The sequence below is a fragment of the Nannobrachium achirus genome, assembly GCF_963921795.1.
Source record: "Nannobrachium achirus genome assembly, chromosome: 17".
Lineage (NCBI taxonomy): Eukaryota > Metazoa > Chordata > Actinopteri > Myctophiformes > Myctophidae > Nannobrachium > Nannobrachium achirus.
The window spans coordinates 52,786,396-52,858,484 of NC_137824.1; the positions used below are offsets into that span (position 1 = coordinate 52,786,396).

The 72,089-nt window shown below is 43.1% G+C and overlaps 3 protein-coding genes across 12 annotated transcripts in view; 1 reads left to right on the top strand and 2 right to left on the bottom strand.

Annotated features, from left to right (window-relative positions):
• Window positions 1-31,461: 31,461 nt before the first annotated feature.
• commd5 (COMM domain containing 5) lies at window positions 31,462-36,054 on the bottom strand. Its single transcript, XM_080745587.1, has 7 exons — window positions 35,849-36,054; window positions 34,689-34,849; window positions 33,638-33,666; window positions 33,485-33,535; window positions 33,247-33,342; window positions 32,738-32,813; window positions 31,462-31,937 (listed from the first exon to the last, which is right to left on the bottom strand). Exons 1-7 carry the CDS (start codon window positions 35,967-35,969, stop codon window positions 31,836-31,838), a joined length of 636 nt encoding a protein of 211 aa, XP_080601713.1. The 5' UTR covers window positions 35,970-36,054; the 3' UTR covers window positions 31,462-31,835.
• A 537-nt stretch (window positions 36,055-36,591) lies between these two features.
• fam199x (family with sequence similarity 199, X-linked) lies at window positions 36,592-50,763 on the top strand. 2 transcript variants are annotated; one of them, XM_080746236.1, is made up of 8 exons: window positions 36,592-36,688; window positions 38,865-39,040; window positions 40,567-40,786; window positions 42,785-42,943; window positions 43,960-44,121; window positions 44,996-45,179; window positions 46,320-46,429; window positions 47,920-50,763. In XM_080746236.1, the coding sequence occupies exons 2-8, from the start codon at window positions 38,874-38,876 to the stop codon at window positions 48,091-48,093; spliced, it is 1,176 nt and encodes a 391-aa protein (XP_080602362.1). In that variant the 5' UTR covers window positions 36,592-36,688; window positions 38,865-38,873; the 3' UTR covers window positions 48,094-50,763. The 2 variants fall into 2 exon arrangements, with proteins under 2 accessions (XP_080602362.1, XP_080602361.1); XM_080746235.1 differs by having other exon boundaries at window positions 36,609-36,688; window positions 38,862-39,040.
• Window positions 50,764-58,471: 7,708 nt separating this feature from the next.
• The window catches only part of LOC308301728 (uncharacterized protein), a gene marked incomplete at its 5' end in the record, with an annotated part of 91,415 nt that continues 77,797 nt past the window's right edge, over window positions 58,472-72,089 (bottom strand). For 5 of the 9 annotated variants that reach the window (XM_080745806.1, XM_080745813.1, XM_080745812.1 and 2 more), the window contains 9 exons: window positions 58,472-60,785; window positions 62,651-62,741; window positions 63,965-64,083; window positions 64,479-64,635; window positions 66,053-66,144; window positions 66,761-68,273; window positions 68,834-68,931; window positions 69,308-69,549; window positions 71,266-71,508. In XM_080745806.1, the coding sequence (XP_080601932.1) occupies window positions 60,241-60,785; window positions 62,651-62,741; window positions 63,965-64,083; window positions 64,479-64,635; window positions 66,053-66,144; window positions 66,761-68,273; window positions 68,834-68,931; window positions 69,308-69,549; window positions 71,266-71,508 (3,100 nt within the window). In that variant the 3' untranslated portion in view covers window positions 58,472-60,240. Of the gene's footprint in view, window positions 60,786-62,650; window positions 62,742-63,964; window positions 64,084-64,478; window positions 64,636-66,052; window positions 66,145-66,760; window positions 68,274-68,829; window positions 68,932-69,307; window positions 69,550-71,265; window positions 71,509-72,089 lie in introns of all 9 variants that reach the window. The other 4 variants (XM_080745807.1, XM_080745809.1, XM_080745810.1 and 1 more) reach the window with 4 other exon arrangements.

Here is a 72,089-nt window from a genome sequence, read left to right on the forward strand (position 1 = left end):
TGGGGGGAGATCTGGAAGGCTCCTGGAGATGTCGCAAAATGGAAGACCATGACAGAAATCCATCATACAAGGTAAGTTCAAACGTGAAAAAAGGCTGATTAGGGGGAGATATGTTTTATTCTGGAATTTTCCTTTAACTCTGACAGTATACACATGGAACCAAATGGACCCATTAGGGTTCATTTGGTTCCATTTTTACACTGTCAGAGTTACAGACTTGTATGGGTCAATTTAGACCCCCATAAAGGAACCCTTAGAGGCCCTTGGAATCCACTTTGAGAACCACTGATTTAGAAGACATTTTGTAGAATCAGGTCTAAACGTCCAACCTTGTCCCTGGCAGGCCACGTGTTCAACATGCCCCACGACGACGCACAGCTGTGCTCCGGCGTCAACGGGGACCACTGGGGCTCTCACATGATGGCGGAGCCCTGGTCGCCCTGCTCCGCCCTCATGGTCACCACCTTCCTGGATAACGGACACAGGCGCTGCCTGCTGGACAAGCCCCAGCCCCTGCCCCAGGTTGGTAGAGGTCTATAGGTGGCAGTCACACCAGGATGCTTTACTGTGATTAAAGTGCTAGTCAGGGGCGAGATACATAAAAAGGTCTGAAAACTGTTAGGAAGTAGCAGATCGACAAGCTTACAAGCCTTGTGCGATGCCACTATTTTAACAACAGGGCTTTCCCCGAGTTATTACAGTAGTCCCAGGCTGCCAGAGCCCGAGTTTCCCGAGTTGGAAGCCATTTTGATTTTTTTTTTTTTTTCAAAAACATTTTTTACAAAAAAAATTCTAAAAATGCCTCAAATGTATTAGGCATGATCGCAATTGCGAAATTGCATGTTTAGCCCCATAACAAACACATCTTTCAAAATGTCAAAAATGGCTGTTTTGTCTGACTTTGAAGGCTTGTATCTCATGAATGCCTGAACGGATTTCCAAGCGGATTTTTTTGTTTGAAAGCTGTTAAAAAGTACTACACATACAGTATGGTGCATGATCTAGGCATGGGCGTGCACGATCCGTGCACTAAAAATTGATCCGTGCACTAGAAATTTAGGAAGGTGGCAGTGTTTGTTTTGTCTGACTTTGAAGGCTTCTATCTCATGAATGCCTGAACGGATTTCCAAGCGGACTTTTTTGTTTGAAAGCTGTTAAAAAGTACTACACATATGGTGCATATATATGGTGCATGGGCGTGCACGATCCGTGCACTAAAAATTGATCCGTGCACTAGAAATTTAGGAACGTGGCATCCTGGTACTTGGTGGCCATCTTGAAAAGGGCATTCAATGAGTTAAAATCAATGCATTTGGAGTTATAATGGAAAAAACACGTTTTCGGACGGACATCTTGAATTTTGGGGGCCGCCATCTTTGATTTTCTAGTGTCTCGGTTTCTTAAATCGAAGAGTGGCCTCCAAAGATGATGTGTACCAATTTTCACGCTTGTATCACCAAGTGAACAATTCTCCCAAAATACTGCTGTTAGCCGCTGTACTGTGATGTAATTAATTATTTTGGAGCAGATTCCAAAAGTATAAACATTATTAAAAGGCTTTCATATACTCTTGATATCTTTTTCAAATGAGGTTTAGCCTAATAGATTGAAATGTGCTCAATTTTGGCTATTTTCTGCGTGTTAATGTCCATAAATAAATTCATCAATTCATTTTCAGATATTCGGTTTCAAAATTGTCGTGTACACGTCAGTGAAATTAGTCGCTAGGAACATCGCCCTAACTTTGCTAACCGTAAGTCACCGATAAAGAGATAAATAGCAATATGGTAAAAATGGAAGTCTGCAGTGTAGCCTACCTCAAAGTTGCACTTGCACCAAAGTATGCGTACTCAAGTAATCCTACTCACTGACTCTCCACCCCCCTGGCTCCAGGTGCTGACCGTGGGCGACTCCCCGAGGCCTCGCGTCAAGTTCAGCTACTTCGCTCCCAGGCCCGCCGGCGGCACCAACGGCGCCCCCAACGGCGCCCCCAACGGCCTCCTGGGGGAGTGGTCGGCCTGCTCCAAGACGTGCGGGCGGGGCTTCCGCAAGCGGCCGCTGCGCTGAGTGGGCCACGACGGGCGCACGCTGCCGCACGACAGCTGCGAGCCCAAGGACCGGCCCCGGCCGCTGCTGGACCTGTGCAATCAGGGCGCCTGCTAAGAACGGCCGCCTTAAAGACCCAGTGAAATGAAAAAAAAAGTATCTCTACAGTCATGTGATTGACATGGATCTAAAAAGAAGGTGCAACAATAGAGGGGGCGAATAATATATATGTACATAAAGTGTCTTGCGAAAGAGACCAAAGCAGTCAATGCTATACAACAGGAGACAACAGTTTCAATGAAACTGCAAACATTGAATTTTCTTTTCAAATCTTTTTATTAATTTTTTCAAATACCAATAACCCAGAGGCGGGTAGACAATCTCAAATCAGTGGATACATCAGTAGAAATCAATGTACATTATTAAGAGAGTGAAAAGCCCCAACCCCTATCCCCCCGGCACATTGAATTTTCCAGCCGACTGTATGCCGACTGTAATTACTGTACAGTTTTGCGCATGCGCACTGTGTTGCCATATCGGCTCGTTACAAGCGACTTTGATCCTGTTTTCCTATAATGTAGCTAGTTGTGGGTTACTTTTGTTTGGGCATGTTTGGGCATAGTTGCTTATTTGGCCTTGCTTTCAACATTCTTTTCGAAAATAGCTAATGTAATAGAGCTCAATAGGTGAAACCGGACGCTTCTTTAGGCCTTGTTTTCATAGACCTGGTCGCTTGTTTAACTCACAGAATCTGGCAACAGGGGAGCAGAAGCGGAGATGCTTCCTGTCCGGAGTTTTCTTCTCCTCACACCAAAACAACACACATCACTATTAGCTAGCGTTGCCTTGGAGTTGATTAGTATAGGAAATTGAGAGTTGAGATTGTGAATACGGGAAAATGTCTCTGGCTTATTTAGGCTTGGTTTTGCTGCAGCAGTAGCAAACTAATGGTCCATTACAACTCACTACAATTCACCGACGTCCAGGGGCGACTCTACAAAACTGAGCAAGTCCAGTTTTCCGTCGATAACATTCCCGACCCGCTGCCGAAAACCTACCGATGAGCTCCCGTTCGGCAACAGACGCTTTCCGCCGCTATCCGCCGCCGATTCGGCCACGAATCTGTTTGGTTAAAAGTGGCCTTTAGTGCAAACAAGTATCTCACTGTCGTTGTTAAACAAAGCAAAAATACTCAGAAACTACCAACACTAACAACCTAATAGTGCAGTGTCAAAAATCAGTGCGAAAAAAGAAGAAACTAGGAAGCGTGTCACCGCAAGGCGCACATGAGCACTCTTCCTGGAAGGTCCTTAGAGGTCAAAGTCAATACAGCAATAGTTCCTTAGAGGTCAAAGTCAATACAGCAATGGTTCTGTAAGTCTAAGTTAGGAAGGGAGACCTTTTCAAGCATGTGCGTGTGTGTGTGTGTGTGTGTCCATCTAAGGAAGTTTCTCCTGCCTTCTGTGAAGGTGCATTTATTTGTCTTTCTATTTTGTGCAGAATATTTATTTTATTTGTTTAATGTCACCACAAGAAGGAAGTAGAGTATAGAGTATTTATACATTATTACATATATAATAATTCATGAATAAAGTTTAATGCTGTGCATGTGTTGTCTTGTGTGATGTGTCCGTAATCTCCGTATGTGCATCGTTTTAAAAATGTATGCAATCCAGGTCTGAACGCAGAGTAGGCCTAGATAGATGTATTTTCCTGTGTTTAGGTGACTTTTGTGATTTTGATAATTTTCTGGCTTGCTTACTCGCATTGGAAAATGATGGGAACCAATGTTGCAACTTGTCCTTAGGTCGAACTCCCTTTGGTCCGACCACCTAAACCTAACCTAACCCTAACCTCAGTAAAACTATGCCTAAACCTAACCTCAGTCGACCCAACGGGAGTTCGACCTAAGGGGCAGTCCCCCTACTAATTATTATCTTTGAATATTACATTTTGACTTAAATTCTTTTGTCATCCCTCAACTTTCTGTTTCTGGCAGCTGAACTGTCATGTATGACAACCTGACACAACACTTGAACCACTGACTTCTCCTTCTCAAGGGAGTAAAGGCCTATCCATACTTTGACCGAAACCGCCGTTTTCGGTCAAAAGGTCCTTTTCTACCATAAAATGATATCCCTCGGGACTTCTGAAAAGCATTGGACCGAACGGGAGTTCGGAAATTTGCACGTCGGAAAACAACTCACTGAACATTTCGGTCGAAGTATGGAGAGGCCTTTACTCTATCCTTTGAGTTGTGATCACCCTGCTCCACACAGAAGTTCTCAAACCTTTGAAAAATAGCAGATATACAAGCTCACAGCACGGCACCGAGTGCCGCACTGCAAGCTTGTAGATCTGCTTTTGACCAGATTCTATAAGTGTCTTTTGAATCCTTCTAAGGTTTTTTTTTAAAAACCTATGTTTCTATGTCAGCAATCTGGCCAGCCATCATCAAAGAAAAGGTCCTTTTCACTTAACTGGAGCTCAGTTAGTCTGTACTATGTCAGTGGTTCTCAAACGTTTTCATGTGAAGGACCCCCAAACTGATATTTATTTGGCCACGGACCCCCATCTCAAAATATTTAGTTCCAGGAACCACCCCAAGAAGCAAAATTTGAGTTACATATTCAAAGATTTGCTAAAACTTTTTCAAAAATGGCAGATCTACAAGCTCGTGCCGCGCTGCGAGCTTGTATATCTACTATTTTTCAATAGTTAAAGCATTCAATAATTCTAGGCCTAAATCAGAAGGAAGAATGACTTGAAGCAGGGACAATAGCAAGGTCAATGTTCTGAGTGTGTATGAGTGATAATAATCACTTGAAGTTTACCTCAGTTCTCTGAGATCGTCTTTGAACGCCTAAGCAGTAAGATTAAGCAAAATGTTAACTTTGCCATGTGTAAAATGTTTCTCTTTTAACCCATTTAGACTGGATGCAACAATGTTTAGACACACATAACTCAAAAATCTACATTGTTGATTTTGCAGTACTGGCATCATCTACCAGAATGACCACTAGTCCTTTAGGCCCCTTCCTCTAAATCTTTCAGACCATTACCCCTGATCTACTCCCTTATATTACCACCATCATTAACACACCTATGACCTGCTTCCGATCTGCCAGAATTATTACGCCCCTCAAGGAACTGACTGCACTGGCACTCGAGTGCTTTTTTCCCTGTCCTACCTGAATGATCGGACATGCCAAATTACAAGGAGGCCTTGCTTTTACATTCACAATGACCCTGTACCAACTTGACAGAGGTGCCGATGCTTGCGCCAAGGGGTCTCAGTCTGTACCTGTCTCTCTCCTTTTGACTGACATACTCAGGGGCGTAACTACCGCTGACGCAGCCGACGCATGCGCATTAGGGCCCATGCCGTTCAGGGGCACACGCAAGTCGGAGGAGAGAAAAAAAAAGTCTAATAACAATGTATACAGACGGAGCCGCTGTTCTATCCAGTGTGACAGTGAGTGTCTGCTGCTACTATTTCCTGTAGTAGGCTGCTATCATATCAAAATAAAACATGTGGTGAATGATCACATTACAAATATCCAATACAACGACTCTTGTTTTGAAATGCCCACTGGTATGACAGGAAGCAGCTTCCTGGAAGCTCTATAGGGCCCTTAGTGCTGCTGACGGAACACAGGCTGAAGAGACGTTCTGACACTCACTCGGGCATTATGGAATATAAAGTTTCAACAAGACTTTGGGGCAACAGTTAATATTTACCATGCTCTCTGAAACCAAGACAATGTGGAATATGGAACAGAGCGTGCCCAACTGCTCTTGTTGTTGTCATCCTCCTTACATTAACAGGTGAGTTAAGTAATTAATATAAATAATGCTGGTTTGCAGTGATGCATAGCTGTCAATTAAACTGTGTGCTGTCATTAATGTAGGCCTAGATGGATCATATTTATAATGCTGTTTTGGAAAAACGGCGTGGTGATGTTTGTAGTGTGAAGACTAATGTCAGAGTGGTTGTGTTGGAGTGTCTCACTGCTGTGGAGGAGTTCATGTGCAACCTCTTCCAGAGAGAGATTTAGTTTGCCGCTTAGTTTCGTTTATTAATTTAACATGCATGTTAAATGATGTGTGTGCGTGCAAGTGGCTAAATATGTATTTTTAGACACAATGAGCCGACATTTTTTTTTTACTATTTACAGTAACACTAGTAGCCCACCTAACCATGAATGATTGCGGTGCATGTTGGGAATGGGCTTATTCTCTCTAAAAATACATATTTTGCCACTTGTGCGCATGCCCCCAACCACTGAAATTAAAATCGCTAAAATGGCTAAAGCGATAGAAAGCAGTAAATGAAAACATTTTAACACTCATCTCTTCTTTTCTCTACTTACAATCTAAAATATGAACCCTTGTTGAAAAAAAAAGAAGAAAAAAAAGGTTGTCCTTTAACTTGTCAATCTGCTATTTTTGAACATTTCTGAAAAATCTTGAAAGTGAGAACAACTGATTTGTACTGTCTCAGGTCTAGGGTTAAAATGAGGTGGTCTGGAGCAAACCCTCAGATATTTCCTTACCATTTAGACCAGTGGTTCTCAACCTTTTCAGGCTGTGACCCCCAAAATAATCAAATTTTAACTGGAATTTTAACTCCCTGACGAGCACTAAGAGTTGAGGCATCACATTTTGTATAACACGGTTCTATTGTGAAAATAGCTGATCTACATCTTCATAATTTCAGCCTCTAATATTTGACTAATATTATACTATATCATACATATCATGTACCGTAATATACTAGTAGACCTGGAGGAACACTACTGATGATGCGTCCTAGATTAAAAACTAACCCCAGCCCCCCCCCCCCCCCCCCCCCTCCCTTGCATCCATCATTCACCACCAAGATGACACACACACACACACACACACACACACACTCTCACACGCATGTGCCTGCACAAAGGAAATTAACATCTTATCCTGTGTTTTGTAAAACTGAGTATCTGGACACTGAGTCCAGTGACTGCTGAGAAAGATCAGCTGACGACAGGGGAAAGTCCTTGTGGCGGCATGGAGAGACAGCTGACGGGAGGGAATAGACCCCACTGGGACGGGCATGGGCTAGCTTCCCATGTTTGTAGTTTCCTATGTCTTTGGCATGTTGGAATCACCCGCTATAGCTACGAAAAGACGACAAAAGAGAACACCCCTAGAGTCTGCGAGAGCGGGGGCGGAAGATGACTCATCGGCTGACATCATGGTAACAGACCCTGGAATGGAAACGACTACGAGTAACGAGAGCACAGCGCAAGAGAGTGACACAGCAGTTGTCCCAGCTACAGCCACGTCAATGGGCCACAAACAGCAAATATGTCCCTGTGGTTGGAGGAAGGTTACATCCTATCGGGGGTTGAGAATTCACCAGGGAAAGATGAAGTGTTTGACAGAAGAGAGACAGAGGCCTCGCGTTGATTACTTTCTGCGAAAGGAATCAAATCAGTCGAATGAAGTACAGCAACTGGACGCAAACCATAGCTTGCAGTACATCAATACCACTGTCGTGGAGGAAGCAAACACAGAGGTGATAACAACAGAGGCAGAACCGACCCAACCTCCTAGACCTGCAGTCGAAAGGAGACTAGCAGGGCATAGATTGCATGTGAAGTGGCCTGGTGCCGTGGATAAGAAGCTCTGGGAAACTATCAATACTGATCTGACCCTGTCTCTTGAGCAACTTCGAGGGACAGTGGAAAAGAAGCTGGAGAGAATGGGGGATATCATCTACCAATATGGGGAAGAACGCTTTGGAGTGCAAGAAAGGAAAGGCAGGAAAGATGTTCCAACCACACCAGTCTCCAGGAGGCAACAGGAGATCAAGTGCCTCGTCCTAGAAAGAAGACAACTTAGGAAACGGTGGAAAAAAGCCTCTGGAGTGGAAAGGGAAGGCATAAATGCACTTCAAGGTGACATTAAAACACGACTGGCATCCCTCCGCCGAGCAGAGAACCTCCGGAAACGTAGAAGGAAGAAAGAACAAACTAGAACACGGTTCTATAAAGATCCCTTCAAGTTCCTTAAAAGTATCTTCACAAAGGAAAAAAGTGGAGCTTTAAAAACAACAAAGATAGACCTGGAAGATCATCTGAAAGCAACACATTCTGACCCAAGGCGGCATGAACATCTGACCATTCCTTCAGATATCCCACCAATTGACCCCCCTGAACATCACATGCCTTGCAGTCCTCCAACATGGAAAGAGGTGGAAAACACAGTGCGTCGGGCAAGAACGGCATCATCCCCGGGGCCAAATGGAGTCCCATACAAGGTTTATAAGTACGCACCAGATGTCCTGAGGTTTCTCTGGAGGCTCATGAGAACAGCATGGCAGAAGAAGATAATACCTAAAGTGTGGCCTTATCCCAAAGGAGAAGGATGCAGTGAACATCAGCCAATTATGTCCAATCTCCCTACTAAACGTTGAGGGCAAAATCTTCTTTAGTGTCATTGCTCGGAGGATGTCCGAGTATCTGCGAAGAAACGAGTACATTGACACATCTGTACAGAAGGCAGGAATATCGGGATTCTCAGGGTGCTCAGAACATTCCAGCATGATCTGGCACCAGATCCAAACAGCAAAGGTGGAGAGAAGGGACCTCCATGTAGTCTTTCTGGACCTTGCCAATGCCTTTGGCTCGGTGCCCCATGAACTCCTGTGGTCTGCCTTTGATTTCTTCTACATACCGGACACCATCACAGCCCTGGTTAAATCCTACTTCCAAGACATGCAGTTCTGCTTTACCACCTCTGACTTTACCACCTCTTGGCAGTGCCTGGAAGTAGGCATCATGGCGGGATGCACTATCTCACCTCTGGCATTCACGATGGCAATGGAGATCATCATCCAAGCCTCAAAATGGGTTGTAGGCGGACAGCGGGTTGACTCTGGTCAGGGACTCCCTCCGCTCAGAGCTTACATGGACGACATTACAACGTTGACCACCACCGTCCCATGCACCAGGAGGCTGCTCGGAAAACTGGAAGAGAACATCAGTTGGGCCCGCATGAAGATCAAACCATCCAAGTCACGAAGCATCTCAATTGTGAAGGGAGTGCTCGCCGACCTGAAATTCTTCATCGGCGATGACCCAATCCCAACAGTGTCTGAGCAGCCTGTAAAAAGCCTTGGCAGGTGGTATGATTCAAGCCTGAAGGACAAAGACCAGGTGCAACAACTGTGCAAAGACATCAGCAGTGGCCTGCAGTCCATCGACAACACACAACTACCTGGAAAGTTAAAGGCCTGGTGCCTTCAGTTTGGCCTCCTACCCCGGATGTTGTGGCCCCTTGCAGTTTATGAGGTCCCAATTTCAACGGTGGAGAAGTTGGAAAGAGGAGTCACAGGCTACATCAAGAAATGGCTCGGAGTTCCACGATGCCTGACCACCATAGGCCTCAAGCTCCCCCTCACCAGTCTCACAGAGGAGTTCAAGTGTGCAAAAACAAGACTCCAGATGACACTGAATGAATCCAGAGATTTAGTGGTGAGCAACAACGCACCGACGTTGGCAACCGGGCGCAAATGGACACCAGCCAAAGCAGTGGAGGAAGCAACAGCAGCCCTCAAACATGCTGACATTGTGGGCTATGTTCAGCAGGGACGAGGAGGTTTTGGGTTAACAGCTACTCGCCCTGCTTGGAGTAAGGCAGCAGCACCAGAACGGAGAAAGATGGTGGTGGAGGAAGTACGCCACCAGGAGGAGGCTGGAAGATGGGCCAAGGCAGTCTCTCTTGCAAAACAGGGCCAGTGGACACGATGGGACAGTGTGGAGAGGAGGAAGATCAGCTGGAAGGATATGTGGGCCATGGAAGCGAGGCAGTTGAGCTTTATCATAAGAGCTACTGTGGTGGTTCGTTCGGACACCGCCCGCCAGGTAGGCCCTGCATGTCAGAGAAGCGCACCCTGGATGGGAGAGCGAGCCCTAGCAGACCAACACACTGTGTGGGCCAAGTGATTGACGGGCGTTACCTGCCGGCCCACACGCTTCATCAGGCACAAGCGTATGCACCTGTGGGCCCCACCCAACACAGGGGTGCATAAGTACTGAGCTCGCTCTCCCCTTCAGTCTGTGCTGGGAGTCTCTGACAAGCTGATCATGGGCAGACAGGCGGTAAGAGCCACCATATTTCCCTCTCCACCGCATGTTACTGTGTAAAGTGCATTATAGTAATGTTCCTTCTACTCATTACTTCTAGGCATGGACTGGGAGCGGACTGACACTGAGGAGTGTGTACCTGGATCAATGAGGAGCGCAAACCTGACTCACTGTGGAGTGTGTACCTATCACTGGAGAGTGTGTACTCGGCGAGCTGAGGAGAAGGACCTGGAAAAGGAGACCACAGCCTTACCTTCCGGACCCCCAGCGAGCCACCCCTATTCCTATTTTGTTGAGTATATCTCACTTCCCTTAAAACCTTACTAGTATCCGGAAATTCTCTGGCCCCAGGCCCATTATACCCCGTGTTCATTTTATTTAGAAGATAGAGAATTAGACGGATTTGTGTAAGAGCGGGCACCTACTCACCTATTACCTGTCACCTGTGGAAAAGAACTATACTCACCTATTACCTATGGGAAAGAAATACTTTACCTGTCACCTGTAGAGAGGAACTATACTCACCTAGCGCCGGTGGGGAAGAGAGACTATACAATGGAATTATACTCGCCTGTTTCCTGTGGAGGGAAACCCCTTTAAAGTAATTCTTACCTACCCCCCCCTGGCCGCCCCACGAAGAGGAGAAACGACAGCCCCGTCCCGGGAAAACCTTGTGTTGATTTATTAAAAGACAATTTCAGTTATTCACATTTATGTTGTTCATTCATGCTACGTTGCATTACAATGCTGTTGTAAAATAAGAACTGTTCAATAAATGCCCGAGTTGGCAACACTGTCTTTGCTCTCTTGTGCCTTGGTTTGGGTTCAGTCTCCACACATGGTGTGCAGAATACGGGTACTGAACCTCACCTAGACGCAATATGACAACCACACCGGCCCTAGACGCTCTGTTACAGAGCCAGGCCGAATTACAGCAAGCGGTGACTAAATTAATAGAGAAAATCCAAATTGACCAAAACGTTAATCCCACACGTTCGCCTGGAGAAGTGTTAACGAAACTGTCCCCCGATGATGATATTGAAGCCTTCCTGGAGGTGTTCGAGCGCACCGCTGCCCGGGAACGATGGCCCGTCCCCGACTGGGGCAGCATCATCGCTCCTTTCCTCTCAGGAGAAGCCCAACGTGTGTGCCGTGACCTACCCCTGGCAGAGGCCCGTGAATATAGGCGCCTGAAAGCAGCTATCTTGGCTAGTCAAGGTTATAGTATGCCGGCCCGAGCCCAGCGCTTCCATGGGTGGAACATGCAAGCGGCGCTGCCGCCTCGGCCCCAAATAGCCGCTCTCCTCCGCCTAACTCATGGGTGGCTGACTACGGCCGGTGACCCGCCACTGATTGAGAGAATTGTCATAGACAAATGTATACGTTCCCTGCCGCCTGATGCCCGCCGCTATGCCTCACAGGTGAGCCCAAATTCCGTGGAGGCCCTGGTTGCGCTCCTGGAAAATCACCAAGTGAGTACAGAGATGATGAGAAGCACAAAGTCAGAGATTCCCAGAGGGACGGGGGAGGCACGTTACAACCGGGACCGCTCGCGGCCTCCGGCTACTCCCCTGTCGCCTACTACTACGAGACGAGCCGCCACAGAGCGGACTGCCCGAAGCCAACCGCAGACATCACGCCGGTGCTACGTCTGCGGGAAAGCGGATCATATCGCATGGTCCTGCCCGGACCGAGACCGGGACGTATCCATGCCATCCGCCACCGCCGCCTCCGACGGCCGACGCCCCTGCCTTCACTCCGGGAGCCAGCGGCGGCGCCACTCCAACCTGCCGGTGAGAATTGACGGAGTGGACACCCAGGCTCTTCTCGACTCGGGGAGCGTCGTCACGCTGGTACACGCTGAGCATGCCGGGCGTCCCACCTCCAGCCGTATGCCGGTCAGCTGTGTGCATGGGGATGTGCGCTCCTACCCAACGACGCTGATACGCGTCCAATCCACCAAAGGAGATGTCGAAGTGGAAGCTGGAATTGTACCTAACCTACCGGTCCCACTGCTCATCGGCACGGACTGTGTGCTGTTTGAGAGACATTGGAACCCGGGGGGCAGAGGACCGCCGCGGCCGCGGCGAAGAAGAAAGATCCGGCCGGGCCCCCGTTGGAGGAACTCATTGCCCGCGTGCCCGGTCTTCCGCGCCGACTCAGAGGGACCAGAGAGCGAACCCTCTCCAGACGAGGAGCTGCAGGGAGATGCACCCGAGGCGGAGGAAGCGCCGCGGGGCACCTCGTCAGAAGAGCCAGAGCCGGTGGCGTGGCCTGACTTCCCCGAAGAGGAGGATGAGAGCTCTCCGCTCAGAGGGGACTTCGCCACACAACAGTGGAACGATCCGAACCTGGAAAATGCTCGGAGGAACGTCAGCGCGATTGATGGGAAACTATGTGAAGGGGTGAGTGAATTAATTTCCCCCTATTTCTTTGTGCGGAGGGATTTACTGTATAGAGGGTGGCGGAACAACACTGGGGACGTGATAGAACAGCTGCTCGTGCCAAAAGAATATGTCACCAGAGTATTGTATTTGGCCCACACGCACCAGCTGGGGGCGCACCTGGGCGTGAAGAAAACCACCGATCGCATCAATGCACGGTTTTATTGGCCAGGCATAAAACGAGCAGTAGAGGACTTCTGCAAAGGCTGCGGGGTATGCCAGCTCACCGCACCCCGTCCTTTCCAACGTAACCCTCTCATACCTATGCCTATCATTTCCACCCCATTCAGCCGCATTGGTATGGATATAGTCGGCCCCCTCCCCAAATCGGCTCGGGGACACAAATATATATTGGTAATACTAGACTATGCAACTCGGTACCCCGAGGCAATACCCCTGAGAGCCGCTACAGCCAGAGCAGTGGCGCACGAGCTCTTCATGCTATTCAGCCGGGTCGGAATAGCCGATGCCATTTTATCGGATCAAGGCACATGTTTCATGTCTCGCGTCATCACCGAACTCTATAAATGGCTTAAAATAGATAAAATAAAGACCTCTATCTTTCACCCGCAATCGGACGGATTAGTGGAACGCTTTAATAAAAGTTTAAAGCAGATGTTAAAAAAGTTGATAGATATAGATGGCAAAGATTGGGATCGCTTGATTCCGCTGGTGTTGTTCGCCATACGGGAGGTGCCTCAAGCGTCTACGGGGTACTCCCCGTTTGAATTGCTATATGGACGGCAGCCACGGGGGCTGTTGGATATAGCAAAGGAAACATGGGAAAGCCAACCTTCCCCACATCGTTCTGTCATTGACCATGTGGAACAATTACAGGAGAGAGCCAAGAAGATCTGGCCGCTCGTTCGTGAACACATGGAACAAGCGCAGCGCGCCCAGTGCAGGGTGTACAACCGAGGCGCCACGCTGCGGAGCTTTGAGGTGGGCGAAAAAGTGCTGGTGCTCATTCCCACGAGCGAATGTAAATTTCTCGCAAAATGGCAAGGGCCATACGAAATTATGGAGAAACTGGGCCCGGTCAACTACCGCGTGCGCCAAATAGGGCGGCGGAAAACTATGCAAATTTACCATATTAATCTGCTGAAAAAGTGGCACGTTGTGCCTCCTGTCGCTCTCCCGGCCCTACTAACCACTCTCTCCTCTCAGAACCCGCCTCCAGTCCCTATTGGAGAGGAACTGTCCCCAGCTCAGGCGCAAGATATACGTGAGCTTCTGAGCAGGAATGCGGACCGGTTCTCAGAACTGCCGGGCCGTACCCACGCTATTGCGCACGACATCCAAACAACCCCGGGGAAAATAGTGAGACAACGTCCGTACCGTATCCCAGAGGCCCGGCGAGGAGCTGTAAAAGAGGAGGTAACAAATATGCTACAACTGGGAATTATAGAGGAGTCACACAGTGCCTGGTCGAGTCCCATTGTGCTGGTCCCCAAGCCGGACGGCACAATCCGGTTCTGCAATGATTTCCGTAAATTAAATGAGATTTCAAATTTTGATGCTTACCCCATGCCCCGGGTAGATGAATTAATCGAGCGGCTGGGCCCCGCTCGATTTGTAAGCACCCTCGATTTGACAAAAGGCTATTGGCAAGTGCCCCTTACAAAAGAAACCAAAGAGAAAACAGCCTTCTCTACCCCTGAAGGGCTGTTCCAATATACTGTCTTACCGTTCGGGGTACACGGTGCCCCCGCAACATTTCAGAGACTCATGGACCGAGTATTAAGGCCCCATCATCTCTATGCCGCCGCATATTTAGATGACATTGTGATCCACAGCAGCACCTGGGAGAATCACCTCCATCACATCGAAGCAGTCCTGGGAGCTCTCCGACGAGCGGGTCTGACCGCCAACGCCAAGAAGTGCCGAATAGGTCTGTATGAGGCCGAATATTTGGGTTTCACTATTGGGCGCGGGTGCGTAAAACCCCAATTACGCAAAGTGGAGCGTATACGCGAATGGCCCAAACCCGTCAGCAAGAAGCAGTTAAAGTCATTCTTGGGAATCATGTCCTACTATAACAAGTTCATAAATAACTATGCTACCCTTGCAGCTCCCTTGTACGAGATGACCCGACAAAGTCGGCCCAATATGCTGCACTGGACAGAGGAGACCGAGGCCGTGTTCCGAGGCCTCAAACTGAAGCTCTGCGATGAGCCGGTCCTAAAAACCCCGGACTTCGGTAAGAATTTTCTACTCCACACCGACGCCTCGAACACAGGCCTCGGGGCCGTGCTCTCGCAAGTCATTGATGACGAAGAGCACCCAATAGTCTTCATTAGCAGAAAGCTCTTAAAGCATGAACTTAATTATGCAACGATAGAGAAAGAGGCTCTTGCTATTAAGTGGGCCATACACCACCTACGCTATTATTTGTGGGGAAGGCGTTTCACTCTCATAACGGACCACGCACCATTGAAATGGATGGCTAAAAGTAAGGACACTAATAAGAGAATAACACGTTGGTTTCTGGAGTTGCAGGATTACAACTTTGAGGTGGAGCATAAACCAGGGAAGGATATTCCCCATGCCGATGCCCTGTCCAGGCTCTATGAGGAAGAGCGGCAAGTTTGCGAACCAGTAGCAAACTTAAGGGGGGAGATGTGTGGTGGTTCGTTCGGACACCGCCCGCCAGGTAGGCCCTGCATGTCAGAGAAGCGCACCCTGGATGGGAGAGCGAGCCCTAGCAGACCAACACACTGTGTGGGCCAAGTGATTGACGGGCGTTACCTGCCGGCCCACACGCTTCATCAGGCACAAGCGTATGCACCTGTGGGCCCCACCCAACACAGGGGTGCATAAGTACTGAGCTCGCTCTCCCCTTCAGTCTGTGCTGGGAGTCTCTGACAAGCTGATCATGGGCAGACAGGCGGTAAGAGCCACCATATTTCCCTCTCCACCGCATGTTACTGTGTAAAGTGCATTATAGTAATGTTCCTTCTACTCATTACTTCTAGGCATGGACTGGGAGCGGACTGACACTGAGGAGTGTGTACCTGGATCAATGAGGAGCGCAAACCTGACTCACTGTGGAGTGTGTACCTATCACTGGAGAGTGTGTACTCGGCGAGCTGAGGAGAAGGACCTGGAAAAGGAGACCACAGCCTTACCTTCCGGACCCCCAGCGAGCCACCCCTATTCCTATTTTGTTGAGTATATCTCACTTCCCTTAAAACCTTACTAGTATCCGGAAATTCTCTGGCCCCAGGCCCATTATACCCCGTGTTCATTTTATTTAGAAGATAGAGAATTAGACGGATTTGTGTAAGAGCGGGCACCTACTCACCTATTACCTGTCACCTGTGGAAAAGAACTATACTCACCTATTACCTATGGGAAAGAAATACTTTACCTGTCACCTGTAGAGAGGAACTATACTCACCTAGCGCCGGTGGGGAAGAGAGACTATACAATGGAATTATACTCGCCTGTTTCCTGTGGAGGGAAACCCCTTTAAAGTAACTCTTACCTACCCCCCCCTGGCCGCCCCACGAAGAGGAGAAACGACAGCCCCGTCCCGGGAAAACCTTGTGTTGATTTATTAAAAGACAATTTCAGTTATTCACATTTATGTTGTTCATTCATGCTACGTTGCATTACAATGCTGTTGTAAAATAAGAACTGTTCAATAAATGCCCGAGTTGGCAACACTGTCTTTGCTCTCTTGTGCCTTGGTTTGGGTTCAGTCTCCACACTACATACGACGTTCTTCCAACACCAGTCAACCTTCACCAGTGGTTTGGTGAAGACCCGGGGTGTGCCCTTTGTTCAACTCCAGCCACCCTAAGGCACATTCTATCAGGGTGCAAAACCAGTCTCGCCCAGGGACGTTACACATGGCGCCACAACCAAGTCCTAAAGATCCTTGCCTCCACCTTGGAGGACAAACGAGCTGCCACCAACTCCCTACCGTCTAACTCCCTGCCTTGCACAGTCCCATGAGAAGTCTGCCATCCATAAGATGAACGATACTCTCATGATTAATTGGAAATGACGCAAGTTCGGGACTCATGACCCTGAGCTGGCCGCCTCCGGAGAGGGTGTATAGTGTATAATGGCCGAAACACCCTAAGACCTGGAGGAACACTACTGATGATGCGTCCTAGATTAAAAACTAACCCCAGCCCCCCCCCCCCCCCCCCCCCCCCTTGCATCCATCATTCACCACCAAGATGACACACACACACACACTCTCACACGCATGTGCCTGCACAAAGGAAATTAACATCTTATCCTGTGTTTTGTAAAACTGTCATTTTAGATGTATTAAAAAGCCCTTAAATATTGTCATTTTAGAAATGTGCAGATACCCTCTATACACTTAAACTTTATGTTGGTTTGTTTACTGTTGAGTGAGAAAACAATGTGTAACATTAAGTTAATCATCTGGGGACCCCCACAATAATTTGGAGGCCACCCTGGGGGTCCCTACCCACAGGTTGAGAACCACTGATTTACACAGAGCAACACTCAGCTCATTAATAAAATCTGGAGCGGTCAAATACAGGTTAGAGAACCCTGCTGTACAAGACAAGGTGTAAAGTGAGTGAGATTCATACAGTACCTGTGCTGTGGGATGTTCAGTGGGTCATTGTTGCCGTCCAATCTGCTGCATGTTCAGCAATCTCAGGATCCTAATGAATTCCACAAGTATCAAGTTCAATTTGTAAATCGCTGCTCTAGGCAGAAATTCTACATTTAAGAGACAAAGTGTCTGCCAGACAGTGACAATCATTTTCTGTTACAATCTAAATACTCCCATCTTGGAAGTGAACTGCATTTGAACTGTGACGTGTTGGACGGACCTTCTAAAGATGATGTTGTAGAACTGAAGGCTCGCTGGTGAGGTGGGAGGCAGCTCATTGGTCAGTGTATCCGTTATTCTGACCACCTTTCCATTCCGGGTTTCACTGTGCAACACAGTCTCCTAAACACAAGTGAAGACATCAGTGATGGACAGTAACTAGAGTACATTTACTTGAGTACTGAAACTGAGGCACATATTGAGTATCTGTACTTTTTGGATATTAAAGCAATAAGCCACAAGAGGCGAGTGGTTAACGGGGGAGTATACACCGGCTGAGAGGCGTTGGGAAACACGAGGCGCAGCTGGTTTACGAGGCTAGCTCCTTTAGGCTTTGTTTTCATAGACCTGGTCGCTTGTTTAACTCACGGAATCTGGCAACCGAGGAGCAGAAGCGGAGATGCTTCCTGTCCGGTGATTTCTTCTCCTCACACCAAAACAACACACATCACTATTACTAGCGTTGCCTTGGAGTTGATTAGTATAGGAAATTGAGAGTTGAGATTGTGAATATGCTATTTAGTTAAAATGTGCAACGGGAAAATGTCTCTGGCTTATTTAGGCTTGGTTTTGCTGCAGCAGTAGCAAACTAATGGTCCATTACAACTCGCTACAATTCACCGACGTCCAGGGGCGACTAAACAAAACTGAGCAAGTCCAGTCCAGTCTTCCAGTTTTCTGTCGATAACGTTCCCGACCCGCTGCCGAAAACCTACCGATGAGCTCCCGTTCGGCAACAGACGCTTTCCGCCGGCGATTCGGCCACGAATCTGTTTGGTTAAAAGTGGCCTTAACTAGGGGTTTGTCATGATGCTGAATCCATTGCAAGCATTTGTTTTGCACAAACAACATTTCTTGGGCTATAAATGGCCCCAGAAAACGATGGTTTAGTGATGGAAAGTGATGAGTCATCACTTTTTTTGTGCAAAACAAATGCTTGCAATGGATTCAGAATCATGACAAACCCCTAGTTAGACCCCTCACATCCTACTTAAAGCATAGGTTCTAATGCAGCCTGACTTAGGGTCGTTTCATACCGTTATAAGGAGCCTAACTAATTTCGGTTTGGGAGTGCTCCCCGACCCGAAATTATTTAGGTTCGGGGGGAGTTCATCCATACTTTCTTAACGGCTAGTGCCGAAGTCGCTTGTAAATATTGGAGGTCCTTGGCATGACAACATTTGTGGCCGATGAATGAGCATTGCAGGGCGGATACATATTGACTTGCCCTCGCGCTGCACGCTGAATGACTGGAGGTCCAGTGAGTAGCAGCACCAGCAGGCAGCAGCAGCACCAGCGGGGTCTCTTCTCTCTCTCTCTCTCTCACTCACACTCACAAACGCTCGATCGAGCTCTGTCAAAAACATTTAATCTACACATTATAGACGTGCCGCCTCCCTTGCTGCATGCATGTCATCACACAGTCACAACTCGTCGTGGAAAACCTATCAACACGGAACACTATAGCAATTAGCAAAGTTGTGACTTTAAGCTCTTCTTTTGTCTTTAAAACGGTCAGCGACGCGTTAGCGATACAAGCTGTGTGTGTGTGTGTGTGTGTGTGTGTGTGTGTGTGTGTGTGTGTGTGTGTGTGTGTGTGTGTGTCGCGCGCGCGCCTCCCAGTCCACCACTCTTCGTCTCCAGCGAGAGCCAGCTGACTTGTGTCCGCTCTGCGAAGCCCAATACACGGCCACACAAGCATTTGGAAGTCGGCGTGTCTCCCTCCCAAAAGGAGATTCACGGCCGAGAATGTGAACGTGAAGCCGGGCTGAATGAATGAGAAGACACCGCTGAGTACCGAAATTAAGTCGGGAGGTCACAACATTTCGTCAGCACCGTAGAGCCGAATTTAGTCGGTTGACGCCCCCCCGAACCGGGGAATGCGAACCATATTTGGGTTCGCCTAGTGCCGAACCGAACTTAGTTAGGCTCCTTATAACGGTATGGATCGACCCTTAGAGTTTGAGTCCGGGCCTGATGACCTTTGCTGATAATCACTCCTTGTTTCCTGTCTCTCTCTGTGTACCATCAATAAAGGCATAAAAGCCCAAAGTTATGTTGAATAACAAATATTCATGACCCAATGAAAAAAAACATCGCACGGATGCAACTGGGACGTATCATCAGTGATGTAGCCGGAGGTCGACTGGTGTTTTGGGCCAATCAACATCATACACCCTCCCAACAGGTGACCCAGCCGGGGTGATCAAGTCCCGAGTAGCTATCGACAATCAGTCCTATTAGGGAAAGATAGGGTCACTCAATCCGCTGCACCGGACCTACTCTGCTGGAACTGGGAGGTAAACCACTCTGGCGCGTGGAAGGACTAAAATGTACAATTTAGGCATTTAGCAGACGCTTTTAATCCAAAGTGACATACAATAAGCAGGTAATACATCAATATAATAAGCAAGATAATATGTCAGTACATCAACAACAATATAAAAAGGCATAGGAATATCAATATCTTAGCCTTAGCCTTTCTAGGGCGGGTGAATAAAGACCTGCTAGCCTCCTGAAGGGCTCTCACAATATCATTGTACAAAAAACATAGGCTTTCACCGTGGGAAGAGTCCTCACAGTTTACATTGGTGCAGCAAATTGCATAACTGGGCAAATTTACATTACACAATAATTCATTAGAATAAGAGCAATATTTGAGTACAGCTTCTTCCGATAGTTTACCCCAATTAATTTTAACCTCTGAGTTTACTTCATTTTTAACGAGCGAGGGTACATTATCCACATTTAGTATCATGGTAAGTGGGATGTGGTCAGCTGTGGCCAACCCATAACAAATCTCCATGCTTTCAATCGAGGCATGAGCATCAATAGTGGATACCACGTGATCTAACCACGAAGTAGTATTCCATGCTTCACTAACATAAGTAAAACTTGTGTCAGGCAAGAGCATTTTACTAGATATTACTAAATTGGCTTCATTTGAGAACCTCAGCATGTTTTTAGCAAATACAATACAGACTTACTATCTGTCAGATCAGCATTTTAGTCCCCCAGAACATAGATGCATGACGAGTTATTATCCAAAAGTGGAAAAAAAGTGATGACTCATCACTTTTCACAGCTTTTACGGGCCAATATTTTGCCCAAGGAATGTTTTTCATGCAAAACAAATGCTTGCAATGGATTCAGAATGATGAAGAACCAGTAGTTTGACCCCTCACATGCTACTTAAAGCAGTTTCTTTTTCTTTTTGGAGCTGTGTGCAGCTCCCTATACGTGGCTGTGTGGGTCTGTGTGTGTGTGTGTATGTAGCCTGACTTCGGCGCGTAACTAGTGCCGCACCATTTACGCCACTCGCGCAATATATACATCAAAATGTGCGGCTCGGCCGGGAATGGTGTTCTATTACCTTTCGTTCCGATCCGCCTTACCATGCCGACGTAATCGGCAAAAAACAACGCTTAATTGTCCCCATTGACTTATAATGGGACAATGCAAGAAATCACTTTCAAGTATTTTTCTCTCGTAAACCATAGGAGCTACAGTTTCAAACCTCGGAGAGGAGATTCATAATGATTTTAAGAATGAATCGAAAAATAATTACATCACTCGGCCTCATGGTGGCGCTATAACGGCCCACTTTACGTTTTGCCCCGTAACTCTTGAACCGTAGATCGGAAAATTAAAATTCTTTTTTCCCTGGATTCCTTGGGTCAAGACGCATCTCCCCATATAGGCCACGCCCATTTGCGCCAGGATAGATTTTCCGCCATCTTGAATTTTCTCCAAAACACACTTTTTGCTCCTTTTCCTACATATTTTCTTCAAATGTCACAAAAATCGGTACACATGATCCAGAGAGGTGCTGTTGAGTCTAGCCTGCCCTGAGCATCAACTGCAATACACACACACACACACACACACACACACACACACACACACACACACACACACACACACACACACACACACACACAGCTCCACTTCACACGGGTGTGATTTTTTGAATATGTCTAGTGGAGTCAATGGGACAGTGAATATACAAATAGTCATAACTTTTTTTCGCAACGTTTCCGGCAGAGCAGGCCTCTGATTCTGTGGACCTTAATGACCAAACTAATAGATAAAACAGAAATAAAAAGTGCGGCAGAACATCACAGGTTCAACCCTATTCCTTGAGCTTTTGTGCATGTGGATCCCCGACTATTACAATCTAGAACAAAAGTGTTGGAAACAATTGCCATGAATTAACCCACTCAATTTGAACCATGTTGAATTCATTTAAAACACACATCCTTGGTTCTGGTGACTGATATCGTTCTTCTAATGTGTGTGAGGGGCCGTGTTTTCTCAATTACTTTTTTCATTTTTTATTTTCGAGTTCCGGGTCAGATTTTGACTACTTTAACCATTATTTTATGCTTTAACTATTGAAAAATAGCAGATATACAAGCTGACAGCGCTGCGAGCTTGTATATCTGCTATTTTTGAAAAATCTTGAAAATGTGTCTCTGAATATCTTTGACCCGACTTAGAAGTCGGGTCCTTCCTCTAAATCAGCTGTTCTCAAACTTTTTCATGTCAAGGACCCCCAAAATTACAGGTATTTAGCCGCGGACCCCCATCTCAAAACATGTTGTTCCTGGGACCACCCAGAAGCAAATATTTGAGTTACAAATGTTCGCTTTTAAATAGATATATTCAAATACTTGCAAAAACAAATCATAATTTAAAAAGAAAAAAATAGCAGACACATCGATCAGTCTGTTCACATTCTCAATCTCACCCCCAGTCTGTCCGGCTACAGTTATTATCAATACCATTATGGCTGTTGACAGCAACAGCGGAGAAGGAGGATTCATCGCCATTCATAAATGAAATGCAAAATGCACCCAAGTGGAATAGTGCACACTGCACAGTCTATATGCAAAGGAGACAACTGGGCAGGGACAGCAGACGTCGACACAGGACAGATAGAAGGTCCACCACACTGATTCTAACCCTTTGATATGCAATAGAACACTACTAGACCACTGATAGACCCCTTGATACACATGTTTTCTCTGGTGCCCCAATCTACACTGTGTTTATTGCGACCGTAGGTCGCATTTACTATCAAACCCTGCACAAAGTGTCAGTCCGTCAGTCTGTCTGTCACACCTCACACGTCACACTCTTGCCCTGCTCATATCTCCGCAACCGTTGCCCCGATCCATGCCAAATTTTGCACACACGTTCCTTACCTGCCAAACTACAACCTCCAAGGACCCCAGGTCCCTGGGGGACCCCCAGATGTAAAGAATTACCAAATGTGCTAAACTGACCAAATGACCACCCCAACGGGGCTGCTCACGGGGAATTCCCGGGGACCACCCACTCCTGGTGCTCCAGAATGGATGCAAAAGTGGTGGCGCCCCCAGTGGAGGACCCCCTACACTGCAGCTCACATAAAATGCCGTAACTCCGGCTAGGAGCGACCGGGACAGCCGGAGCCGGTACCTATTCGTCCGCCTTGCCGGCGCGGAGACCCCACCCCTCATTTCTCACATGGCCCTCTTCTAGCGCCACCATGAGGCCGATTCTTGCAAAACACATTTTTGGACACTGCTCCTACAATTTTTGCCCTAAAATCACGCAAATCGGTACACAGTATGTCTACACTCATCCCATCAACATGAATCTCTCCCATATAGCGCCACCTCCAGGCCGATTTTTAAAAACACATTTTTGGACACTGCTCCTACAGATTTTGCCCTAAAATCACGAAAATCACTACACAGTATGTCTACACTCATGTCATCAACATGGATCAGGAAGATTTTGGCAAAACACATTTTTGCCCTATTTGTGGAGATAAGTGACCTACGGTCGCTTATCTCCCGATTAGGGAGTCTTACTGGTTTATCATAGAGACAGAGTACACAAATGGATACAGTAGTTTACCACACACCTGCGCAAGGAACATCACCAGATCTGCCAGGACTTTGTTGGGCTTATCTGGTAGTAACTTGAAGATTTGAACATTGGACTGGTAACGTTGTAGAAACTGTAAGACACCGATTTGGACAAACCTATGATACATTGACAAAACTTGTACAAATATCACTTCAGATCGAAGTCACTTACATCTTTTAGCTTGTGACCCCCACCCCAAAAAAGACATTTGCTTGGTACCCAAACTAGTGAAAACAGCAGATCTACGAGCTCACAACGTGTCACTTTGCACCGCGTTGGGAGCTTTAAGATCTTCAGTAGTTCTTAAACGGAACCGTACCAATATTCCCCAGGTTCTGTGTTCCCCGCTTACCCAAAAAAAGTCCTATGTACCGGTACCCCAGGTTCTGTGTTCCCCACTTACCCCCCCAAAAAAGGTTATATGTTCCACGCTCAAACAAAAAGAAAATCTATGTTCCCCACTCATCCAAAAATGCAGGAAACATTCATTTAAAATTATCAATAACAACTCTAAACATACACAACGGAACATAATGGGGAGAAATTACAAATAATAGGGACAGCTGGGCACCATATTCTTGTTATGACTGGGCATCTGGACGAGTGGGCATCTGGACATCTGGGCACTAGTAGGGACATTTGGGCATTTGGACGAGTGGGCACTTAGGGGTGGAGACATCTGGGCACTAGAGAAGTGGGAACCTGGGCAACTGGGCACCAGGACAACTGGACGAGTGGGCACCTAAATTAGGATTGCCCACATGTTCTTAGTGCTCAGATGTCCTACCATTTACTGCATTTGAGTTGGGAACATATAACTTTTTTTTGGAGTGGGGAACATACTGTAGAACCTTTTTGGGGGGGAAGGGGGTGGTGAACATGGAACCTTTTTGGGAGGGAGGTGGGGAACATAGAACCTGGGGAACATAGGGAGGACCCCCTCTGAATAAGGTTCTTCAGCTGGGACCTGGGGTAAATTGTTTGGCAGTTTGTTGTCGTTTTGTTGGCCAGAGATGGATTTAATAAGAGGGGGTGTGCTGCTTAAATAAGTACAGAAATTGCACAGGGACAAACAAAACAATGACAATTTGGTTGTGGGAACAACAAAATGAATGTAAAAGAGAAATCCTACAATGTCGTCATGAAAATAATCATTATTAGTGTCACATTACAAATCACATCGAACTGTGATTTGTATACATTCACCTTTTTGCACAAGCCAGGCCAAACTGACGAGTTGTTTATGTTTACAAGCATTGGGAAATATTCTGCTGGTTTTCAAAATAAAATTGACATTTTGGCTTTTAATATCGTTTGTTTGTGGTTTAGATTTAAACAGTGGTGTAAAACTAAATATAAGTAGGCCTACTAATTAATTTTGATGTAGGCCATTGGTACTTTACTTGAGTAGTTCATATATATTAATACTTTTGCTAGACTCCAGTCTCCAGTATACGTCTCAGAGGCAATTATTGTAGCCTACTTTTACTCCACTACAACTTATTATTTGAAAACTTTAGTTACCTTTGAAAATAGCAGATCTACAAGCTCACAAATGTCTGCTATGCTGACTTTCGTATATGCTAATGCTAGCGTTAGCAACAAGTAAACGACTACTTACTAGCACAACAAAATGTTCATCACTCGGTCCTGGTATAACTATGTGAGATCGGCGTGCATCGAGTGAAGATCCAGCCACTACTTCTGACACAGTGTTATGATTTACATCAATAACTGGACGACACACACTTCAGCTTAGTTTGTAGCAGCAGCTTCAATTAGATTTAGAACTGTCTTCAGCCAGGATGAATGATCAGCCATGAGTAGTCGATGATCACAACACTTCTGAGCAGTACGCTTAATCGAACACACAAGTACAATATTATGATATGTTAACAGGCACATTTAGTGTGTTAATGTGCATGGACCATTTGCACGTTGACAATATATTGGTAGTTACATTTCCATGTAATAATAATGTTATATAGTGAACACGACACAACAATGTAAAGTGTAGGCTTTGCTGTCATAACCTCGCGTTACCAGGCTTTCTCGCGATGTCATGGGTGACGTACAGGAAGAACGGCGCTGATTGGTCCAGTCGTTTGCACGGTTAGCAGACAGAAAAGACAAAGAAAAAAGCTAGAATAGAACAAAATACCCCTGGTTTTGTCCATCACATAAACTGTAATAGGGTTTGTGACTTGAGTTCCAGGACTTTTTAACGTGTGATGAGTGTAATGTAATGTAACGTAACTTCCACCAGAACAGCACCGACGCGACATTTAAAAATCGCTCCGCTTCCAACCGGCGCAACGCTCCTGATTATGATTGGTCATGCGCGAAGCGCCGCCCCCAACCGGCCTTGTGATTGGCCGAGCTTTGAACGTTGCGGCGCTCAAATAGCCTCAACGCGAGCGGCGTCGGTCAGTTGCTCTTGAATCTTTACAGAATCAGACGCATCTACCCTTGCTTACCAGCAAACACCTGCTACCAGCACACTACCGGACCAGACGACACATCGCCAGACAGACTACCAGAATCTCTTGTTTGATTGTTGTTTATTGTTGTTTGATTAACTTGTTGCTAACTTTGCTAACCTTTTGCAGCTAATACTTTTGTTTACAGTTGACTAACTCTCTCTCCCAGCTCTCTCTCTCTCCTCTCTCTCTCTCTCTCTCTCTCTCTCTCTCTCTCTCTCTCTCTCTCTCTCTCTCTCTCTCTCTCTCTCTCTCTCTCTCTCTCTCTCTCTTCTTTCTCCTTACTGCAGGATGGAGCAGTTCCAGTTCCTCTTCCAGATGGCCACCGAGGCTGATCCATCTTCCTTGGGACGTGCCAGGCGTTACAGGAAGATGGTCAGCGTCGATGTGTCAAACTTGAGGAACAGGCCCCTCTCGGATGAGGACCAGATGGTCATCAAGGAGAGCCTGCCTGAGCTGTACCGTCGCATCGACCAGGTAAGCATGCTTTCCTCACTCACACTGGTCGACGCTGCTCAGACCTCCAACCGACTTCACAGTGGTTGAACCTGTTGTCATTATCCCCGAGATAATGAAACTTGGACGATTGGAAAGTTGGCTTGTGCCACAGACACCTGCTGTGAAGCCAACGGCGGTGATGTCCTCCTGGGACTCTGTTCTCCACCAGGTCTTCCCAGGCTCCCTGGTGACTCCACGCCACCCTGACACCCTCACACCGCGGGCACCGCTGGCATCCTTCTACAGGCGGAACTCCAGCTGCCAGTATGACCTCGTAGAGAGCAACGGAGAGTGGCTGCACCGAGTCATCTCCCATGTGGGGACCACTTCTGGCCAGGTGCTCCGGCGCCAGTGGCGGGTCACTTTCTACAGGACAGACGGACAGATGATGCTGTCAGTGTTCTGTAGAATCCCCGAAGTGCAGGTTAGAAAGCGTCTTGTCTTCAACGAGAAGAGGAAGCCAAAGAGGAAGACTGCTGCTGCTCGTGGGAGCACCAGCAGCAGCAGCCTTTCTCGAACACTCCCTTCTCCAAACCTCCAGACACGTCTAAGACTGTAGCGCAGACAGACGTGGGGCGTTGAAACGTCCATTCAGAGATGGAGGGAAACCACTAGGGGCACCTGGAAAGGAGTTGGTACCCGAGGAAATACTGGCACTGGAACCACCTGAAAGGAAAGGGGGACGGGAGGCACCAGGACTGGAGTAGATGCTGGCACTGGGGAGGCATCACTTGAGGCGGAGACACAGTTGGCGAGTTGATTTGGTATAGATACTGTATTATTATTCTTTATCTGTGTCAGTCTCTACATGGTGCACAATGGCACCTTTATATTTAAATTCTTATACACTACAGGTTGGTTGGACGCCTGATCAGCAGAAAGAGTTCTTTGATGTTCCTCCGTATGCATTAACCCTCCTAGAGAAACTTCTTACTGTCTCACTGTTTGCATGCTTTTTTCTTACTTACTTACTTTACAGGGGTTTGACTATGGCTGTCACAATTATTACATAATTGTCTAATCGCAATTATTTAACATAATCACAATAGTTTTGTCATAATAGTTTAGGCCTACACGTTGAAAAATGTTCATATTTTCAAACATTTTCAAAAATAGATGCGACAAGTTGTGAGCTTGTAGATCTGCTATTTCCACTAACAATGTGTTTTGTCAAGTATAAAGTTGTCAAATATGTAAGTAATTTATTTGTATATTTAGGCCATGTGTCATATCTGCCACGTGCAACTTCAAAGCCTACAAGCCAAAGAAGAATGTACAAGCCAAAGAAGAATGTAATAGTCAAACGACAGTGACAATTAATCGTCATGTAAAATGTCATAATCGTGACAGCTCTAGTTTTGACTTTTACAATTAAGCAATTAGAAATAGTTGTTTAAGAAAAACAAAAAACACAAAAAAAGCACAAAAAAACCTAAAAACTAAAAAAAAAAAAAAAAAAAATCTATGTATTACTCATTGTATTGTCTTACTTATTGTATTACCCATTTCTACCTCCCCAGGCTCTAGGTAGCGTCTTGCGCCTGAGTGTTTTCAGTGTCTGTCTGTCTATGGGGTGTGGTAGAGGTAAACCCCTCTTTCTCACACTGTAGCAGAAAGCTGGGTTCAATACCAGCACAGTGGTGCCCCCAGCTGGGCAAACACAATTCAATCAAATTTTCAATTAAAATTTTCAGTTCAAAATTTAAATTCAATTTCAATTGGCTACGGGTGGGAACTTAAGCTGGCGATGGATCAAGCGACCGTCCTTTTTGCTGCACGGCAGAAGCTACTGGCAAGTGTGTATGGGAGGATGCATACAGTAGTTTATACGTCCCCACCTGCGGGGCGTGGTGCCAGGCAGCAACAGGGACTGAAGGTCACTTGGGGACAATAATTGGGAATTGGCAATGAAGGACTAAATCGGTCCCCTCCCACGGATTGCCGCCTTGTCGTCGGCGGAGGGGCTTGCGTCATCCCACCTGGAGAGCTCTCCTGGCAGGTCCAACCTTGCCAGACAGCTCAAAGGGTAATAAGGGGTCAGACTAAGGGCAATCCATTGTTAAAACAAACATACTGTATTACAGAAATCATCTCAAGAAACCAAAGCACTCCAGCAGATGTCCAAGGAGAAACCAGCCACAACAACACCTGATGTGCAAGTTGGAAGCCACTCCTGGGGAGTCTTGAGCATGAAATGGAATCTCCTAGAGCCATAGGAAGCCAGCAGAGCCTGGTACAGTATGTAAGAACTATTATATAAAATGTTATGTGACTCGAGTCATTATCACAATGCTTCCTTAGTATTGTTGATGATGTGTTCAGAACACAGCTCTACTGTGAAGGAAACAGGTTTGTGAGCTATGGGGTCATGTCCCACGTTTTATAGATCAGCTCTTGTTTTTTCTGACTGCATGTCTGCTGTTCTCTGTACATTTGACATGTCATACTGTATTGTATATCGTTGCTCTTGGGCAGAAACCTCATATCTTAAAACTTTCAAAAAGATTTTTCGTAAAAGAATGCCCTACTTTGTCATTCTAGAGTATCACACAAAAGTAAGAAAAATAGCTGATCTACAATCTCACAACTCGTTGCGGTGCGTTGTGAGCTTGGGACAACCTGGTACCCCCTCACAAGGAACCCTGGGGGTCCCTGGACCACACTTTGAGAACCAGCGACCTATCAGTTTGTACTCGGCCCAAGAGCTTATAGGCAGTGATTCTCAAACTATTTCATGTCAAGGAAGGACCCACAAATTGATTGGATTTGTCCGCAGAACCCCATCTGAAAATATGTACAAGATTTGTGGTGTTTAAGTGTTTCAAAAATATTCAACGTTTGACCTTATGTGTCTTGTTTCCCCATGCACAGCCCATGCTGAAGCAATGCTGTCAGTCCTCAGAGCAGCAGTGGACCTGGAGACTCCACTCCAAGCCAAGATGACAGCATCCACCATTCTGCAACCTGCACGGTGACTGTGAGTATCGTTCTTGAGTATCCAAATCCTTTCTTGTCAAGGACCCAAAGTAAATTTAATTAATGTATTATTAATGTTTAAAGTGGTTATAGTGATTTTGATGCTATATTATCAAACTTGGAGGGGAGTCAGGGACCTCTTGAACACACACTTTCATATTTTTGAGTAAATGTTTGTGTGCCTTTCCCCACAGCCCATCTGAAGCAGTGCTGTACCAGGGTTCAGAGGAGTGGAGGAACTGGTTCCATTTGTTTGCTGTCAGAGATACAGACTCTCACTGAACTGAGAAACAACCAATTGCCCACCCATTCTCCTCTATGGGGTGAGTGGAGAATCCACGGTCCAGATCATGATCCAACAGAACTGCCTTCAGCTCCCCCCTCACCTGGGCTCCATACTACTGTAAATCTAACTCACAAATGGATCATTGAGAATTACATATACTTTTTATTGTATTTTACAGATTTACATAGATTTGTAGCTGCCAAAAATATGACTGAGTGTGTGAAATAAATGAGTCACGTCATTCTGCGTGTTCAAATAGAAGCATGTACAGAATGTGATTACCTTTCTTTTTGGAAGTAGCTGCCAAAAATATGACTGAGTGTGTGAAATAAATGAGTCACGTCATTCTGCGTGTTCAAATAGAAGCATGTACAGAATGTGATTACCTTTCTTTTTGGAAGTAGCTGCCAAAAATATGACTGAGTGTGTGAAATAAATGAGTCACGTCATTCTGCGTGTTCAAATAGAAGCATGTACAGAATGTGATTACCTTTCTTTTTGGAAGTTGCTCCAGATAATTGAAGCAATTTAAACCAAATCTTTTCTCAAGCATGTTTTAAAGAAGCATCATTCCAATCAGTTTACAACTCAGACCTTGTATGTCTTGATGAATTGAATACATAGGATCACAATGGAAACAAGCCCTCTTGGCTTTTTGTGTTAATCTTTTAGTATTATTGTATAACTGTACCTTACTGTGATCTTTAATGATGGTGTTAATGTGGGAGGTTTGTGCACTAGAGCCAGGTAGTTATTGTAATCAATTATGGACCAGGTCCATGCAGGTCCGCATTGAATGTTTTGTTTGGGTTTTCGTTTACCTATGGTTTTGAATGCTGCAAAGAATGTATATGTTAAATAAATGGATTGACATATCCAAAATGGTACAACAGCTCTGCACCTTGAATTCATCATGCACGTGTCTTCTCTTGACTGAAGTCAACAGTTGCCCTCCCTGGGGCTTGTTCGGTTATCCTTTTAGCATAACCTTTCACTATACTACCTGTACAGCTAATAATTGTGTTAATGAAGTATTCAGTCCAATCTGTATTCAACTGTGGGGCACCCGAGTGAAGCTAGCCTTTTCTATGTTGAACACAAGGCAGGCACTTGGACATTAATAATCCAGGTAAATTCAGTAATGCATAAATACACACAAAACCACATATTTGAGCGACAATCATCGCTCAAAAAGTATTAAACAGTTGATATTCTTTGTGTTTTCATCTTTAGGGTTCCTATATCATACTAGAAAGCACTAGTGTCTATTTCAAAACATATTTTAACAGCTTAGATATTCGTCCACTAGGTGGTGCCAGTGCGCTATAATCAGACATGATATCCAAACAATCCAAAATTGCCCCTCTGTTCATAAAACGCTTTCTGTGGACTGGCTCCAAAATCAAAGTCCTTTAATGTTTGCAGCTGTGAGTCAGGTCTGTCTGCAGGAATTGATAGGATAACTAGATGTAGGGGTCTACACTTCTCCAAAATGTATCTACAAATCTATGAATACTGAAAGTTCATTATTATCATTATTAATAATATACCACAGCAACTACCATTTTACCCTAGCAACCACTTGTTTTCCCCTATAGCAACCGCTTATTGGACCATAGAAACAGTATATTAGACCCTAGCAAGTGCATTAATAGAATTACAATGTAAATGTCCAAAATAGTGGTTCATCAAAACATTCATACACAGTTGCACCCCTCTTTGATTCACACAACTTGTTTAAGATCGACTCATATGAACAGATTATCTCAATGGAAAGTAACTGTACGCTAAATAAACAGATTGTGTTACCGTGGAAAATACTTTATTTAATGTAAAGGCAAAAAGAATCGTGTGTATATCTGCACACCGTCTCTCATTCAGTCTACAGACTAGCATCCCAACACTCAGTTGTGTATCTTGATGACATGATCACGTCTATATCAGACTGACCAGTTAGTCCTATGAGTTCTTGCTTCAGGTTTCATAAAAACACGTAAGTGTAGAGTCCACTGTGTTGAAAATATCATCACCAGCGCTGAAAATGTTGCATTATCACTCCAGTAAATCCAGTAAAAAAAGAAGACTATACTATAAAAGATGGTTAACAGAGGGGTAAAGTAAAGCCTAACCTATACTTTGTCACACAACAAAAACAAAACATTTTAACTGAAAAAAGTGTTATTGTTGTTGAGAGACTGTCTTGTGACAAAGTATAATTTGGCCCGAGCTTTGTCAGTCCTGGATATTGAGTATGCTCCTCTTCTCCAAGTCATTCATCTCTTTGAGGATCAGTGCCACATTGTACCGGAGCTCCTGGAACTTGGTTACAGGCACCTATGGTAGACAGACAACAGCAATGAACATACGTTTTAGATTTTCAGTGAGCAATCCATATTTTGTTTGTATTACAGATTACAGATGGGACTTTCCTACAATAATCATAGTATTATAATCATATAATAACACTGTAACTGTACTGATGACGACACCTAAGGTATCTAGGGCTGTCACGATATGACATTTTACATGACGATTAATTGTCACTCAAATAATTGGCGATTAACGATTTAATTGTGTATTTGTCGTTGATAATTACATTTCTGTTTGGCTTTTAGGCTTTGAAGTTGCATATGGTAGATATGACACATAACCTAAATATACAAATACATTACTGACATATTTGACAACTTACTAGAAATAGCCGATCTACAAGCTCACAACGCGTCGCATCGTGAGCTTGTAGATCTGCTATTTCCACTATTTCTGAAATTTTTCAACATTCACGATTATGACGATTATGACAAAATAATTGCGATAATGTCAAATAATCACGATTAGACGATTATGTAATAATTGTGACAGCCCTAAAGGTATCCCCGTTATGTGTTATGTAAAGAGACTAGAATGTGATATGTGGGTTAATAGTTAATATATAATTAAAATGTAATATAACTCCTAGTAATACTAAGAGAAAATAATATTTTCCCAGCTGCATTGCACACTGATGGTTTAGTCTAACTTTTATTTAATTTCATATAAAGTATTCCACTGAGCTGTATTTCACATCGTTCAGAGGACAGATTCAAGACTTGCTCTTCAGATTAATGCCCCTTTTAAGAGGGAATGTACAGTACCTCAAAGCGCTGAGCGGTGCCATCAGATAGTTTCATCTGCATCAGAATGGATGGCTGCAGGGCCCTGGCTAAGGAGCTAGAGAGAAGAGACACAGGAAAACAATGTGTTCATTAGGCAGGCTGGGATCAAATGTCCTCTACACTGTACTAAAACAGTTACACAATCTATGATTTTTAATGTAATTGGAAAGGGCTACACTCCACACTGCAGCATATGAAATAATGTATGGACAATAATCTAAGGCAAAAAATAAATAAACCCCTATGTAATAAACCCACATGTTCTCCTGCAATGACTTTTTTGAGATAGCAAAGTTTACTTGATACATTATAATATTTCATTCTATGACAAATAATTTCTCTTGGGAACAATAAAGGAGCCACCAAAAATACAGTATCTCTAGCCCATGGCCAGGTTGCCCATGTGAGATTAAAAATCTAACATGACAGTGAATTCAGAATGTCATTTCACCCATTTGACGTGACACCGCTCTCCCAGAGTATGTTACCTGGTAGAAATAGTAACGTCCACCCTCCATCTAAAGTCTTCCATAGAGGGTAAATGAGGGTCTCGCTTTGAGGCCACTGCCTCTAGTGCTGTACGACTGGATATGGAAAGAGAGAAATGAAGCACAAATGATAATTAAACATCTCAGAATGACACTCACACTACAATAGAATAGAAAGGTTAATGGTCTGCATACTATCAAATAATAAAAAGACCATTAAATAAAAATGACAACCTACCGATTTCCAAACACTACACTGGCAAAATCTGCGATGAAATCTTCAGGTATCCTAATAAAACATCAACAACAACAACAAGGTCAATATTCTGAGTGTGTATGAGTGATAATAATGTAAAACAATTAAGCTGTCTGTTCATCACTTGAAGTTTACCTCAGTTCTCTGAGATCGTCTTTGAACGCCTAAGCAGAAAGATTAAGCAAAATGTTAACTTTCCCATGTGTAAAATGTTTCTCTTTTAAGTTTTAACCCATTTAGACTGGATGCAACAATGTTTGGACACACATAACTCAAAAATCTACATTGTTGATTTTGCAGTACTGGCATCATCCATCAGAATGACCACTAGTCCTTTAGATCCCTTCCTCTCAATCTTTCAGACAATTTCCCCTGATCTACTCCCTTATACAGTATTACCACCATCATTAACACACCCATCTGCTGTTAAAGCCATAATTATTACGCCCCTCACTGGCACTCGGGTGCTTTTCCTGTCCTACCTGAATCGGTCGGTTCTACCAAATTACAAGGAGGGCTTGCTTTCACATTCACACTGACCCTGTACCAACTTGACGGACGTGCCAAGGGGTCTGTAACTGGCTCTCTCCTTTTTAGCCCTTTACACCATATAGACTAAATTAACCATATTCATAAACCTTTTGACTGACATACTCCACGCACTGTAAAATATGTTGCATATATTTAGTTTGCCTCTTAGTTTATCTATTTAACATGGCCATCAAGTGTTTAAAGCTAGGCAACTGTTGAATAGAATATATTGAAGAAAGGTTGATGACGCACACTTAAAAAGGTTGACAATAGGTGTGGAGGACAAAAGGAAAGTCCAAATGCCCACAATGAGAAAGATCCCGCACAATCTCTGGGACTTGCAAAATATTTCATTACTGTACTAAACGACATTTCCTTCCTCGGACCTTCATCAAGTCAAAAAGGTTGAATAAAAAGAGAGCAAAAAAAGATAGCATAAGAGTAGAACAGAAATCAACAAAACAAAAGCATAAACAGCTAGAAAACCATTTTAGCGGGAGGGACAGAAGGGGCAACGCAAATAAATAGGACCTAAAATGTGCATTTCATTGCCCAATAAGGTGTAATAGAATTAGATATGAAATTACGTTGTGTAGTTTCTCTTTTAAACAATAGTAGGTTCTTGATGAAAAGATCAAATACAAGGCAAGCTCACCTCCTGCTTGAGGGAGGACACAGGGATGTGGATGGCCTCGGTCAGCAGTCTGTACATACCAGCCACGATGTGACTGAGTCTCTCCTCAGGAACAGCACTGGTCTCTGCTATGGACCTCATCACCTCTCTGCAGTCCTTACCTTCCAGGGCACTCACCACCGCTGGGGAAGGAGGCAATGACTGTGATTGTGGCATTTATTACAGTAAAATGTCTAAACAGGCAGTGGTGTAAAGCAGGGCTTCTCAAACGTTCACATTTCAAGGTCTCCTCCTTAACTCTGACAGTGACATTTTATACCTGTATTTAGGCCAGGTTGTGGACATCAAAGCAAGTGTGCAGATGTTTTTTTCTTCTCCGTAAAGTAACTAAATACTGTACATGTACAAATACAATAAAATACTTTTACTTCTACCCCACTACATCTCAGAGGAGAATATTGTACTTTTACTCCACTGTAATTATATGAAAGCTATTACTAAACATGTACAAAACATGGATTAACTACTTCAGCCCTATATAAGTTTCTGCCATTTGAAAACAGATGCTCTAAGCTCACAATTCCTGACATAACAGAGTATTTCTACATTGCAGTAGGGTAGGCTATTGATTGATACTTTTAATTTTGTAAAAAAAGTTGAGTACTTTTTCGCACCACTGCCTACAGTGAAATGTCTCAACAGGTATTAGTATACCTACATCAACTAGTAGCCTACTTGTTCCAATAATTGTGAGGGAGAAAGTCACCCTAACAGCTCTTCAGTTGGCCAGTCCATATTATAGACAATAACTTTTGTATGAATTGAATACAAGAGTACCCCAATGTAAACAAGCCATTGTGCTTACTTGTGGTTTAAATCCTATTAAAGTAGACCTTGTATCTGAACAGCAATGTCACATAGGAACTTCTAATAAAGTATTCAATCAATAAATCAAATGATTTTTCTATAGATATAATGTCTTCATCACACCCTTGCACTTTAAACAGCAAATCACTGCCCACAATATTACTGAATGGCTCATACTACTTGAAAGCTTTACATAATCAATGGTGTTTTGACTAACTAGGCAAATCCACAAGGCTATGACCTATCTCACCAAGCAGCATTTTATTATGTTACCTTTGAGTAGTGTGTCTGTAATAACACATCAGTTACGCTACCTTTGAGTATTTTTCGGAACATATCTTGGTCCACATCCTTGAGGTTTTTCGACATAGTTTCGATCTCTTGCGGTATCCTGCCTCCGAGAAAAGTGGAGTCTTTTGCGTGGCCTGCAGACATGGTTAATCATGCAAAGCTGCACAATTTCATGGAATTATATTTGTTGCAAATGCTGTTGTTTTGATCATCACCATAGCTAGATCATCATCCGTTTTTGACAGCTTCCGCCTTAAGTCACATGCTCATTTCCACTCTTCAGCCTGGCTTGTTGTGTCAAATCATTAAAAACATGTACATTTTCCCGGAAGTGATGTAATTTTACTTTCAAAATAAAAACCTTCGTTTTTTAAAGACGTATCTCCTGAATACAAAATCCAAAAGAGTTTTACTTTGAAGTACGTTCATCGGAAGTTCCATTGGTATCATCGCTGACTTGACGCTGGTCACCAAGTCTCGCGCATGGTCTCGCGGTGTCTCGACAAACATCACACCAGAGGCGTCCGTCAATTGGGTATGGCCTATGGGTATGGCACATAGGTATGGGAAGCTATGGCAGCTGCCATACCTTGGCTACAGAGGGGAAATAATAAAATGTACTTTTCCTCGTGCCTGTTGCTGAGGTATGGCAACATGACTGGTGTCTTGCACGCGCGCGAGGTCGCGCGTGCAAGACACCTGTCATGTTGCCATACCTTAGCTTTTTCTGAACTGACGCCATTGCATCACACATCGGTCATGCGCATGCGTCAGCAGGCCGACATTGAGCCAGACGTCGGTTGAAAAGAAAGGATTTGCTAATGGAGGCGATAGAAAAGATTGTTCTGTGAACGACTAGAAAGGTTGGTTTAATTCTTCAGTTTGAGTTCAAAATGTCGTATTGGACATTTTGATAAGACGCTGAGGGACTCCATTCATACCAATATGCGAGATAGTTGTGTGTGTGTGCGGCATTTGGTGACGCTAGTGGGTTTGTAATGGCTGAATTATAGTTGGTTGTGTACACCGTGTCGCGCGACGAATATACGCGACCTACAAGCTCTGCGCGTGTTGCGCTCAATGCGCTGCGACCAGGCTACAAGACAATGTGAGCTTGTAGATCGGTGTTTTTGGTGCGCAACTACGTATACATCTCCTGCTTAAACGTCAATTAGCTCCACTAGCTTGTTTCCTTTGACGTTGTTTAACCACAACCTTCTGACACGTCTGTTTTTGTTGCAGTCGATGTTGCACGGTTTTAAATGGTCCAGACAGTCCGATAAAAATCATAAAATCACAGCAAGTTGATCAGGTGGATGATCAACACGGATGACATGTTTAGCTAGCAAAATATTATTAGCATCCTAGCTAGCTTTTGCTATCAAACGTCACCAACAATGACGCTGTCAACAACATTATAGCGCAGCGTTTACGTCGTATTTACAGTTCTCTTGCCAATGCATGCGTTCAAGTATTGATTGATTGATTGATTGATTGAATAATTTATTAGAAGTTTGCAATAGAAAAAAGTACAGTTTCATGACAGTACAAATCACTATTGAGCTGTGAAAGTGTTTTATGCACGTTGAAACACGCCTCTGTACAGTCAGTCTGCAAGCAACTATATGACGTTACATTTCTTGCTTATATTAATATGGTTTGTTGTCTAACATATATATAGCATATGAGCCAGTGTGTTGTGTCTGTTATATAACGAGCATTACAAACAGCACACCATGATCGGATTAGGAGGAGGTCTAAAAACATTAGATGAGTGAGATGAGTTTGTCTAGTATTGTTTTTTCCTGTCAATCTATCTATATGGGAAACGGTCCCTTTAGGTGTGCGAGTGCTTGTTTGTTTAATGACGTGTTGTTGGACATTTATTATTGATGGTATTTGGGAACATGCAGTGTAAAATCAACCTTTGAATCTCATTATGTTGCTTTGTAAATGTTTGTTATTTTATTAACGCTCACTTCTCGCCTGTCTATGGGAGAAGTGACAACTCAAGTAAAGCTTGATGTATACTACAGGCATTGACACTAAGGCTTGCCAACCTGCCCCCGGCAGGTAAATAAAACTCTCGGGCCAGTGAAGTTTGCTTATAGGTTGCCCGACCGGGCAAGTGCTCATTTGAGAGGGGACGCAACCATCTTTAGCGTCTAAACACCTGACCGTGGCCAGCGCGCCGCGCTGTGGAGTGTAAAATAAGAGCACTGTTTCGTTTACCTATAATGCACTGTTTACCTATAATGTGCTGTTGCTACTCTTAAAAATATAAAATAGTATGAAGTGTGAAACCATAGACATATTCAATCATAGCTATGTAGGTATTTGGATTTGGAGTTATTGAGGTATGACATTTTTTATCGCACAGCCCCAGAAAGTAAAGAAATAAGTGTTAATTTGAGCGGTAATTAAAATCTTACCTATCATTTTATAATAGACTATTTACTTTTCGGGCAAGTGGACATGACCTTTGGGCAAGTAGAACGTGACCTGTACTTGCCCAATGGGCAAGTGCCTCTGAGACCTTAGTGTCTGTCAACCCCTGTATACTCATAGGGGTGGGCGATATGGAAAAAAAACAATATCATGATATTTTCCCAAGCTGTATCGATACACAATTCTTTTCACGATTCTTTTTCACATTGGTTTTTATGGTTATTTTTCAAGTTACTTGACTCTCTGGGTTCCTTTTGGGAGGTCTAAATTGAACTTTACAAGTATGTAACTCTGACATAATACAAATGAAACCAAATGGACCCGTAAAGTGGAGACCTTGACATTTTAATGATTGAGAACTACTGATTTAGACCAAAATGCAGGTTTAAATTGAATTCTGCAATGAATCTCTGTATTAACGATTAAACAGGATGTTTTTCAAGGCTCCCTCAATTGTATCACGATATAAACGATACCTCTGAAAATGCATATCGTGGAGACATTGTATCTATCAACGATAATTAATTATCACCATATCGCCCACCCCTATAATATATATTGCTTGCTTCTCTATGTGTTTACTTTCAGCAGCACCCAGCCATGTCTGATGCTTTGTATGAGAAGTTCCTGGCCCCTGAGGAGCCCTTCCCTCTGCTGTCCCAGAGAGCCACCCTCAGTGATGTGGGAACCCTGGATGTCAGTGACTTTGGCTGTCAGCTGTCATCCTGTCACAGGACAGACCCTCTGCGGCGCTTCCACACTAATAGGTAAGCTCTGATATTGTGTATGTGTGTGTAGGGTTGGAGGCGGTAACCGCCGTACCGCAGTATACCGAGGTCTACCGCGGTGTCAGTGTGCTTACCGCGGTAAAAAGACAAAAAAAAAAGTATATTTTTTATTGGAAAACAAGCGAGTTTTAAAACGGGGGAGAAGCGAGGACCGCATGCGCTCCATGCCGCTCTGCTCTGGGCCGTGTACCACACGTTGGAAGCCACATACGTCACTCAGTCACAGACCCTGCACACAGTGCACATGCAGGGCAGGAGAGTAGGAGCACAACTCTTATGACGGAGCAGCAAACTTTCTCTGTAATCCACTCGACACAAGGATGTTAATACATATCTTGTGTTGTGGCATATATTTTTTTATTCATACGGATTACTGGCGGAGCGCGGGCCGCGTGGACTTAAACCGAAAATGAAACTATTTTACACCGCGTCGCACGTTGTGCCCGTCCGGCGCGTCGGCGATTTTATAACCTTTTCTGTCAAGTCTTGTAACTAAAACCTGTATATAGCAGCACTCAATCACTGCGATTTGAGAGTTGAGACGTAACGTGAGTTTACAGAATCACTGTACACGATCTGACTACCCGTCCTCCTCTGGTTTGTTCACACAGCTGTTTGTGTCTGAAAAGCCCAAGTAGCTAGCCTACGTTACTATGGTAACCCGACAGTGCAGATCTAAAAGCTCAGAACGCGTCGCGGATGCAATGTGTTGTGAGCTTGTAGATCTGCTCCTTTGAAAGCCATACCCGCTGTGCTGTACGGAGAAGTATAACTCGGGCAGTCAGGCTGTGGAGCTATTATACTCTATGCTGTGGAGAGGCGACTTTTGGGAAGATGATTGCAATATTTTGGCTTATCGCCGAACCTTAATTAATAGATACGGGGGTGCGGTAATTACCGCAGTACCGACGGTAAATGGGAAGACGGTAATCGCGGTAACAAAATGTCCATACCGCCCCAGGCCTATGTGTGTGTACATTTCTATTTTTTCTATATTTTATAATTATGTTAATTATTAATTTTAAAACTTTGCATTGCTGTGTAGGGCTGTCACAATTATTACATAATCGCCAAATCACAATTATTTGAGATAATCGCAATTATTTTTTGCATAATCATCATAATCGTCAAACATTTCCATGTTGAGAAATCTTCATATATGTTAAAGAAAATAGTGGAAATTGCAGATCTACAAGCTCAAATTGCGACGCGTTGTATTAATGCATGATGCAGATTTTCATCGATTTCATAGACTCATAGAATTGTTTGACAGCACTGTCATCAGTCTATGTTGGATTCATGTTAATGTGTTTTATCAGACATTTAACCACTTAAATCGTTGATACTTAGTAAACCTGACCTTTCACTATGTACTTGGTCTGCTCTTCTCTATACCAAACCTATTTGCCAAAAATAGCCGATCTGTAAGCAGCACAAGGCGTTGAGAGCTTGTAGATCGAATGTTTGTCTCATGCTTTTGTCCCCATTGCCATTTTCCTCTGTAGGTGGAACCTTACTTCATGTGGAACCAGTGTAGCGAGCTCAGAGTGCAGTGAGGAACTGTTCTCCTCCGTCTCAGTGGGGGACCAGGATGACTGCTACTCCCTCCTGGATGACCAGGAGCTAACGTCCCTGGACCTGTTTCCAGAGGGAAGTGTTTGTAGTGACGTGTCCTCGTCTATCAGCACTTACTGGGATTGGTCAGACAGTGAGTTCGAGTGGCAGGTAGGTTGGTAGCTTGACCCTAACAAAACTGCTGACTAAATTTGACCAATGATATAGTTTGAGGTTTCTAGCAAATGATCTGACTTCATTTAAACTAACCAGGGATGGCAAAATTGGTAGTTTTGCAACCAGTTCACATCATTATTTAGTTAACTAATACAATTAGGGATGCCCCGATCAGGTTTCTTTTGCTCCCGATCCGATACAGATCAAATATTATTGCTTCCGATTCGATCCCGATCTTTCCCGATCCGATCTTTTGGCAAGGCATTAAGAAAAAAAAATCTATTCATTCTATCACTTAGTGCAGCACTGAATCAACAAATTAAAAACAAAACCTATGAGTAGTGTATAGTGATAAAGGCCTACTAGTGCAGTGTTTCTCAATCATTGTACCTCACCTTTGGTGTGGCCTTTGAAATTTGGCAGTGAAGTCACGATTTAAGGACTTTTAAAATCTGTTTAATACCTCAAAAAATAAAATAAAATAGACCATTACAGCATCAAAAATAATCAACAAACTATATAAAAACTGGTAAAACATTGGCCATTTTTAAAGTTGAAACAAAATAAGTTAAGAACCAATTAACCAGTTGACAGTGCAGAGAGACATAATTGCCTTCCTTTGATCCATTAACAAGGGGCCAATTACTACTTATTGGCATCAGCTGCCAGCTGGACACAGACACAATCACCTTCCCTCTGCAGTGCTCTGTCTGTCTCATTTCTCCAAAAGCCCTTGAATATGATTGAAAATGATTAAGGATTACTGTGATTATGGTAAGCTTACATTTCATATCGCATTCACCTTACCTGTAACTTTCAGTACTCCCAGAAAATATATATATTTTTTTTATTATTTTTTCTCGATATTTTTTTCCCCGATCTCCGATCTTATAAAAATGACCATATCGGCATCCGATCACGTGATCGGGATCGGGCAACACTAAATACAATATGATGATGATAATTATAATTATAATATTGTTAAATAAACTGTGTAACCTAATGTAGGGCTGTCACGATTATGACATTTTACATGACGATTAATTGCCGCTCAAATAATCGCGATTAACGATTTAATTGTGTTTTTGTCGTTGACAATTACATTTCTGTTTGGCTTTTAGGCTTTGAAGTTGCACATGGTATTTATGACACGTAACCTAAATATACAAATAAATTACTGACATTTGACAACTTTATACTTAAAAAAGAACATTGATAGTAGAAATAGCCGATCAATAGCCGATCACAACGCGTTGCGATGCAACGTGTTGTGAGCTTGTAGATCTGCTACTGTATTTCCACTATTTTTTTACTTAAAAAAATATATATGAACATTTTTCAACATGGAAACGATTATGACGATTATGAAAAATAATCGCGATTATGTCAAATAATTTGCGATTAGAAGATTATTTAATAATTGTGACAGCCCTAACCTAATGCTGAAATACACTTATGATGACTCACATACAGCCCTCTCTACCTCGCCCTAACGCAGGCTGCTGGCTGCCTGTAGTTTAGTCTAGATATTATTTATTAAGGCAGGTGTCAATCTAGTGCGCAGTCTATATCACACACTTCTAATGGATTCATTTCCATGGGTGGGGAAGTAACTTTCCGCTTTGTATACTTTCCTTTTTTCCTCAAAAGTAACGTTGTAGTTATGTCTGAAGAGTAACCACATCGCATTCTTTGTATCCACAACTGTGTGTAAAGGATAACTTGCCTTTTGCATGTTGTTTTGCTGCTGTTGTATTTAAGAGCAGTTAATTATTTAGCAATAAGCTGATAAACGTATGCATTTTTAGTGAGCGGCTAATCGTCGGCTAATCGTTGACATCCCTAACTTAAATTGTCGTACTAGACCTGCATCTAACGATTATTTTGTGTTTCCACCAGTAAGTTGCTCCAGATAAGAGAGTCAGATAAGTACCTAAAATGTTAAGTATTGTATTCGTCTCACCATTGGTCTGCTTGATTTTGTCCTCCTAGTTGCCAGGAAGTGACATCGCCAGTGGCAGTGATGTGCTCTCTGATATCATCCCAAGCGTGCCCAGTTCACCCTGTCTGTTTTCCAAGAGGAAGGCCAAGCCCCACGCTCACCGCAGTCTAGATGAGCTGCCCTGGAGCGCCATGACCAATGACGAACAGGTACAGAAAGGAAGTTAAAATAGATGGAAGGTAAACACGTGACGCCGGGGATGCGCCATGACTGACGCTCACCATGGGTGCCAAAATTCACACCGGAAGTGCAATGAAATACAGGATTGATTGATTGATTGACATGGCGGTGAATGGAGCCGGCTAGTACAAACACTATTTATGAACGACTGAGACCTTTGTCATATAATCGCTCCAGGAATATAAAAGAAGACATATCAGTTTGTCCACAGGTTTCCACTGACCCCAGTGCATTCTACCGAACTTCCGGCTGTAGTCTATGGCACCCATGGTGCGACGAATCTGCCGGTTGGAATTGTGTTGTAGCGAAAATGACGTTGGTGACGGGCGTCCCTTCCTCCAATTTTCCTTGCCCATAATCCCTGTGCTGTCGTAGCATGTGATGCTAAAGGAGTCCATGAAATGGAGGGAACATGTATTTGATCCAGTGTGATAAAGATTCCTTCGTCATATTTTCTTCTCCTTGCAATCTGATAGCTTCAGTGATGTCACACAGAATGCCATTCCTCCACACGACCAAACAAGGCACAGCCGAGTTAATGACATTACACTTATATGAATTATGAAATTACAAATGTATGAAATTGCAAACATATCTAGATTCCAGATTTTTCCTCTAGCTAACAGTTGCAAAAGCATATGATCTGTTAGCAAGGCTGTATTTTCAAATAATTCAATAATGCTTTGAAGGCTGTGGCTCAATTGACTTTGCCAAAGTCTTTGTGTTGTGGGAAAGAAACTATTGATAACCATACTATTCAGACAATTTTGATAACCCATACTGTTCAAATTATTTAAAGATTCTTGCCTTTTAGTTCTCTCAGCACCATATAAGTAAATATTGGGAGGATTTAACGTTTTAACAACTTCGTCCTCAGTTGATTTCCAAATGTGTGTGCATCTTTTGAGTATCCAATTCTTAAAGAGATACTTACGCTGCTCAAAGTGATTCATGTGTGTGTGTGTGTGTTTGCTTTCACCTCAAGGTTGAATACATAGAATACCTGAGTCGCAAGGTGAGCACAGAGATGGGGCTGAGAGAGCAGCTGGATATCATTAAGATCATCGACCCCTGTGCCCTGATCTCTCCCACTGACAGCGAGTTCATCATCGAGCTCAACTGCCTCACCGACGAGAAACTAAAACAGGTGGGGGCTTACAGATGCCATTTCACAATATTAGATGTTTTTTTTATGTTAGTCATTACCATGGTCAGGATTCTGTATTAACGTTTGCAAACGTGTATGGTTGTGTATAGCATGCAAAAATAGTATATGTCTGGCCAAAACCTCTTAACTCCATTTTTGAGGTTTTTGATTTTTGGCATAAATCAGGGCTATTGAACACCCTTTACATCTGAGTGTTGGTTAAAATAATATTGAACCAACGGAAAGTAGTAAAAAGTGCTTAGGACAAAACCTCCTAACTCCACACTTTCTGCCAAACCAGCCAACTCCACCTGATTGGCCCTCTCTTTTTGAGCGGTGGTCACAACGCTCCTATACATGGCCGTGTGTGTGGGTCTGTCTGTCTGTCTGTCTGCGTGTCTGTCTGTCTGTCTGTAGCCTGCAGTAACCTTTTCTGACCACACATGTTAAGGGAGGGGCGCTGTTGTTCAGGCCAGGCCAGACCAGGCACACACACACACACATGCGCGCGCACACACACACACACACACACACACAGGGGGGACCGTGTGAACCGCTCAGTTCACACGGGTGTGATTTTTTTCATAAATATGTGCTATTGAACACCTTTTACGTCTGTGTGTTGGTTAAAATAATATTGAACCAATGAAAAGTAGTAAAAAGCCCTTCGGTCAAAACCTCCTAACTCCACTTGAGCTCATTTTCCAGAAAATTAACATTTTGGAGTTAGGAGGTTTCGTCCCGACAGCAGAGATATGTTTCAAAAGTATTATAGATATTCTATGTCTACCAAAAACCTCTACGCAACGAAGCCTATATACAACATCTATGCCGTGTTTGAGTTTTGATGTTTGAAGCGGTGCTGTGTTTTAAGGTACGGAGCTATATCAAGGAGCACAGCCCCAGACAACGAGCCAGCAGCACCAGGGACAGCTGGAAGAGGAGCGGCCACAGCAGTGCCAGTACCAGCGGCGTCAGTGGAGCTAGCAGTAGCAATGCTAGCATGGTCAGCTCTGCTAGCTCCTCTACTGGTTCTACGGCGTCCAACTCAATAGCAGGTGAGGTTGTTGGTCTCATGGTCATCAGCCCATAGTAGGCCAGTCAATCTGAGGTTTGACCCAAAAAAAATTGCAATAGTAATGGTTCAAGGTTTTTTATGATCCTTGGGGTCATCCAAAAAACATGCTAAAAGTTTTCCATTTTATTCTTAGTGTTTCAAGGTGTTTCATGGAGTTCAAGTTTGGGTCCCTTCACTTACTATACAGGAAACAAAGACCTCCAAAAAATCTTCTTTAAGTAGCATGTGAGGGGTCTAACAAGGGGGTTTTCATGATCCTGAATCCATTGCAAGCATTTGTTTTGCTCGAAAAACATTCCTCGGGCTAAAAAGGCACACAACAAAACTGAGCTGACCCCAGAAAAGTGATGACTGATCACTAAACCATAGTTTTGGGGGTCAGTTTTTAGCCAGAGGAATGTTTTTCGTGCAAAACAAATGCTTGGAATGGATTCAAAATCATGAAAAAACCCTAGTTAGACCCCTCACATGCTACTTAAAGAATATCTTTGGGGGGTCTTTTTTTCCTGTATAGTAAGTGAAGGGACCCAAACTTGAACCCCCTGAATTCACCTTGATCCACTAAGAATAAAGTGGAAAACGTTTAACATGTTTGTTGGATGACTCTAAGGATCATAAAAAACCTTGAACCATTACTATTGCAATTTCTTTTGGGTCAGGCCCTTTTTTTACTTGGATTGACTGGCCTAGTAGCAGGACTGAAAACATCAATCAGTAGTAGTGCAGTTTAATGCAGCATCTCCTTTAATCCAGGCCACTTGATATTTTTCCATTTAGTGGTCTGTGGAAAATCAATATCAAGTAGTGGTAGCTATTGGGTAAACAACGTTTTTAAAAAAGAAGAAAACTTGCAGCATAAGAACAGCTAAGATAAGATTGCTAAGCCAGAAGGTTTGGAGCAGATATAGACCCCTTTCTCAAACGTGACCGGCATACTGCTTCGGGCCATGCCTAATACATGACCATGTCACACATTAAGCCTGCTAATCTACCGTTCACAATGCTGACAATAGGGAGCCAACGCAATATCCAGCAAAATTATTGGCTGCTCAAAAAATAAACAAATAAATAAAAGGGGGAACATTGTAACGAGTAAGTGTTCATGTTAAAACTGTTTCAGGTGGAGGTGGTCCAGCGTCAGCCTGTAGCGGAGGCAGTGTAGCAAACATCAGCAGAGCTCACAGTGACGGCAACCTGTCCAGTGCTGCGGAACGCATTAGAGATTCTAAGGTAGGTTCTGTGCAATTGTTGGCATTCTAAGCAGCTTAAACGCTTTTATGAAACACAGATGATGGCCTCTCTCTATCCATCTTCTCCTTAAGTTTAATTGTTAGTTGAAACCGAGTATCATTACTATATCGCAATAGTGCCAAAGCAGTTGGGTCCACACATTGTAAATCAAATTATAGAATCGATAGCATAAGAATAAACGTGTGTATGTGTCAGGACAAAAATCCACTCGTCCTAGACAATTTGCCCTCCTGGCCCCCCACTAACTGTGGAATAAACTCCCTGTCGCACTTAGAACTACAGACTCACTCCCTAGCTTCTACCGTAGACTGAAGACTCACCTCTTCAGACTCCACCTAAACCCATAGCACTACTGTAAAGCCCTTATCAGAGTCTGTGGTGAAGAGCCTTTCACTGCAAATTTTAGGTGATAATCTATCCACCTAAAGTGAGAAAACAAGTGGAGGCCATCATAGCCAGTCACGGTGAAGTCCTATCACTGTGACTGACTGGTCTAGATCGACCAATCAGTGAACGGGGTGATGGGCCGATCTGTCTGAAAGTAAAAACAGAGAGATGTGTCGGGGTTTGCGGTGGATAGCTCTTCACTGCGAGTAATGACGTAATGTTGTAGTTTTATGACTTAAAAAGACTACACCGCTGTGGATAGCTTATCACCGCGGTGCCTACTATGATAGGGGCTTGACACTCCCCTTCCCTCAATGACCATACATGAAGATAACATGTTTTGGTTTTAGAAAAGTGTTTTACTGATTAGGTGTGTGGTCTACCTATGTTATTGTTTTTCTAGATTGATATCCCTATGCCTTGTTCTATTGTTGTTGATGTACTGACATATTATCTTGCTTATTATATCAATGTATTACCTGCTTATTGTAAATCGCTTTGGATTAACCATTTAGGCCTAGGATTATTGAATGCTTTAACTATTGAAAAAATAGCATATATTCAAGCTGCGAGCTTGTAGATCTGCTATTTTTGAAAAGTTGTGAAAATGTGTGAAAATCTTTGAATATGTATTTTTTAAGTGAACGTTTCTAACTCAAATTTTGCTTCTGGGGGTGGTCCCTGGAACTAAATATTTTGAGATGGGGGTCCGTGGCCAAATACATATCATTTTGGGGGTCCTTCACATGAAAAAGTTGACATAGTAGTCTATCAAGAACAGATTAACTGAGCTCCAGTTAAGTGAAAAGGACCTTTTCTTTGACGATGGCTGGCCAGATTACTGACATAGAAACATGGGTTTTTCAAAAGACACTTATAGAATCGGGTCAAAATTCAAATTTTAATGATTTTTCAAAAATAGCAGAGCTACAAGCTCGCAGCGCGGCACTCGGTGCTTGTATATCTGCTATTTTTCAATAGTTAAAGCATAAAATAATGATACACAACAATGTGTACCCGTTCTAAATGGGTTAAAAGCGTCTGCTAAATGCCTAACTTGTAAATCGTGTGTCCCTCTGTAGAAGCGCTCCAAGCAGAGAAAGCTCCAGCAAAAGGCCCTGAGGAAGCGTCAGCTAAAGGAGCAGCGGCAGGCAAGGAAGGAGCGTCTGAGTGGCCTCTTCCTCAACGAGGAGGTCCTGTCTCTGCGCGTCAACGAGGAGGACGACCACGGGAACGACCTCGACGTGCTCATGTGACACCAGTGAACCAATCAGTGCTCCCTCTACGCCTGTCCTCTCACCACATGACCACCGCCGCCGCATAGCTCGCTTCATAGGTGACGCTAACACATAGCCCAAGACCGATATCAGGCATGCAGTGGTGTTTGCGTAGCACAGAATGCTCAACTTCTGAACCAAGACGACGCTGCACTTATTAAGCGGGGTCCTACCTTTTTAGAGGGCCTTATATACCGCCAGCACAAAGAAAAAAGCCTTATCAGATTAATGTTAAAGTTGCAAACCCCCTTGAATGAACTAATACTCGTTTTGTGACAATATAAGCTGAAGCGCTGTACCGATACATAATGTGACAATAAAAATGTTATAAACACCATTTTATTTTTTATTCTCCATAATGGCGAGTAGTGTTTACTTAAATTTAATTCAGCTTACCTCTCTTTAGTACTTAGTACTACATACGTGAAATGAAAGCAGCTTTAACCACTTAGAATACCCATTTTGGGGCGAACATTTGGCACAAATGGCTCACCTGCAGGCTTGTGAGTTTGAAGATGGGTTATTTTTGGGAAAGGAACAAAAAAGGAGTGTACTTGGTATAGAAGCAAGTTGCCAATGGAAATGGGTTTCACTTTGTAAAAATGATTAGGAAGAGATCAGGATCAACTACTATATTGGAGGTGTAGAACTGTAATCGATAATGAGGTCTGTATATCATTTATAATTTTTTCCCCCTTTGTCGTTGTACACATCTTTTTTTTATCCAAGTTTCATTTTGCATCGTATGATGCCAAATGCATCACTAGTCATGATGAAATACTAAAATATCTCAAAACACAGATTGAACACACAAAATAACTCAGGAATGTGTTGATTGTGTCCCAAACAACAATAAATTAAGATCTGTTTGTCCCAGAGGTGAACTGGGCCTTTAAATCCCATATTTGCTTTGATTTTTACTTATGTTGGCAAAAATAAGTATTCGTTTCATTAAAGGGGTTCAAGTGTTTTAATATTTGTTCGATAAGGCTATGGTTTATTGCCCTGGTGGCATTTAAGTCCCTCCAAAAAGCTGGTGGTTGGACCACCACAGTACCCCACTTCACAAGTACAGTGTGTTCAGAATGCCCATGATACAAAATGACTTATGTACTGCCTGCTTACAAATAGTCATTTCCATACACATACGTATAGACAATGCTGACGTTATCTAATTGTCCATGGCATAGTTTGCTAATGCTTCTACTAGTATGCTATTGCTAGAGATGAGAAAGCCTTTGGAGGTACAAGGGCATCTACCTGATATTATAATGCTTGAATAGATATTAGCTTTCATATACTGTAGCCTTGCTAGCCTGCTTAATATAAATAATGCTACTGCTGGGACAGCCTAGAAGCTAATTTAGACACAGAATTGCTACTATTGCTTCTTGCCACTTTTGCTGCTACAGCAAGACAACGGTCTAAAATTGTGCGTCCATTGCTGCAGACAGACGTGGAGATGTGCTTAGTTGAGCCGCATATCTCATTCCCTCATTGCCTTTCATTTGGTCTTTGGTAGTGTTCAAGGCCTGGTAGACAATTTTGCAGACGGAACATATACTGCACATATACACAGTCACATTGCAATCATTTTTTTGCATTGCTTTGCAGCTCAACTAATTACACAAGCAACAGAACATTTGAGCTTAAAATCACTGTATGCTGGCAGCGCCGTTCTCCTGTTCTATGGAGAAAGCGTTGATGTTTGGTGGGGACGGGGCCATGATGGATTATGCATTTGGCATGCATGTGGTCAGCCTTGACCCTGTGTGCTGCTGGTCTTTTTTAAAGCATCATGAAAACGGATGTTCCAATGAGAAGGACGTTTAAAAACGTGAGTGTGAACATCTAGTTATTAAACAGCACGGTGTCGTAGTTGGGTTAAAGGTAGCTTTAACAGAATAGTAAATACTCAAACTGGGTAGAGCACAGAAGTCAAATTGGGCTAGCTTTGTTAAAAGACTAGTAAGCACATTGTAACGCTCACCTTGTGATTGATCACACATTTTAAAAGAGAGGATGTCCACAGCTCTTAAATGAATCAAGAAAACCTCTGGATTAGTTATTACCTGATCTGACTAGTCGGATATGTATATATTTGGAATTAAGGTGAGCTGTTGTCAGGTCAAGAAATAAAAGTGAACTATTTAAACTGAACAATTGGAAAACGACCTATTGTGGAAATGTAAGGATTTCTGAAACCTGTAAATAAATTGGCAGATTTGTCTAAATCCATCCAGCTTGCTGAGGGATGTGGTTCCATTTCATCATGAAGGCTTAGAGGGAGTACTGAAACATTGCATGCTTAAAAACATCGCCACAAAAATGCACGAACACGGTGGTGAACTAACGACTAGCATCTTTATTTAAAAAGAAAAAACGATTTAAAAATGGCTTTGTTCTTGTAAATAAATGTTGGATAACAGTATATTTCCTTTAAAATGTTCCCCTAAAGAAACAGAACTTTACCTTTGATCTGTACATATAAGGCCATAACAAGGTAGTGAACTAAGTGGTCCTCAAAGCTTTCTACACATGCACTGCTTTGGAATAGTGCATAAGCAGTAAATTGCTGTTGACTTCACATTATTTTTGATATTGCATATTAATTTGATGCATTAAACCATGATTATTATTTTTTTTCTTTCGCTCTTTTTTTTTTTTTTTTTTTTTTTTTACATACATCAAGGGTCTTTCCCTCAACTTAGGCCTAATTTGTCTTGGTGTGGGTTGACAAAGTTTTTGAGTGTGTACCCCCCCTCCTCACCTGAATTAGTTGACCACCATAAGAATTTCATTGCTTTTGTTATTGGATGTCCCAGAATTTATAAATGTTTTGTTCTATTTTCTTTGTATCCTTGAGTTGCTTTTTTATGCGTATAAAGGAGAGAGATGAGCTTATAATTCATTATCTTTTGCTCTTGTATCTAAACAGCAAGAGACTTTGGCTGCCATCGGTGTTCCATCTGTGTGACTGTGTTAAGTTGAACTGGTTTCTACTTAAGCATTTGCATATACTGTAAAAGCAAGATGTGAACAGGCATGCCACAAAGACAATTTGATTTACATTGCTATAATGTAGGAGGAGTTTCAGGTTAAATGTCATCCGATCTCTTCAAAGTAACGTTTTGATGGTGTTTTGCTCTTTCTTTCTTTAGTTATTGTAGTGCTTCTCCTTTATAACACTATCCCAAGATACTTGCAAAAAGCTGCTTTACTTTCTAACGTGTTCTTCTGTATAGTGGGCCTTTGTTTTATTTTCTCTCTCCTTTATGAAGTTATTGCTTGAAGCAATTACGGAGATTCTTGAGCATTCAGTAGTGATGAATTAGAATTCTATTTTGACTAGTGAAATGAAAATAAAAATCTGAGATGGGGAAAAATGGGTGATACCTGCTGTGCGATGCAACGGAGCCATTTGTCTACGCATACATGATATGAATTCCTATCTCTCACCTAATGTTTCTCCATTCATGGGTCAACAACTAAAAGTGTATTCACAGATGTTTTCATTCGAAAATGTCTCTAGGTTGAAATATTGAGCAAATCCACTTAATATTGGGGAGAGCCACCCATAACCTCATCCATCTCTCAAACACTGGCCTGTTTTTAACCATGTCTGATTCCTCCAGCCTACCTATGATATCTAGAGCCCATTGATGGTTTTCAACTGGTCCTCCTGGGGACCAATGCTGCTATGAGTTTTATATTGTCAATGGTTAATCACAGTCACTTGAAATTTCAAGTCTTAACTAGTCCCACACCCTGACCAGACAGCTAGAATGAAACCCAACAGGATTCTGCGTGCCCTTATTGAAGTCCAGAGCCACTGTTCTGTACTGGCCAGGGCTCTGGGAGGAGCCATGGATCTTCTTTAACATAACATTGTTGTCGGGTGGAAACCTTGTATGTCCAAAACCGTTCTTTTTCTCTTTATCGTTTTAAATAGTGAAAATAGCTGATTTACAGTCCCATTTTCACTAGTTTTGTGTGACAGCCTTGTATGATGAAGCAGGGATTTACTTTATGGAAAAAAATAACGTGCACATTTGAAACCTAGAGGTACAAGGTGTCTGCCTGACAGTGACGATAAGTTGAAAGAAAAGCATTCTTCCCTATTATGAAGTTGAAATTGTACACATGTGCTCCTATTTTCTGTTGGTATAGCATGGGTTTACGTTAGCATACTAAAATGGTGCCACCCACTTCATATCCAACCCTGTCAATTTGGAAGTAGACTAGCTGCTGCAGATATTGTTCTGTCAGTATTTCTGTTAATGTCCCTTTATTATGTCATTATGGAAAGGTAGTCATATCATATCAATGTTAACCCGCTGACTGGATATAATGTACCCGGAGAAGCATCAATGGTGAGATTGCAGTTCTGACTGTGGTTCCACTGTACTATGATGTATTGTAAATGTAATAAAATGAGGTTGTGGCACGCTATTGGTCCTTGTGTTCAAAACATGTTTACCTTTAGAGAGAGAGAGAGTGTGTGTGCGTGTGCGCGTGTGTGTGTGTGTGTGTGTGTGTGTGGAGTAGAAGTAAAAGGGTTGACAATTGGAAGTACTCTACTAAAGTAAAATAAATAAATAATAATCCAAATTGTAAATGGCCTGGACGGCTAGTGTAGCGGTCTAGGCACCTAGGTCAATTTCTGATCTCCTGACCTTTGCTGTTATTAACTGTCACTATATATGACATACTGTAAGAGTTTTTCCTGGTTTAATCACTTAAAGTGTTCAAAAATGGCAAACATAGCCCATCTATAACCACAGAAGCACTGTTTGAGAAACTAGTTGAAAACCTTATAGCCATATATTTTTTTATTTTCCAAAGTGAAAACATTACTAGTGTACTTGATTTAACATGAACAAAAAACTAAAACAAAAATCAGAAACTAAGAAATATACTGTATATGTATAATGTATATGAATTTGACATTAATGACATTAGCCTACTAACTACCTGTAGGCTAAAACAAAACATCTCTCTGCTTGCTTTCAATGAAAGTGTAAATCTGAGTGCAGGGTAAAGTTCTGACAGATGGTTTTAAACAATAACCTAAATCTCAGGTTGAACCCTGATCATCAGAGGGTATATCTGTGTAGATCCAGTCATTCTGTCAGGGGTAGAGGTGGTTGCTGTGGATTTTCATCTTTTGACCTGTCACCTCTCCCATCAACATTAAATACAACCAGGGTTGCCAACAGAGGACTGTCAGAATCCAGGAGATTTCTATTTTTTGTAAATAATCATCTACATATTATATCATGCTGTATGTGTCACAGCCCCTTTGACCTGGCCTGTAGGGCCTGTGGTGTCCATATGGTGTTCTCCCTGTATATGTGCTTCTCCCACAGAGCCTATGGATGTCGGCCAATGAGCTTGATGATTAGGTGCATTGGGAGCACCTGGCCAGTACTCCCTGGAGCCCTACATAAGACTGGGTGGCAACTAAGCCAGTCTCTCTCTCCCTGTCCAGATGACAGCACCTCGTTTGTTTGCTTTCCCTTATGTTTGAGTTTGCACAATCTTCAACACCCCACACTTAGCTGGGGACCCACAAGCCCAAAAGCTCAAGGAATAGGGTAGGACCTGTGATTTTCTGCCGTACTTTTTATTTCTGTTTTATCTATTAGTTTGGTCATTAAGGTCCTGCTCTGCCGGAAACATCGCGAAAAGGAGTTATGGCCATTTGTATATTCACTGTCCCATTGACTCCACTAGAAATATAAAAAAAAGGAAAACATCTGCTTTAATTAGCATGTGAGGGGTCAAACTAGGGGTTCTTCATGATTTTGAATCCATAGCAAGCATTTGTTTTGCATAAAAAACATTGCTTGGGTTAACTTTCAGCAGCCCAAAACTGTGATAAGTGGAAAAAAAGTGATGACTCATCACTTTTGACTGTTTTGGGGGGCCGATATCTAGCCCAAGGAATGTTTTTCATGCAAAACAGATGCTTGCAATGGATTCAGAATCACAAAAAACCCTTAGTTTGACCCCTCACATGCTAAGTAAAGCAGACTTTAAAAAATATATTTCTAGTGGAGTCAATGGGACAGTGAATATACAAATGACCATAACTTTTTTTCCGCGATGTTTCCAGCAGAGCAGGCCTCTCATTCTGTGGACCTTAATGACCAAACTAATAGATAAAACGGAAATAAAAAGTACAGCAGAAAATCACAGGTCCCCTCCCATTTTGGTGACTGGGTCCCCGGCCAACTACACCTACCACACATCCATGCATTGCTCACACTACTGATTACTGACCTACACAGCTCAAACTCTTGAAAGTATTACTTAAACATTTTGTTAATAAATTATTGTTACATTTAAAACCACTACCACGTGTCCTCAATTTGTCATGGCCCCACAGGCCGGGTTGTGACACATACACATTTAATTATTAATTATATATTTAATAATTCAGCAGTATTTAATTGAGAAACTAGTTAAACGTTAAAGTGTATAGTGTGATGATACTTGTATTATGCCTATTGGAGCACTTTGAAATTGTCACAAATGTAAAGTGTCTTTTTTAATGTAACTGTCTAAAGTGAAGGGCAAAACAAGAAAAACTTGTGGCTGAAACTGCTATAGTTTTGATCATCATCTGAAACTAAGAAATCCATATATGACAAAAAGGGTATGAATTTGAATGACATTACTTGGGCTAAAATTAAACATCTCTGTTTGCTTAAAAGTGCTTTCAAGTGTAAATGCAGGTGCAGACTCTGTAAAAGTACAAATGGTTTTAAACAATAACCTGGAATAGAGTGTCAAAATGAACCCTGATCATCAGGGGGTGATCTAGTAGATTTGGATTTTCATCTTTTGACCTGTCATCTCTCATTTCAACTTTAAATATAACCTCCAAAATCTTATTAGTGTGAAAAGCCTGGTGGTGCAATAGTAAAGCAGATGCCTCACAACCTGAAGGTTGAGGGTTTGAATCTTGGTCAGGGAATGTCTTCATTTTTCTTGTTTTTAAGGCGATGAGGGCGGAGAGAGCCCAGCTCCCTCCTCACGCCCTCTTTTAGTCCCGGTGGAAGAGGGAGGAGTCTGCAGGTGCCACACCTCCAGGGGGAGGAGCTTTTGAAATGTGCCACACCTCCAGGGGGAGGAGCTTTGGGCTTTTGAAATGTGACACACCTCCAGGGGGAGGAGCTTTTGAAATTTACATATTAAGTTAAATCATTTTTATTCAACATTTTTTTATGTTAGTGATAATTCCCATTAATTTAGTATTTCTGGTACTTTTTTTTTTCCAGTTTATATATTTGAGATGTTGCCTATTACCAGTTTTATTTTATTGTTTCACTGTTTGTTGGGATATTTGAGTTCATTGTGGTGCACTTTTGGGTTGGTTTATTGGCTTTTGATGTTGTTTTGAGACTTGAGATATTTCAGTTTTGTTTGAGGTTTGAACTTGGAACCTTTTGACTTGTAGACCTTGGTTTTAACCATTGAGCCATGCTGGCATGGATGATACCAGGGCGAATGTAATACTTAACCCAACTTTTAGAATTTAGATAGACAGCGAAAAGTTCCAGTGGGGAATTGAACCCCTCATCTTTGGCTTGTTAAACCTGTGTTCATCTCTTGAGCCACACTGGCATGAATAATGAAATGGCGGACGTAATACTTAACCCAACTTTCAGAATTTAGATGGACAGCGAAAATATCCAATGGGGAATTGAACACCTCACCTTTGGTTTGGTAAACCTGTGTTTATCTCTTAAGCCACACTGGCATGAATGATGTGATGGCGGATGTAATACTTAACCTAACTTTCAGAATTTAGATGGACAGCGAAAAGTTCCAGTGGGAAATTGAACTCCTCACCTGTGGTTTGTTAAACCTGTGTTCATCTCTTGAGCCACACTGACATGGAAGATACAATGGCGGACGTAATAGTTAACCCATCTTTCAGAATTTAGATGGACAGTGAAAATGTTCTTTTGGAGGTTTGAACACAAAACCTCAAGTTCTGAGCCCATGAACTTTCAATTTGGAAACCCTGGATTTAGCCATCGAGCCACACTGGCTTTAGTGATGCAACTGAGAACGTAATAGTTAACCTACACTTTAGAATTTAGATGGACAATGAAAATGCTCATTTGGAAGCTTTGAAGCCTAACCTTTCGGTTTCTGATTTATCTCTCAAGCTATGCTAACTTGGGAGACAAATCTCAGAATATAATACTTAACTTACATTTTGGACGGACAGTGAAAATGTTATTTAGAAGCTTTGATCCCCCAACCTTACATTACTAACCCCAAGACTATCACTGTAGCTATGGAAGATACAACACAGCCATCTTGAATTGCATCACCACATGGGGTGGCAACAGTCTGAGCCTGCATTACAAACCATTGTAAACAATGGAGTGATGGTCCCAGAGTTCTGTATCACCAATTTCTTTTGACCAAACTGACAAATAGGCAGATGACAACTTCAACATCCTTTTGACCTGGCACTTCTCCCTCTAACATAACCTCAAACATCCTGAGGATTTTGAAAAGCCTGGTGGTGTAAGAGTAAAGGAGATGCTTCATGAACTGAAGGTTGGTGGTTTGAATCTTGCTCATGGTAAATCTAATTTTTTGCTGTTTGTAAGGTGAAGAGGCTGGAAATACCCCACCTCCCTCATCATCCTCTCTTTTAGCTCCGGTAGGAGAAGGAGCAGCCTGGAGAGGGCCCATTTTTACATATGAGGCAATCTTTTTTTATAACTCCTTAATTTATTTTGAGTTTAATCTCCCCATCACCAGATATTTCAATCTTTATTAAGGCATTTTTGTCATTTTTTAGTTTTTGTCATATTACACCATCATTTAAATTGCACAGTTGTTTGAGTTTTGTTGTCTTTCGTTTGGATTTGTTTGGTTTTTGGTTTTATTTGAGTTTTGAACCCATGACCTTCGGTTTAGAAGCCCTGGATTTTTCTATTGAGCCACACAGGCTTTACAGTTGCAATTGAGAACGTAGTACTTAACCTACTTTTAAGAATTTAGATGACAATGAAAATGTTCTTTGAGAGGTTTAAACCCTGACACTTCAGTGTCTGAACCCCAGATTCATCTTTTGAGCTAAGCTGACTTGCATGACAAGTCTTAGAATATAATACTTAAGTCATCTTTAGGCCTGATCTAAGTTTTCTGAAAAACAATATCATTCAAAAATTAGCCTACCAAAACAAATATGTTGCTACATCGTACATACTGTCTGAATATTAGACCTCTATAATACAATAACTGTTTATTTTTTTGCAATGTTCTCTTACTCTTCAAGATTTTCTTTTGTTTGATTGCCTTTAGTTAGTAAAGTTAATTGAAACTCCAGCATTTAATAATAGGAGGCCTGGGATTTGAACTAGCAATGCCTGCACTTAAAGGATTTGTTTTTGTACTCCCTTGATGGTTTGGGACTTGAACCTGCGATATGTCTGCAGCAGAGGCAACAGAACAAGCACACCACACCACTAAGCTAAGGCACCTTGGGCCCTCAACAGGTATCTCCTGGTGCTTTAGAGTTGTGCTCTTGTATTTTAGCCTTGAAAATGTCAAAGTTCTCCTGCATTGTACTGTAGGAGGACTGGGACTTGAACACGGACCACAGCAACAAGAGTCTGATCTTCAGACCACTACACTATCTCTCACTGGAGGTTTGCTTTTGGTGCTTTTGAGTACTTATTTTGTATTTTAACCTTGAAAATGACAAAGTACTACTATAAGAACATTGTAGGACTGAGATTTGAACATGGAACCTCTGCACTGAGAGTCTGATCCTCAGACCACTACACTGTCTCTCACTGCAGGTGCTTTCTAGAGCTTTTGAGTATTCAAATTTGTATTATAACTTTTAAAATGTGAAAGTACTATAGCTATGATAATATCAGAGGACTGAGATTTGAACACAGAACCTCTGCACTGAGAGCCGAATGTTTAAACCACTACACCATCTCTCATTGTGGGTTTAGTCTGGTGCTTTTGAGTCGTTTTTTGTATTTTAACCTTGAAAATGACAAAGTACTACTTACTAGAAGAACATTGGAGGACTGAGATTTGAACATCTGCTACTGTTACTCTACCCTTCTTTAAAAAAAAAACGACCTGTCCCTATACGATCCCATGCAATAATGTTGAAATGTACGCAAACTCTTCTCGTCTGGAGAGGCCTTTAGAGTTCCTCATGTGTGAGGGTTAGACTCACTTGAGTAGATTGGAAGTTGCCAGTTGGACAATCTTTGACCATTTATGTTCTACCACCTAACAGATTGAGGATTTCTTTCTTCTTTTTTAGTAGCTCTTGAGTTATACATAGAAACAACCAAAAAGGTGCTGATATTTGTTCTTTACTGAACATTTTATGTACAAGAGAAATTATCAAAGGCAATACAAAAATAAAACAAAATGCATAAAACATACATAGTTCCTGTAATTGAGACAGAGAAAGGTACTTACAAATGGAACATTAACTTAATACATTGGCTTTCCTTAAATTATGAATTTGGTCCTGCACCAAACTACTATAATTGCAGTAGCTTGTCTTTTCAAATGCATTTTAATTGAGTAGTAGTTGTAACAGATGTCTTCCATTATCCACCTTTAGCAAATGATCATAGTATAATAAAAACATTTGAAAATAAAAAATCTTAAACCTGCACTGTAGTCTTTCAATTATTATTTCATTTTCTTTGCAGGACCACAGACACATATTCCATACATAGTTGTCCTACAAAAAGCCAACAAAGACACATATGTATACATAATGACGGTACTGTATATTGACTGTCTGAAATGTGTTCTGCATACTCAGCACTCTTTAACATGATTGATATCAATAGTTTAGTTTAGTCTCCACTGTCACTTGTTATGAGTTATAAAATAATTATTATATTTTTTTAAACTTGAATCTTTCTATCAAAAGACCACTGTACAAGGGCAACAGTTTCAGGTGCTGTGGACCAGGCGTTACCAAACCAACGGGACCCATACTTACAAAAATACATGATCAATTAATCACTATTTTATTTTTGTATTTCAAAAATAGTGTAGATACTAAATAGCGATAACTTATAAGCTCACAAACCATCGCACCGTTTAGCACTGTGAGCTTGTAGATCAGCCATTTTGAATATTTTCGACTATTTTAGTTTTTATTTGTGAAATATTTGTTATGATTCTTTTTGTTGTTGAAAAAATACAATACATTGAATGACAATAATAAAATTGTAGGAAAGGTAAAAACATATTTTTCTTTCTTTTCATATCCCCCATCCACGATGTCGGTGGCAATTGGAAAAGTGATCAACATTGTCCTTAAAGTGTTGTCCAGGTATCATGGCCTTAAGATAAGACTTACGTAGATGAAGTTCTGACGTCAAAGATGAATCAATATATCATCAGTTTAAGTTCAACAGTCTCCCTGTCATTCTAAACAAACTCGGTGTGAATAATACATACTCCGTACAAAAGAATGATTCCCATCCTTCTTTCTGGGAAATCTGTGCTAATCTCACACAATGTGAACTGTGCATTATAACCCGAAACACAAACACAATTTCAGGTGTGAGAATGTATTTGGCCATGGGTTCTCGTCCCAGAACCCAGTCAGAATCTCACTCAGTCACACAACAACATTCGGATAGTTTTGTTACGTATGTACACACACCCCCAAGTAGTCAATTTATGGTCCTGGCATGTCATTTCAGAAATGACATCGATCCGATTATGTAATCTTATCAAAGAAAGTAGGCCTACAATGTGATAAAAAAGAAACAACATTTAACTAGGTGTATGCTCCGTCATGTGACTAAGGGGTTAGGTAGGTACCAATCTGACGAATCCTGAAGATAGAAGAGAAGTAGAGAAGTGGATATAAAAACAGATATAGGCGCTAGGAGTGCAAATCAGTTTTGTTCGGGACTCTTTCAAGGTTTCTTAATTGTTACATGTATGGGTACATATGAGTCAAATCCTTTTGTTCTGCTTTCCTGCTCTTTCTTGACCACTTCAGCCCCTTAAATTTGACCCTCTCAGGCCTTTTGTTTAGCAAACGCGTGCCAGAGTTCAGTCTAAACGTTGGACATAACCTTTATGGAGAGATCACTGGACGATTTGAGGCATCTCACTCCAAGCTTTGGCCTTCTTCTTGGCTAGGGCCATCCAGGGAGGCTCATCTTGGGGTAAAGAGGGAGACGGTGAACCGGGGCTGAGCGGGCCCCTCGGGGACGGCTGGGTAGGGCTGGAGAGCCCAGGAGCTCTGGGTGGAATTGTACCAGATTGTGCCAGGGTGGATCTGTTTGAAAAAGGAGGGCAGGTAATTGTAGAACTCGACTGGCCTAGGGGTCTTGGGTGTGTGGAGGTTTGGGGCTGTGGTGTCTTGGTCGAAGGGGACGTTTTGGCGACGGACGGGGGGATAACGTAGGGAGAAACTCTTTGGGAAACCGGGACCGGAGTCGGGGCAGGGAGGGCTCTTTGGGAGGGGGTAGGTTGGGACAAGGGTTTGGGGGATGCTATGGGGGCTGCTATGGGGGCTGGGTGTGACTGGGGTTTTGCTGGCTGAGGTGGCACAGGCGTTGGAGGAGAGAATGCTCTCCTCCCTTCTTTTTCCACAGGTGTTGTGGGCTTGGTGGTCTCCAACGAACTCCCTGTGGGCAGATGGAGAATCACACACACACACACACACACACACACACACACACACACACACACACACACACACACACACAGTCAAGTAGATGTTCAAACACAGTGTAGAAAGTATAATATTACAAGCCAGAGCAGATGGAATTGCTGACATGACAAAAGCTCTCTCCTCAATGTGTAGCGATGATTGACTCAAGTCCATTTCTTTTGCACTTTTTGCTTAAATCAGCTACCATCACCCATGCATACTGATAGAACTGCATGTATAATGTTACCGGTTGCCGATAGAAATGATTATTTTGTCACATATGCTTGAATATTGGTGGCATTTATACAGTAGGACATTTAGATTATTCAAATTGAAAAATAAAATGTTAGACTAAAGACAGTCGTACTCCTTTTCAAACAGAGAACAACTGCTTTTCCATAGAATATAAGCTCAAAACACAAAAGAGTAAAGTTGACAGAGAAAACATTCAATGGAGAAAGGGAAGAGAGCTCTGCATTGATTGCACAATGAGGAGTTCAGTGCAACAGCGCCCCCCGGCTGTCTGATTCATGATTGTCTGTGCCTGTCATTCACTCTCAAGCATTCTTTATCTGTAGATTCTCTATTTGGACATTATAGTGTATAGGCTGGGGACTTCCCATAAGTCTGAAGGTTCATTAGTCCGAATTTAGTTAGGGTACTGAGGTTAGGGTTAGGCAGAGTCTTCAAATCAGAGAGTTCTGCCACTGCGGGGTCAGAAACAGCGCTGGTCATGTGGTTCATTGTCACTTTACACCTCATAGACTTCAATGCATTCTGTAAACTTCCGGTTCGCCGTTTGTCACTATACGCCAATAGATGTGTGCGTAGAAGACCTGGCCCCATGAAGTGAACGGGAGTGACACGACTCTCCGTAGGTAGAAGGCTCTGGGGTTAGGGTTAGGGTTATGGTTAGGCATAATATTCGACTATCATATGTCGAATTATAGTATTCGACAAATTCGGACTAATGAACCTTCGGACCAATGCCATGGCACCGTATAGGCTACCTGCATACAGTATATGAGAGACTGTTTACAACAGATATTGTAACCTGTTGCCTGCCACTGAACTATAATAGTACAGGAGACCAAATTGTCACGTGACACATTATGGTTCTTCATTTTTGTATTATTTACCATTTTATTGTTTTGCTAATTTTTGTTAACCCATTGGGGCCTGACCTAAGTTTTCTGAAAAACAATATTATTCAAAAATTAGCCTACAAAAACAATTATGTTGCTACATACAGTACTGTACATGTACTGTAATACACTATGTGTTCCTGGCCTGAAAGAAGGATGTTATTTAAATGACCTCATGTTCATGAAAAAAATAAATGATTTCCCTGTGTGCGTGTAGGAGGGAGTAGTCTATGTTTACGGTATGTGGTGTACTCTATATCAGTGATTCCCAAACCTTTTAGCCAAAGACCCAATTGAGAAAATAGACATTTGCCTGTGACCCAAACTAGTGAAAATAGCACTAAATAAACAGAATATCCAATTTAAATAAACTAAATAGCTGTGTTGTTGTGAGCTAGTAGATTTTCACTACTTTTGTTTTCTAATTCAAGGAATTTCTTAGATTTCTATTTCACTGACTCATGAAACTACTTAGAAAAATCATTGCATTTTTTATTTAAATGCTTTTTTGATAAAGTTTTTTGAAAATGTTTTGAAATAACAATAATTAAAAACAAAATGTAGGAAACAAAACATAAAATAAATAAATAATGGGCCCACAAAAAAGGGTCTGCGACCAACACATGGGTCCCGACCCAGTGTTTGGGAAACAGTCCTCTATACTGTAGTGTACTGTATGTGTTCACATCCTAACCTTTGCTAGAGAGCTCTGGCGTCTTGAGGTGGTCCCTGCAGGCAGCTGAGCCCACGTACAGCGGCAAGGAGGACTTCCTCTCTGGCTCCTCCTAGTGGCAACACACACATAAATCAGCCATGAACAGGGGCGTCACAAGGGGGGGGAAAGTGGGAATGAGTTACTAGGGCCCAAGGTGGAGGGGCCTGGAATTATTTCACACTTTAGCTATTGAAAAATAGCAGATATACAAGCTCACAGCGCGGCACCGAGTGCCGCGCTGCGAGCTTGTAGATCTGCTATTTTTGAAAAGTCGAGAAAATGTGTGCAAATCTTTGAATATGTGTATTTATTTATTTTTGCAACTAAAATTTTGCTTCTGGGGGGTCCCTGGAACTAATTATTTTCCGTGGCCAAATACAAATAATTTTGGGGGTCCTTCACATGAAAATGTTTGAGCACCACTGACATAGAAACAGGTTTTTCAAAAAAACCTTGGAAGGATTTGAAATATTCAAAGACTTGCACAAAATGTTCAAGATTTTTCAAAAATAGTAGATCTACAAGCTTGTGAGCTTGAATATCTACTATTTTTCAATAGTTAATGCACGTAATAATGCGTTCCCAGTCTAAATGGGTTAAACCCCCTCCCCCTATGAAGAACATTCATGGGGGACCCACAGTGAATCCTTGTACCTACCCAGGGCCCAGAATTTGGTGTGACGCCCCTGCCGGGAGTGGTCCTCGGCTCCGGAGACAGTGCTAGTGTTCATAACATTACCTCCCATGATTCCCATCATGCTCATGGTCAGTATTTACATTTTCTACTTTTCTCCCCTTTCAATCTTTAATGCAGTGGCTCCCAAACCTTTTTGGCTCGTGACCCAAAAGAGAGATTAGACGTTTGCTCCAGGAACCAAACTAGTGAAAACAGCAGATCTACAAGCTCACAACACCTTGCTTTGCGTTGCGTTGCAAGCTTGTAGATTGGCTATTTTCACTACTTCCTAAACATTTGTTTTCTAATTTATGGAATTTCTTACATTTATTTGTATTTATTTTATTATTCATGAAATTACTTAGAAAATGGCATTCTCTTCTTTTATCTTGATTATTATTATTATTATTTTTTTCATGTTTGAAATTATACTTATTAAAAACAAAATTTAGGGGGGAGAAAAACCAAGGGACCCATAAAAATGTGTCCGCGAGTCCCGCGACCCACACATGCGTACCAACCCAGTGTTTGGGAAACAGTGTTTTAATGTACCAGGCCTATATCAGTACTTTGTGTGCATTAATACGCTTATGCTTCTGATTGTGAACGGGCCAGACCTTCCTGAGGGTGGTCTCGTCCAGGGAGCCGTCTTTGTAGATCCTCTGTTTCTGTCTGGCCACAGAGATCCAGCTGGGTGGATCTGAACCGCTGGGAACACCACGAGCCGATGTCCCGTCTAAAACAACACAGCAAAGATGTCCAGGTCAAGATTTGAACTTTACACTGACATGAACACTCTGTAAACCTGACAGGAATTACATTAAAAAGAAAGTTGGACTGTTTATGTTCTACCGGATAGATTCAGGAATGTGCGTGTCTTAAATCACAAAGAGATAGAACAGAAATGTGTTCACATTTGTTCTTTACTGAACATTTTATGTACAAATCAAGTGATCTTATCAATAAAAAGTTACAAAACCGAGGTCGATTCTACAATAATCAGCTGTCGTCACACACATTTTTTAGAGATAGTGAGTGAGTGAGTGAGTGATTGCGTGAGTGAGTGAGTGAGTGAGTGAGTGAGTGAGTGAGTGAGTGAGTGAGTGAGTGAGTGAGTGCGCACGTGCATACCTGCTGGGGTACTCTTGGGTTTCTCTCCCTGTACATCAGGCTTCCGCGGTAGGGCAGGCTTGATGGCGACTGGCTGACTCAGTGAAGGCTTGGCACTGACTGGATGTGGCGGAGCAGCCTTATTCATAGCCGGTTGGGCGGGAGGCTCAACTGCAGGCTGAAGGTGAGAGTAAAATCTAGTAAAGAAAACTAGAAAGGGGCAATTCTGGGAAATTGCAAGTGTGGAATCCACTGGGAACTGAATTCCATCTTATCATTTATCCATTATATAATTAGAGAGAGAGGTCAGTCAGTCAGTCAGTCAGTCAGTAGGTCAGTCACAATGCATTTCCACCTTTATCTCTTCAGTAACTGATCCCAATTTTCACATGGCATTGGCCATTAGCATTATACAGACGCTGACGGAGCCCGATTTTCATTTTTCCCAAATTCAAGCTATTCATTAGCGTTTCTTCACCACTTCTGTACAGCACAGCCTGTTCAGCTCAGCCTGTTGTCAGGGTTACGGTCTGTTCCTCCAGGCCATGGGATCCCATAGCCCCACACACACCTCTCTCACAGTTAGGAATGTTGCAGTGAAGAGACACACATTCTCTCTCTCTCTCTCTCTCTCTCTCTCTCTCTCTCTCTCTCTCTCTCTCTCTCTCTCTCTCTCTCTCTCTCTCTCTCTCTCTCTCTCTCTCTCTCTCTCTCGCATGGGTCATGCATGCACCGGGTCATCTTCCAACGGGTATGGAAATCATAAATACACTCCTCCATGGGCTGCTCCTTACATTATGATGCTCCCACATATTCTCACGCACGCACCAGTTACAGTAACTTTCCCCACAACCCACACATATTTTGGAGCACATATCTTTGTACGGGTAAGGTCTAGTATTATAGATTGTGATGTCAAGTGAAGCATGACAACAGTGACATGACAGCGTCTGAAGCATTCACTTTTCTGTTGTGCAGCCTTACAACCCGGATAACATTACTCAAATAGTTGGATTTCATCACTGTCAACCTCCATTTTTGAGGTTTTAGATTTTTTGGCATAAATCAGGGTGATTTAACACCCTTTACACCTGAGTGTTGGTTAAAATAATATTGAACCAATGGAAAGTAGTAAAACGTGCTTGAGACAAAACCTCCTAACTCCACACTTTTTGCCAAACCAGCTATCTCCACCCGATTGGCCCTCTCTTTTTTTCATAAATATGTGCTATTGAACACCATTTACGTCTGTATGTTGGTTAAAATAATATTGAACCAATGAAAAGTAGTAAAAAGCCCTTTGGTCAAAACCTCCTAACTCCACTCGAGCTCATTTTCCCGGAAATGAACATTTTGGAGTTAGGAGGTTTCGGCCCAACAGCAGAGATTTGCTTTAATGGGGAAACTATAGGAAGGTTTCTTATTTGCTAGGGGAGAATAGTTTAGTGTATTAAGTAGTGTAGTGTTAAGAGAACCCAAAAAAATCCATGCATCACCAAAACAAATGGTTGTTCATTTTATATTCGTTAAAAATATTTTTTCATTTGATTCATCAGCTGTCCTGACTGAAGTATTATGATGATCAACATTATTACCTCTGTGTTCTCTTCCTCTGAGCTGAAGCGGTGCAAGACGACCGTCCTCCTCAGCCGAACTCCAAATGGGCTCTCCCCCTGAACTGGACTTTCTTTAGGATAGAGCATGTGGAAAAGGTAACACAAGAGCAGTTAAAAAAAGAAAGAAAAAATGACATTGTCATTACACAACACATAGAGAGGCACACTAACAAACAAATAAGTTCCTTTGTCCTTGTTTTTCGAACAAACTACACGGAGGGCACGGATCTGATTTAATTTAGGCTCCAAAAGAGTCGTCTCGCACATCCAGCGGTTCAGACCTCTTGGCCCCGAAGTGAACTAAGATCAAAGAATAAAAATAGAACCGTACACAATAGCTCCCTTTATTAAATCATTTCAGAGAGTGACTTTAAAAGATGTTTGTGTGTGTGTGTGTGTGTGTGTGTGTGTGTGTGTGTGTGTGTGTGTGTGTGTGTGTGTGTGTGTGTGTGTGTGTGTGTGCGTGCGCGTGTCTGAAGAATAGCATGGCCCGAAAACATCACTCTCTGTAAAGAGTGTATAGTTTGGCAAAGGGATCTATACAGCGTGCACACTGTGTGGTCCTACTTTTATTCTTTGATCTGACTGCAATTTAGCCCCGTTGTTGACACAGAAACACAAGAAACACAGAAATACACAAACTAACAAACGAAACACCAGTTGAGTAAACAACCAAATCTTTTTTACCTTCTGTGGCTGCAACAGCGGAGGTCTGAGGTTTAGCAGGGGCGGCTGTCACATTGCTCTGGGTTTTAACAGGGATAGCTGTCACGTTCCTCATCCTACTAGTAGGGCTCAACACAACCTCCACCTTAGTGGAGCTCACCGGCTCTGCTTTAGCTAGAGGGTTGGATTGAGGTGAGGGGGAGGAGCCAGCGGAAGGACAGGGCGTAAGGGAGGATGGAGACGGAGGAACAACAGGCTCGTCGGGGCTCCCTCCTCCTGTAGATAGTGATCTCTGCCAGGCGGGGGCGATAGTGAATCGAACTTTGCTCTGGTCTGACCCAATGGATGGCTGTTTGTACATTTTGTCTGCGGTAGTCGGAGGACTGGAGGGCTGTGGGGCTTCTTCTGTGGTTTCTGCCTCGGTGGGAGACTGTTTTTCTGCTTCTTTGTCGCAGGGACCTGCTGCGTCCTCCTCCTCCACGCTGGCGCCACTTGAGGACTGTTTTACCGTGTCTTGCTCTGTCGCCGCGTCGTTGATTTCCCCTAAGGCAGCTGCCCCAGTCGACTGCTGGGCTGGAGTCACTGCTTGCTGGGAGCTGGGAGAGACGGAATCAGTGTCGACAAAGGCAGCAATACTGGTGTCACTACCGGGTGTGCTGGGAGCACAGGTCTCGCTCTCCTCCTGTGGTTCAGCCTCAGTGGAATAGCCATGTGATTCTGGAAAAGAGCCAGAGGGAGGTTGGGAGGAAACAGCGGCTTGCTCTGTGGCTGCTGGCTCCACAGCAAGTCGCTCTGGCTCACTTCGGTCTTCTTCCGGGGCGTTCACATCCGGACGCGACACTCCCGCGCTCGCTCGGTCCGCGTCCTGTGGGCCCGCTTCCACACCCGCCTGGTGGTCACCGTCGGTGGACTCCACATCCGGTCGGTTCGTGTCCACGTCTGGTTTCCGCTCCATCTCTCTCTCCACCTCCACGCCTTCATAGTCTCCCTCCTGTTGATCCGCTCTCTCATCCGCTTGGTACTCTGGTTCGGTGGGAGATAAGGGCTGGTCACACGGCTCCGGGTGGATCGGGGTTTGGTCCATGTGCTCAGTTGCTGCTGCCGCGTCCTCTTCCTGCACGCAATCATCATCATCCAGCGATTCGTCCGCCACCGGTGCCGCCGTCGGAGTTCCGACCGTTGTTTGATCAGGAACCATCATCTGCTCTTCCCTCTCCTCTTCTTCCTCACCCTCATCGTCCTCAACTCCCACGTCCTCCTCCATGCTTTCTTTCCCATCCCTCTCCTCCCAAGCTGCCACCTCCGCTGCCTCCTCCTCCTCCTGCCGCTGATGCTCCTCCTCCTCCTCTTCTTCCTCCTTCCTCTCCCCCTCCTCCTCCTCTGGTTCTTTTTCTGGATCCGTCACTTCCTTCTCTCCGTCGCTCTCGGCTCTGCTACTTCCCATCGTAAGTGGCTCGTCCTCTTCCTCTCCGGTGTCATCATGTCCAGGTGTGACTTCCTGGGCCTCCTGTTTCTCCTCGTCATCCTCTTCTTCCTAAAAAGAGACAATGAAAAGGAACAGAGACACAAGAAGCGGGAGATTAAACAAGAGGCGAGAAGAGATCAATACGAAAGTTGAGGAGGAGATTTGACTGTCTACATCAGGGGTCTTCAACGTTTTCAGGCCAAGGACCCCTTAGTTGAGAGAGAGATGAAGCAGGGACCCCCACAACCTGTTCATAGATTCCATATAGTTTCATCCTTTGACAGCACAATCATTGTGTATTTTGGATTCATGTCCATTTGTGTTTTCAGATATTTAACCACTTGAACCGTCAATACTTAATAAACTTGACCTTTCACTCTGTACTTAGTCTGCTCTTTTTCCCCTCTACACCAAACCTCTTTGCCGAAAATAACCGATATACAAGCTCACAATGCCTTGCAGCGCTATTTTTGGCTAAAGTTGTCTGGCTAAGTAACTCTGGGGACCCCCTGTTGAAGACCCCTGGTCTACATAAACAAAGCAAAATCATGAAATATGACAAATATACAATATAACGCTGTTAACTAACCAGTAACCATAAAATACAGATGATTCTTATCAGTACTTACATCTTGTCCCTGCCTGAACTGTCCCACCAAGGCCTTCTCCTCTTCTTCTTCTTCTCTGGTACCATCCTCTTCTTCCTCCTCTTCCCCAACAGCTAGAGCTGTCACGATTATGACATTTTACATGACGATTAATTGTGACTCAAATAATTGCGATTAACAATTTAATTGTGTTTTGCTCGTTGACAATTACATTTCTGTTTGGCTTTTAGGCTTTGAAGTTGCACATGGCCGGTATGACACATAACCTAAATATACAAAGACACTACTGACATATTTGACAACTTTATACTTAAAAAAAATAACATTGATAGTGGAAATAGCCGATCTGCTGTTTCCACTACTTTTTGAAAGTGTTTGAAACTATACGAACATTTCTCAACATGGAAACGATTATGACGATTATGCAAAATAATTGCGATTACTTCAAATAATTTCGATTAGACGATTATTATGTAATAATTGTGACAGGCCTACCGACAGCTGGACAGGAAGGCGTCGTCGTCTCATCCAGAACCAGACCTTCCTCTTCCTGGGTGGGTGAGGGGCTCAAAGCCTCCTCCTCCTCTCTGTCCACCTGGTTCTCCTCCATCCCTTCATCGTCCATCTCCACCTCTCCGCCCTGCACTGCCTCCAGCGCCTCCAGCGCATCCTCCGACCCCTCCTCCTCCTCCTCCTCCTCACTCTCCTGTCTCTCTTCATCAGGAGTCAGCAGCAACCTTTTTGAAATGAAGTGCCATGTTTTTTATTTTCTAGAGCAGTGTTTCTCAAGAATACCAGTAGAGTCGCCGGAATGAAACTCGCCAGGAAACGGGGGGTGCGTTCGGAAATGCACACCGGGTGGGGCAGCGGTGCGCTTTTTCAGTCTGAACTCTGAAGGTAAACTTTCTGAAAAGCAGCAGTTGCTAACCTAACGTTGCTATTGATGTTTATAAACTAGGGTAAATTATGGTGATAGTCTTAATCTCACAGTATCACAAATGTTAATGCTAGAAACAAACATACAGTAGGACAAACAATCACAGTATGCCTTCTTCAGTAGGCTATCAACATGAATTAATACTCTGATACGCTATTATAATTTACCCTAGTTTATAAACATCAATAGCAATCTTACGTTAGCAACTGCTGCATTTCAGAAAGTTTACCTTCAGAGTTCAGACTGAAAAAGCGCCCCACCCGGTGCGCATTTCCGAACGCACCCCCTGCTTCCCGGCGAGCTTCATTCCGGCGACTCTACCGGTTACCTTTCTCAACCACTGTGCCTGGGGACCTTTGGCGTGCCCCTGAGAAGGGTCAAGTGTGCCCCTTGAAACTGCTTGAAAGCCAGTATTGTATTTATCATTTTAAAAATGATTTAAACTAGTGAAAACAGCCGATCTACAAGCACACAACGCCTCGTACCGCGAGGCGTTGTGTGCTTGTAGATCTGCTGTTTTCACTACTGTTGTGCGACAGCCTTGTATGATGAAGCAGGGCTTTACTTTGCGAAGAAACGTACAGATTTGAAACTTGGAGATATATAACACCCCGTATTATGTCTGTGTGCCCATGGATTCTTGGGACATGAAAAGTGTGCCCATGCAGAAAAAAGGTTGAGAAACACTGTTCTAGAGTGTCAGTGTGCCATGTCAACATACATTTTAATGACAAAATGTTGAGATATTTTGATTGGCAGGACATTGTTATAACGATCATTAGACCCAGAGCAATAATCCACTCCCTCCCCATGCAGAGTTCAGATTTTTAATGAATGTAGAATGATGTGCAAGATGTAATTCGCTATAAATTAGCTAAATTCATTTAATTGACCACGTTTAAAAAAAGATTTGTTTTTAAAATAAAAATCTTCTCTCTCAGACTGCCAGTGTGCCCTATAGTCCATGGGCCATACGAGATGTCGGTATCCGAAAGGTGGCAAAGGTTACCATGCATTTTTGAAAAGCTCTATATCTTCTGTACATTATATTTTGGTATGATAACCCTTTCTGAGACAGCTTAATTGGTGTTATCAGCCGCTAGAGTTGGTGTCCTATTACAAGACTATGGTTTAGTGATGAAAAGTGATGAGTCATCACTTTTCACACTTTTGTGGGGGCCGTTTTAGCCAAAGGAATGTTTTTAGTGCAAGACAAATGCTTGCATGGATTCAGAATCATGAAAACCCCCTAGTTTGACCCCTCATATGTTACTTAAAGCAGATACTTTTTTTTCCTGTATAGTAAAGTTAATGGGACACTAACTTTAGCAGCTGATAACACCAATTTAGCTGTGTCTCAGAAAGGGTTATCATACCAAAATATAATCTACAGATATAGAGCTTTTCAAAAATGCATGGTATTGGTAACCTTTGCCACCTTTCGGATAGCGACATCTCGTATGGCCCATGGACTGCTGTTGTGCCAATGTTGGCACCCGTGCCTAAGGTTGCCTACCCTTGGTCTTCGTCCACGCGCAGGACGATGCTGTCGACCTCCCGGCCTCCCAGCGAGCAGGAGGTGAGCGGGGTCTTCAGGGAGCTCAGCACCTCCTGTAGGAAGGAGCTCTCCTCCTCCTCCCCGCTCTCCATCCCTCCGATATTACCCAGGACCCCGTCGTCGTCGTCGTCTTCTCCCTCGGCTAACCCTAGTGGGAAGTCCCCCCTCTCGCGGCTGGTGTCCGGCTCTGGGGTGAGCCTACTGGGTACAGAGAACAAATAATTGTCAGACTGCTGGGAGTAGGGTTGCAGGAAAAAAATCGATTCGAACTCGAATCGCGTTTCTAACATGGTAAGATTCAGAATCAATTCCCATTTTCCAAAAAATTATTAGATATTATGTTGTGTTTGTACACGTTAAAAATTATTAGATATGTTGTGTTTGTACAAGTTAAAAAAATGTGTGCAAGCATGAATAAATCAGACATGTTGTCTTGGATTTACCTTTGTGTGTTTACATTATTGCAATAAGTTGATAAAACCTTTACAATTATAAAAGCTACGTAAATGTACTCTGCTTTCATGCCAGCAGACTGGAGTAGATCCTGATATCCTATGAATTGAATAGAGAATCGTTTTGAATTGAGAATCGTTTTGAATCGAGAACCGTTTTTAAATCGGAAAATAATCGTTTCTGAATCGAATCGTTTGGATTTGAAAGAATCTGGGGAAAAAAATCAAATCGTGACCCCAAGAATCGATTCTGAATCGATTTGTGGGATACCCAAAGATTCACAGCCCTAGCTGGAAGTGGAGAATGGCATGCCAGGTCAAATGAATACC

Coding starts and splice junctions, on each gene's coding strand:
- fam199x (XM_080746236.1), top strand. CDS start 38,874: ATGTCTGATGCTTTGTATGAGAAGTTCCTGGCCCCTGAGGAGCCCTTC. Junction 44,122..44,995: donor CCGACGAGAAACTAAAACAG/GTGGGGGCTTAC, acceptor CTGTGTTTTAAG/GTACGGAGCTATATCAAGGA. Junction 46,430..47,919: donor AACGCATTAGAGATTCTAAG/GTAGGTTCTGTG, acceptor GTCCCTCTGTAG/AAGCGCTCCAAGCAGAGAAA.
- commd5 (XM_080745587.1), bottom strand. CDS start 35,969: ATGTCTGCAGGCCACGCAAAAGACTCCACTTTTCTCGGAGGCAGGATA. Junction 33,536..33,637: donor GACGATCTCAGAGAACTGAG/GTAAACTTCAAG, acceptor ATGTTTTATTAG/GATACCTGAAGATTTCATCG. Junction 31,938..32,737: donor GCACCGCTCAGCGCTTTGAG/GTACTGTACATT, acceptor TGTCTACCATAG/GTGCCTGTAACCAAGTTCCA.